Below are 72089 nucleotides of genomic sequence, written 5' to 3' on the forward strand. Positions count from 1 at the left end.
CCATAATTCAAAATGAGATGACTTGATTCTAGATTCTAGGTTCTTCGCGGTTCTAGGTTGGCGGGTGTGGGCAATGTTGGCGAAGCGAGCAGACGAGGTCTTAGCAATCTGTTTGGGCCCAAAATATTATTGGGCCGAGCAGCAGGATGCGATGGGCCCAATGTAATGACAAATACTATGGGCCGAATAATGAAACTTGGGCCAAGTGGCAAGGTCGGCTAGATCCTATCCTAAGTAGTCCAGATGAATAGGAAAGGTCGAGGAAATCCTGGTGTGACCAGGATTTTCGACCAACGAGGAATAAAACCCCAAAAGGGAGGAAAATTCAGAATCCCAGTAGGAGTTGGATTATCCGAGTCAGAGGTAAAATGGGACAAGGACTCCCAATCTGAATCAGAACGCGAATTGATCTCAAGGGATGGGGTGCTATAAATACAAGAAATCACGGAATAGAAAAGACCCTTCAACATCAGCATACAATTGCCCTGCGCAAAACCTCTCAAACACCTTGAGATTTTTCCTTTTCTTTTCTTGCCGACACACCTTCAGTTTGGATAAACAGCACTGTGGAAGCAACCGGTGAGCACCTTCAGTTTGGATAAACAGCACTGCTGCCGCAGAATCAGCCGACCGAGAAACACCTTCAGTTTGGATAAACAGCACTGCGTCGAGGTCGACCGATTATCTATCTAAGTCTCGGCCGAGAAGGGTTTTCGAACCTTTGTTGGTAGAGGTCATCTGACTAAGCCTTTTCGGCGTAGTTGGGTGTTACGAGTTGCATTGCTCGGCGTATTGGACGCCGAGTAAGTTTATGATTGGATACTCGCAAGTAAGTTTCAGGGTTCAGCATTCCAACGGCCGAACTACGTTTACCATCAAGACATACATCACATTCGAGTACCTGTGCCCATATAGTTTGGTCTCGATTCGGCGTGCTTATACTCTTACGAATATAATCACAGTGACCGAATCAGGGTCCGACGATTTGTGAACTCCGTAGAATTAGTAGCCTTGTCTTCAGGCTATAGAACCCAGAGGCCGAGAGCGTTCCTTCCTCGGTCGCAATCGCAAGATACAGAATTCAATAGCGCACCCAACGTGACATCACATTTTACTCCTCGGCCGAGCTCGGCCGACGAGTTGGCACGCCCCGCATTCAACCGAAGGACGTAGTTAGCTCATTAGTTACTCGGCCTGCGCGCCACATAGGTTTTGTAATTTTTGTAGTCAACATTTTGGCACGCCCAGTGGGACTATTGTGCTAAACCTTCGGAGTTCATGACCGTTGAGACACGGTCTACCAAGAAGAGAACAACCATGGGAAAGTCAACAGCTGACTTACCAGTGCAAGGCCTTGGGCAGGACTCGCACACAGCAAAAAATCCAATTATTGCTATGCCACCCGAGGCTACAAGTGTGACACGCCGAGAAAATGAGATCTGTCTCGGCGAGCAACCTCACAACGCGGCGATCCCGAATCAAACGACGCCCATGTTTGTGGAGGGGATAGTGGAAGATTGCGACGACGATGGTGGAGAAGGCTCTGATCCACCAACTCGGTCGTTTCTTCGGAGACGACTTGATGAGCAGTATCGTCAGGTCGAGCAGTCAATTGGTCAAAAGATGAATGATTTGCTAGAAGCAATACAAAGTAACAACGATACACAGACCAGAATGCTTGAAATATTAGTTAGTAAAGCCTTCGAAGATGGCCAGGTCGGCCAACCTCGGCAGCTCTCGACGAACGTGCCCATACCAGCCGAGAGAGGGTCCGCTCGACCGCAACCAGTCACCTTGGAAATAAGAGGACCAGGAAATAGATCCGAGGGACCAAGCCAGGGAGAAGAAGCCGCTTCCGTGAACATGACCGAGGTCCAGAGAATGATTGATTCGGCCTTGAAGAAAGGGCCGAAGTTTCCAAAATTCATTCATCCATACCCGGCTTACGTAGAAAGGTTTGAATACCCACGAGGATTTAAGATCCCTGATTTCAGCCTCTTCGCCGGGGAATCGTCTTTGTCCTCATTAGAACATGTAGCTCGTTTCACAGCGCAGTGTGGGGACGTCAATAGCGACTTCTACAAACTACGTTTGTTTATTTTTTCATTGACAGGCTCCGCTTTCGCCTGTTACATTAATCTTCCACCCAATTCTGTGCAGAGTTGGGAGGAGTTGGTCGAAAAGTTCCATGAACAATTCTATCGGCCAGGGATGGAGATGTCCGTATCATCCTTGGCCAGGATGGCTCAAGCATCCGACGAATCTCCAATGGAGTACTTAACAAGGTTCAAGTCGGCCAGGAATTGGTGCCGAGTACCACTCCCCGAAGTGGAATTCGTCAGGATTGCTCTCAACGGATTAGACGTGGAGTACAAAAAGAAGTTCTTAGGGGCAAACATTCGCGATATGTACGAACTTGCTCAACACGTCGAACAGTATGATTATCTGCTCCGAGAAGAAAAGATATCAAAGTCACCTTCACGGGGAACGTTGTATAAGAACCCCACGGTTAGCTATGCCTCGGCCGAAAGCGGGGACCATCAGTGTGTTAGTGTGGATGCGGCCGAGATAGTAATAAACAAGCCATACGTCTGCAAGGCTCTGGCTCAAGTAAATGGCAAAGACACCAAAGCCCATTCGGCCGCCGAGGAAATGAATAAGTCTTCGAAAGTCTATACTTTCGACATTACCAAGGCCGATGCAATTTTTGATCAATTATTGGCAGCAAAGATCATCAAGCTTCGGCCAGGACATATTATCCCTAAGGCCGATGAATTAAAGGGAAAGGTATACTGCAAGTATCATAACTCTAATAAGCATGCAACCAATAATTGTGTCGTATTCCGGGATACAATCCAAAGTTGGATCGAGAAAGGAAAGTTGAAATTTCCAGAAAAGCAGATGGCGGTCGACGTCAATCCCTTCCCGTCAACAACAATTGGTATGGTGGATGCTCATCTTACAAAAAACAAAGGGAAGGCCGAATACGTCCCGGTGCAGCATATCCGTCAACGGAATGGTCGAACAAGGCTAAAGCTCGATCTCTTTTCGAATGCACCACCACGGAACAACGGAACCACCTGCCTGCGAGCCTACGATGAGGTCAAATACCGACGATTCTCATGGATCAAAGATTTTATGTGACCATTGTAAAACGCCAGTTGAGCCTGGGAAGAAAACATCTTCAACACCACCCAAGGCCCTTACCGCGCCAGCGACATCACCAAAGGAACTTGGGTCGCGACGTCAAGTGTTCGATCGACTCGGCCCACAAGTACGGCCGAGAGACCAGGCCTCGGTCAGGCGGCGCCTTGACTTCGACGTGCCTTTCTATAATGAGGATTATTACCCGCGTAATGCCACCAGTTCCAGCTCATCAGCCGATCGAAAAACCTTCAAACCGCCCAAGACATCGGATCAACGCTGGTACAGTTACAATTCCCCGACTGGTTTATATACGGCGCTGTCTAAATCCCAAAAACGTCGCCGTCAACGGATCGATTGCATGGCTCGACGACGAGAAGCGCAGTCCAACCCCGCCAACCAGTGGCAACCAAAGAAAACCGTGGAAAGCGTAAGTGAACGGCCAACCCCGACTATCATGACCGAGTTAGCCGAAGGGAAGAAAGCAGCAGCTGCCGATTTCGAGACCACCATTGAGGATGCTGAGAAACGTATCAAAATCCTTCTCCGGCCTGGGGAAACTAGAGCTCGGCTAGAACACTTCACGCAAGAGGCCGAGAAGAAACTTTCTCCGTTGCCACCGCGCGAACCGTTTATCAAAGTACGACGCAACTTACATCCCCCATTCCTCGGCGAATCCCTGGAATACATGCGAGAGTTTCATAAGAAATACTCCGCCAATGATTTGTACGGACTACCCAAGGCGTGTCAGGAAGCCCTCGACCTAGCTCTCACTTGCCCTGATGCCGAGCAAATTATTCAGAAAACTTCCGACCCAGCAATTAAAGCAAGGTTCCAACATATACGGGAAGCTCGGGTACTTGGTTTTGAAGTTGATCCTTATACAGATATCGACACCGTCGAATTACCTTTCTCGCTCGATGACCTCCAGCATTTGTGCTATCATTTCGAAGTTTTCTCGGCGGTATCGCTCTTCGGCCTCACGGCCGACGAAGAAAAACGGATAACACGGTTGGATACATATCTCGACACGAGGAACGCCCGCATTGCCTATGAAGAACGAGCCCGTATAACAAAGGACCAACATAAATCTTCGACAGTCAGCATGGTCGAGGAAAATAGCCACACCACACTCGACTTGGTTCCCACGTCTCGGATACCGGCTCTTACCGAGGCACTCAAAAGTTTGATCGAGGATGTTTCGCCAGCTGATACTGTGGCTAGTTCGGTAGAAGACGACGACCACAATCCAATGGGTCCTTCGGTCCTCGAACAAATGGAGATCAGTATGGTCCACGTGTTACCAGCTGAATTTCAACCAGTACCCACCAATCAAATTTCTTGGACGGAGATGTAGTCGCCGAAGAAGCGACACAAGTCGATTTCGTCGCAAACGACGACGACAGAGAAACCCGAAGCACGGACAACCTTAAGGCGGCTTTGGCCGAGCTATTTCCTCGCTCCCCTTCGGTTAATCTCCAACACCTGAAGCCGTTGTACGTCACGGCTCACATCGAAGGATTCCTTATTTCCAAAGTGTTTGTCGACTGTGGAGCCACAGTCAACATCATGCCAATATCTGTCATGAAGGCTTTACGCCGTTCTGATAATGAACTCATTCCGTCAGGAATCACTATGAGCAGCTTCGTTGGTGACAAGTCTCAGACCAAAGGAGTGCTACCATTGGAGGTTAGCATTGCCGGTCGTCAACACATGACGGCATTCTTCATAATTGATTCCAAAACCGACTATAACGCATTACTTGGCCGAGACTGGATCCACCAAACCAGTTGCATTCCTTCATCACTATACCAGGTTCTCATCTTTTGGGACGGCAAATCAGTTACCGTCCATCTAGTCGATAATCAACCATTTGAGACCAACATGATTCAGGCTCGCTATTATGACGATCACGTCGGCTACATCACCCTCCAAAGCCTTAACGAGGATGGGCGGCCGACGCGAATTTCAGTGCAGAAAGTGATTGAGGTCGGCGCCGAGACTGTCCAACAGGATTCGGCGAGACTTGGCTTGGCAGATTTAGTCACCAATGCCGATGATTGAGCACACCAAGCAAGAACAGCGTCAGGCCGCGGTTTCGTCAACAATGGAATGACTGCTGGCCCATTGGTACGCCATTACCAAGCAACCACATTCCGGCATTAATTTAATTGAATTTTTGGCCGAAGCAGATGACGGCCCTGTTTTGTCTCTTGATAAAGTTCGGGCTGCACCGGCCGAACTCGAGGACCATCGGCCTCAAGTCAAGGACCCATTAGAAGAAGTTAACGTAGGCACGGCCGATGATCCTCGCATATTGTTCATAAGCACGTTACTCCCACCGGCCACGAAGGTCGAACTCCACAAGTTACTCCAGGAATTTAAAGATTGCTTCGCGTGGAGTTACCATGAAATGCCAGGCCTCGATCGAAACTTGGTCGAACATGAGCTACGCATCAAAGATGGCTGTAAGCCTTTTCGGCAACCTCCTCGCCGATTTTCGACCGAGGTACAACTCGGCATTAAGGAAGAATTGGTTCGGCTTCTTAAGGCCGGATTTATTAGGACCGCTCGGTACGTCGAATGGTTGGCCAATATTGTCCCCGTGTTGAAGAAAAACGGTGCCCTCCGTATTTGCATCGATTTCCGTAACCTAAATCTGGCTACTCCCAAGGACGAATATACAATGCCAATCTCAGATTTGCTCATTGATGCCGCAGCTAATCATGAACTACTATATTTTATGGACGGTCATGCGGGATACAACCAGATTTTCATCGCCGAAGCCGACGTCCACAAAACGGCTTTCCGTTGCCCAGGGGCACTCGGCACGTACGAATGGGTAGTCATGCCATTCGGCCTCAAGAATGCCGGCGCCACATACCAACGAGCCATGAATATGATCTTCCACGACTTAATTGGGACCATCGTCGAAGTTTATATCGACGATGTGGTGGTAAAGTCGAAACGCCACCAAACACACCTGGATGACCTGCGACAAGCGTTCCTTCGCATGCGCAAGAATAATCTCAAGATGAACCCAGCTAAGTGTGCGTTCGGTGTTTCGGCCGGTAATTTCCTAGGGTTTTTGGTGCACCATCGCGGCATCGAAGTCGACGCCAATAAAGCCCGCGCCATCATTAGCGCCCCACCTCCCACAACAAAGAAACAGTTGCAGTCGTTACTCGGGCAGATCAACTTCCTCCGCCGTTTCATCGCCAATTCGGCAGGTAAAATGAAGGTATTCTCCACTCTCCTTAAACTTAAAGATACCGATAAATTTGTTTGGCGCGAAGAACATCAGAGTGCATTCACGCAAATCAAGGTGGCCCTTTCAACCCCACCCGTGCTGGTTCCGCCTTGTCGCGACAAACCCCTTAAATTGTACATTTCGGCAGCCGCCAAATCCATCGGGTGTCTCCTCGCGCAAGATAACAATGTAGGACGTGAACAAGCTATCTTTTATCTTAGCCGAAATCTGAATTCCCTAGAGCTCAATTATTCACCCGTCGAAAAACTTTGCTTAGCTTTGTTTTTCGCCGCATCCAAGCTTCGGCATTACATGCTCCCATCAGTTACGCAGGTCATTGCTCAAACAGACGTCATTCGGTACATGCTCACTCGGCCTATCGTCAAAGGTCGCATCGGGAAATGGACGCTCGCCTTATCCGAGTTCAGCCTGCAGTACGTACCCCAAAAGGCCGTCAAAGGGCAGGCTCTCGCCGACTTCTTGGCCCAACACCCCTCCCCATATGGTTTTGAAGGAGGCGATGTCGACATCGGTCTAGTCACCATACGCGATAACCATTGGACCATGCATTTCGATGGCTCCAGCACTTTGACTTCGGCGGGTGTCGGCATTGCAATTCAGTCGCCCCACCACTGCCGATGGTATTTTTCTCTCAAATTGGATTTCAGTTGCACGAATAATCAGGCCGAATATGAAGCCCTCATTATCGGCCTACACGTTTTACACGATCTACGGGCCTCTCGTGTTCTTGTCCTCGGTGATTCCGAACTTGTGATTAACCAATTGAACGGCATTTTTCGTTGCATGAGTTGTACTTTAGCACCATATCACATGGTCGCCACCTACCTGGCCGAGTCCTTCGAACGGATCACGTTTGAACACATTTCACGAATCCACAATACCGATGCCGATGAACTCGCCCAGATCGCCTCCGGAGCACAACTCATGGGGGGCAAGCTCGGCCGAATCGCGGCCACAGGCCTACAATCGTACCCGGCCTTGATCAACCGGCAAACCCTCCAGCGCACACACGTAATACGTACCAGGGTAATGTCGCTCCCATCCCTACTAGAACGAGGAGACCCCTTAGAAATATGTGCCGTTGAGGTAGAACCAGATGATTGGAGAAAAACGATGTTACGGTACCTCGATAATCCCAACGGGAAACACGACCGGAGAACGAAGGTCCTCGCCACGAATTACGTGTCGTATCAAAATGAATTATATCGCAAGGGCGATGATGGTTTACTACTATTGTGCCTCGACCCAGACGAGGCTGCCCAAGCAATGGCCGAGGTACACGAAGGAATCTGCGGAGCACACCAGTCTGGACGAAAGATGCGTTGGTTGCTTCGACGACACGGTTACTTTTGGCCCAATATATTAAAGGATTGCATCGAATATGCACGGAGATGTGTTCCATGCCAAATTCATGGACACGTACAGAGAGCCCCGGCCGAATTGCTACATTCGGTCACTAAACCATGGCCGTTCAGAGGTTGGGCAATGGACGTGATTGGCAAAATCACGCCATCATCGGGGGCAGCGAAACACGCGTGGATTATGGTAGCAACCGACTATTTCACTAAGTGGGTCGAGGCAAGATCATACGCCGAATTAACGGCCAAGGAGGTATGCAATTTCGTAGAGGAAAATATTGTGACCAGATTCGGCGTGCCAGAAACGATCATAACTGATAATGGCACTATATTCACGGCCGATAGGTTTAAGGAATACGCGGCAAGTTTGAACATCCGACTCGAGCAATCTACGCCGTACTACCCACAGGCAAACGGGCAGGCCGAGGCAAGCAATAAAGTGTTGATCGGCATCCTTGAAAAAATGGTAAAAGAGAAACCTGGTTTGTGGCACTTGAAGTTAAATGAAGCGTTATGGGCATACCGAACTTCACCCCGGTCGGCTACTGGAACCACCCCTTACGCGTTAACTTATGGACACGACGCCATGTTACCGGTCGAGTTGAGTATAAGTTCGTTACGAGTAATCGAGCAGAGTGATTTGTTCAGTGGTGAATATTGTCAAGCGATGCGGCAAGAATTAGAAGATTTAGAAGAAAGTCGAATCGACGCGGGTAACTTGTTGATAGCGCAAAAGAAAATTGCCGAACGAGCGTATAACCAGCGTGTAAGACAAAAAACGTTCGGCGAAGGAGAATTGGTTTGGCAAACTGTGTTGCCTGTTGGGATTAAAGACCCAAGATTTGGGAAGTGGTCGCCGAATTGGGAAGGGCCATTCGTCGTTCACAAAGTCCTCGGCAAGGGGGCATATCATCTCAGAGATCGGACGGGTTCAGTTCACAAATTACCGATTAATGGAAAGTTTTTAAAGAAGTACTATCCAATTACTTGGGAAATGCAAGAGTAAGACCATTGTATTGATAGCAAAACGACCATTGTATTGATAGCAAAAAGATTATTACAACAAATACAAATACAATGATAGGTTCCTAAGGGGTCGAAGGGAGGAAAGTCTCGAGGGCAGCTTTCAGCTCCAGCCACTTCGCTTCGCTCAAAATTATCTCAGCCTGCCGTGTCTTCTTGTTGCATTGCAGCTGCTGGATACGCCGTGCACCGGCAGCGAAGGCCGTCAGCTGAGCCTTGTTAGCCTCAAAGTCCTTCTCGAGCTCGGAAGCAGCAGCCGACCTTTCTTGTCGAAGGTCAGAAATTTGACGCTCGAGGTCAGAGATCTGGCGATCAAACTTGGTCAGCTTCGCTTTCCTTGCTTTGATTGCCTCTAACTCCACTCGGCCAGCCTCCTGCGCGACCTTGGCCACCTTCAGGTCATCCTCGGCTTGTAGTGCTCGCTCGAAGATAAGAAAATGGTGCCGAGTCCGCTCCAGGAGATCGGTGAGGAAAGAGATGCCCTCCGGGCTCAGGTGACCACCACTGGCGAGGTCGTTAAGACACTCTCCAACAGAGTCAAGACCCTGGCATCGGAGAGCTTGGGAGGCAGTGAGAGAAAGGACTTCGCGCAGCTTCACGAAGACTTCGGCCTCGGGCATGGCTCCTGCTGGTTCGGCAGGAGCAGCGGAGGAGCCGGCCTCACCGGTCGTGCTCTGGAGTAGAGCGTCAAGCTCCAACTCCCACGATGGCTGCACATAAGAGGAAATTTTTGTGAAGAATAGTAAAAACATCGTGGTATAGTACATCAAAAGAAAGAGGATTATTTTAGACCTGCCGAGAAGAGACTTCGGCCATGCCCTCTGGGTCATTGCTCGAACCCAGGGAACTTAATGGCCGAGCCCAGTACCTCAGACTGCTTGTCAATTCACGCGGCCGATGGAGGTCATCTACATTGGATGGCCACGACGGTGGCCAAGAAATATAGACAACGCTCGTCGGCGCATAAAATTGTCGGTGAAATGACCGTTCGGGCACCTGACATTTAATAGTCTTTTAAGAACATGTCATGGGAAAATTAATACAAAAAGTGAAGACTTACATAGGCCGAGGAGACTTCCTGCGGAGGAATGGGGAGGTTTTCGTCCTGCGGGTGGATCGGCGACTCGGCCGTGGCCTCAGGGTCGGCCATGGGTTTCTTGCCGCGATCCGCCGCAGGAGGAGTCGGTCGAGCAGTCGCCTCCACAACCAGAGGAGGATGAACGGGAGGAGAGTTGACTGGTCGGCGACGACGTGCCAAGGGGACCTCTTCGCTCTCGCTCTCGACATCCTGAACAAAAAGAAACTTGTGTCATGACCGAAAACCTAAAGGAACGAGGAGAGAAGTAGAATCATACCTCCAGAATGACCGTTGGAGAAGAGGGTCCCTCGACAGGTGCTGCCGACTTCCCCGCGGCAGACGCCACGACCGGCTCCGAGGCTGGAGCTGGTGCGCCGATTGGGACAGCCGTGGCCTCAGGAGAAGAGACGGCTGGTGGAGTCGGGGCATCCGGCAAAGGAGGAGAGCCGGCAGGAGCAGCCGTCCTTGTAGTATCACTAGGGACGACATGAATTTCCCGGTCGTCCTTCTTCGCCAATTTCTTGACGCGTTTAGAAGGGCGAGGGGCATCAACCTCCGGCTCGGCCGCTTGGTGGGGGCGTTTGGCCGGAACTGCCCGCTCGGTGGCGATGGGCTTCTGCACCTTCTTCGCCTTCGCCACCGCGGCGACCACCTCTACCTTCCTCGGCGCACGACTCCCTGAAGGGCAAGGTGATTAGTAACAAGTATCAAGTTAAAGAAAAAAAAAAGAGGAAAAAAGGGGCGAAAAAACTACCTTGGGCCGGCTCCTTAGGTTGAGCCGAGCACGTCGACCGAGGATGGTCGCCGAAGATCTTCTCCACCAGATCTTCGGCTGGGGCGCCGAAGAAGTCGCCAGTGTACTCCTCCCACCAGTCCCCGAAGGTGTCGGTTCCCAAAGATTCAGGAACCGCCGGCCGAATCCGGAACTTCCGGCACTTCTCTTGGAACTCCTGGTCGGACGTCTTGCACTCCCTCTCAGAGGAGCCGGTAAGACGTCCCCGACTCAGGAGTGACCGAGAAGCGAGCAGGGGGACTGGGCTGCCCTGGAGATAGCCGAGCTGCCGGGCGACAAAATTGGGGTGGTAGACCTCCCAGCCCGCTCGGCGGGCATCGCAACCCAATGGAAGGTCACGAGCCACAATAAACGACCCCCATCGCTGACGAATATCCGCATCCTCAGACGCGGCCCACGTTGCCGTAGGAAGCCTGAGCGAGGAAGGGTACTCCTGGCGCCAGCACACCAGGAACTCGTCATCCGAGAGGACGTCGAGGCTGAGGAAGTGTTTGAAGACCTCGTCGGCTCGGTGAGGAGGCGCCGGTCGAGAGGCCAGTTGAAGGCCAAGGGCGGCCGTTCGGTCGAAGGCAGGAACCTCCGGTCGAAGGGTGGAAAAGTAGACCTGCAGCCAGAATTGGAACACCCAAAGGGGTCCGTTCTGGTGAGGGTCAATCTTGCCAATGGTCGCCTCTGCCAGGCAACGGTAGAGGTTGGCGAGTATGGCTGGATTGAGCGCCAGCAAGCGACCATTGGCCAGTGTCTGGGCCACCGGCATGTTCTCCACCAGGCACTTGTTCGACCTGGTACAACAGATGAATTTGTTGTACCAGTAGAAGAGGAAGGCCTCGTGCTCTCCCTTCCTCAGGCCCTCCTCGCCTCGACAGGCGAAATGCAGGATGAGGGTGTTGTAGTTGAAGAAGTTCTTGTGGAGTTTTTGAACTTCTTCCCTTGAGGGCTCCCGATCGCCCCGGCTCAGTGTTTCGACGGCCCTTTCGTCGAATAGCGCCTTCAGGTCGAGAGGAGAAGGGTATCCAGAAAGGGCGGCGTCAATGGGAAGGCCGGTCGGGGAAGTCCCAAGGATGGCCGAGACGTCGAGGATGGTGGGGCCGAGGGGGCCGAAAGGCAAGACCATGGTGTTGGTGGCCGAACACCATAGACTCAGGGCCGCCAGGAGCAGCTCCTTATCCATGGCAATCTCCATGGTTGACAGCATAATGGCATCATAGATGCCAAGAGCCTTCCACTCCTCGGAGAAGAATGCGCTCATCCGGTCGACCCAGGCGGCCCAAGCCGTGGTGGTCGAAGGCCAGGCTCCCTGAGGCCGCGCCAGAGTCCACTTTGACCAGTCAAACCCCTGCAGCAGGGGTGTTAGACACTGCTCCTTGAGCAGGTCAGTAACGGACGACGGCACTGCGTCTCTGAAGAGGGGACCCAGAATCTGATGGGTGGTGGCCATGTCCTCTTCAAATCGCAGCGTCTTGACGGTGCTCCGATCAATGAAGTCTTTGCACTTGTTGATCTCCTCGGAAATTTCGCGATAAAGGAAGCCATTAGAGTAATCTGGAAGAACTGGAAAGATTGCAGAAAGGAAAACTAGAGGGTTTGGTCTGAACGAGCAAGGATGATTAAAATTTGAGAGTTTGGGATTTCTGAAAGCGTAAGATACGAATAGAGTAAAGTGTGGGTATTTATAGGCTTTTCAGATTGAAGATCAAACGCCTGAATTTCGAAAGGGATTGGAATTTGAAAAAGCGTTAGTTCAAATTAGGGGGAAATGTAACCGGGAAAGCCTGCAATCATTTCGGATATTTTGGGATCCTGCGAAAATGGGATCGAGGAGTCGAAAATCCAGGACGCACGATGGCGTGCGGCGACAGGTTCAATGTATTAATAAGGATAAGACGGTTCAATTAGTGCATGGTTTCGAGGCCCCTGATTGAAGCTTTTAAGAGCGGCGGAAGATTGACACGTGGCCACGCGTCGGGGGCAACAAGGAAGGTGCAATCATGTCTCATAAATATGCAGGAATAATGGTCATTAATGAAGTAAGGTCCAAAAAAGCAATAAATGTTTTCGCTTCTTCAAGGCCGAGGCTCGACCAAGAGTTAACAGTCGGCGACCTTAGAAGCGAGGGGGCAATGTTTGGGCCCAAAATATTATTGGGCCGAGCAGCAGGATGCGATGGGCCCAATGTAATGACAAATACTATGGGCCGAATAATGAAACTTGGGCCAAGTGGCAAGGTCGGCCAGATCCTATCCTAAGTAGTCCAGATGAATAGGAAAGGTCGAGGAAATCCTGGTGTGACCAGGATTCTCGACCAACGAGGAATAAAACCCCAAAAGGGAGGAAAATTCAGAATCCCAGTAGGAGTTGGATTATCCGAGTCAGAGGTAAAATGGGACAAGGACTCCCAATCTGAATCAGAACGCGAATTGATCTCAAGGGATGGGGTGCTATAAATACAAGAAATCACGGAATAGAAAAAACCCTTCAACATCAGCATACAATTGCCCTGCGCAAAACCTTTCAAACACCTTGAGATTTTTCCTTTTCTTTTCCTGCCGACACACCTTCAGTTTGGATAAACAGCACTGTGGAAGCAACCGGTGAGCACCTTCAGTTTGGATAAACAGCACTGCTGCCGCAGAATCAGCCGACCGAGAAACACCTTCAGTTTGGATAAACAGCATTGCGTCGAGGTCGACCGATTATCTATCTAAGTCTCGGCCGAGAAGGGTTTTCGAACCTTTGTTGGTAGAGGTCATCTGACTAAGCCTTTTCGGCGTAGTTGGGTGTTACGAGTTGCATTGCTCGGTGTATTGGACGCCGAGTAAGTTTATGATTGGATACTCGCAAGTAAGTTTCAGGGTTCGGCATTCCAACGGCCGAACTACGTTTACCATCAAGACATACATCACATTCGAGTACCTGTGCCAATATAGTTTGGTCTCGATTCGGCGTGCTTATACTCTTACGAATATAATCACAGTGACCGAATCAGGGTCCGACGATTTGTGAACTTCGTAGAATTAGTAGCCTTGTCTTCAGGCTATAGAACCCAGAGGCCGAGAGCGTTCCTTCCTCGGTCGCAATCGCAAGATACAGAAGTCAATAGCGCACCCAACGCGACATCACATTTTACTCCTCGGCCGAGCTCGGCCGACGAGTTGGCACGCCCCGCATTCAACCGAAGGATGTAGTTAGCTCATTAGTTACTCGGCCTGCGCGCCACGTAGGTTTTGTAATTTTTGTAGTCAACACAATCCCATGGTATTCGGGAGGTCTCGCTATAAGACCTCCTAGTGAAGGAGATAGTCCATGCGAGTCCCGCTTTATCCCATTAAACTTAGTCCATGTAAGTAACAAACATAGGACTACACACACCCTTAGTGAAGCCAACAAACAAGCCCTTAGAGTGAATAGGCCTCGTAAGGGTTGTTAAAGATGAATTCCTTGCAATACAAGAAAAGTTTCGGAAGAAATTCATGATTATATAACGCACGTCATTATGTTACGTTGACGTTGAAGCTCTAATTAGACTATGATTGCTTGTGATTGAAGAAAAGTTTAATTATGGGTTAAACTTAAGCATTAATCCGAGAGCAATGCAAGGAAGAAATAATAAAGGTAAGTGAAAATGTTAAGAACACATAAGCATTTAGGGTCAGTTCAAGTGATGGAGGAGGATGAGTGTTGATAATGACTGGCCTCAAATTTGGTAAGAGAATTGTTATTGGCAGTTCAAAATTTTCATTTTGCACTTTTTACAAGTGTTTTTCTAGAAGAAGAAAATAACACGTGCTATGGGCTTCTGTCACGAAACGCTTACATTTTTATTCGAAATTTCATTATATTTTGAGGTATTTTCAAACAGAACCTTCATTATTCATGATACTTCAAGTTTAAGTTGTGGATTTATTTATGGTAATAACATAAATAAATTTTCATAGATGACCACTGTTTTGTACAACTAAATTTTGTATATTTTCTTTGCATTGGGACTTACAATAGACTGCTCCAATTGTTGAACTGGTACAATATATAGTTTTCACTCGTGTGTTCCGTGTTCAAAACTGTCCCTCTCCCCTTCTCTAAATTACTGTAACAGTTTTGAATCATTGCCCTCCCTTTAATAATAATAAAATTTGTCCCATTAAAAATCCTAATATCTCTTTTGGAAAAATTGAAACTCTTCTTAGTTTTATTTCTTTTCTTTTTGTTGGTCTAAAAATATACTTATCATGTGTGATACACATACACTGGACCACCTCCAACTCTTGGGGATAAAGCTTAAAAATTTAAGCCAAAAAATTTTAAGCCATAAATCAGAAACTGTTTTTTTCCTCCAACCCTTATGGCTTAAAATTTTAATCATTAAATAATGATTTTAGCCTTTTTTTTTTTAGGTACCTTTTTTAAAAATAAAATTTAGGTTGGTTATCCTAATTTATTTTATGAACATTTTAATCTAAAAATATTTAAAGTCCGACAAGCAATTAAAAATCAAACAAATCCACAGGTATTTATAAAGTTTTAAATTAAATTTGATTTAAATAATTTTAGACATTAGATTTAATTTTGGACCGTCAAATTATTTTTTTACGATTAAATTTAATCTCATTTAATCATAGCCGTTAGATTATAAGTAAAAAACAAAAAAGAGTTTGCAATATGACAGTTTGAGGGTTCAGAATAATTTAAGCCGGACTCAAATTCCTGGGGAAATATAGCCTAGAAATATATTTTCTCCCTATGGCTTATTTAGCCCAACGGTTGGAGATGGTTTGGAGGGTTTTAAAGCTTATATTTTAAGCTTTATTCCATGGGTTAAGGATGGTCTTAAAATGTGTAAAAAGGAATCTATATAACCGACATGCACCATTCAAGCATTTAAGCACATATGCCTTTCTTCCGTGTGGTGAGTCAGACTCCCCTGGAGCCCAGTTGATTGGGTAGGGCTAGAGTGGTTTGGGGAGCTTGGGGGATTGGATAGCCTAATTGCTCAAGCAATTTTTCTTGGGGTGAAGTGGCTCTAAGTATATGCGATTTTTATTTGATCCTTTTCGTGGGTGCAAAAACAACTCTTGTATATTTGATAGTTAATACATATAGTTTGTAGGTAATTACATGCATTTGTGAAGTATACAAGAATGAAACTCTTGATTGTTTTCCTCTTAGGAACACAAAGTATACAGGGATGACATCCAAATTTCCAAATTAAGTATTAAGGGAACAGTAGTGAGACAATGAGCAGGCAATGTAAGGTAGATATTCTTGGCGTAACAGATAAACGTGATTAATTAGTCGTGTGAGGCACGTAAAGTACTACTGTATATGTGATGCTGCTAGTGCTACTACTGTTGCTGTTTTCGTTTCTCATAAAGCACAAAGGAAGGTGCATGGTGTACCAAAATTAAGATATTCTTCTTCTTTGTGCCAATCTGTACTCGGACTAATTGAGAAGGATTTAGATAAAAAAATGGAATATTTGAAGAGTATAACGCCATAGTCCAATGGATGTAATTAGTTTGCAGTAATCTCATCTTTAATTTATGTACTTACTCCACATACTAAATAGTAAATACAATGCGTTGGCTCAACTCATATATCAGAAAATAAATAGGACTGAAAAATGTGGCTGCATACTTTTTCTTTAATCCGATTAGGTTTATTGTTGGGGGTTTTGTTCTTTCCTAATTAAGGGCAACATTCAATCAAATTAGACTGAATAGTTTGCCAGAGTTGTAACCCTAGTAAAATATGTCCATATTTGCATTAATATTCTCACGTGATTTGCTGCTTATAACCCCAAAGATCGATATTGGAGCATATATTTGGGTCCCGATTGATATGTGAAGCCAGAGACATTAATCGATCACATGGCTTATCTCATAACTCGACCACTCAACCGAGATGAAATTTGTTTAGTGGGAGTTCTAGCTCAAGTGGTAGAATATAAATGTATTCTCTTACATATGCTAGCTAAGTGCTTGATTCCACCACTGAAGAAAAAGAACAGAAAATTTTCATTCGGGGATGACATATATTCATTTTATATTTTGAGATTTACTATGTCAAAATTTTTAAGCAGCCACCAAATCTGCATCAACACTGATAACAGATTTATGTAAATTATCGAAATGGATAAGACCATAAAGCATTTAGGTTCCAGAATTTCTCAATCTAGTTGTTCAATGTTTACTTATACTTTCAGGAATAGGAATCGCATGAGATAATTGATTATGCGGGAATAATACCTAAATTATTTAGGTATGACAAAAATCCCTGGTAATGAAATTTATTGTTTTTATTCCATGTGTGTTATAGTAAACGAGGGATATGTCAATAATGTAAATGATACTCATACATTGTATTATCATTCATGGTAAATAAACATAAATTTGGAAAAAAGTTTGACGTTTAGTTTTGCATTTTTTTTAAATCATCAAAAATAGTTTCAAGATTAATTGTATCTCATGTCAAAATTAATGGAAATTTTATTTAAACCCATGTAACCTCTTTCTACACCCAACTTAAATTTTAAATGTTAATTGTCTGTTTTATCATCTTCCATAATTACCATCAAGAACAAGATGAAATTAATAATAAAACTACAATTTATCAATAAACCCACACATTATAATTAAACGTTACCAGCACTCCTTGTTTATCCTACTTTCATTCCGTCTAAAACCCTAATAACTCTTATTCATAAAAACAAGTTTTTTTTTTATTGATGGCTAAAACCGTATTTCCAGCAAGGATGGAGGAGTTGTATGAACCAACATCTCACTCTCAAACCATTCGAATTAAATAAACAACATATAAAACAAGCAAAAGCCTTGAAGAAGTACCTAAGTTACATGCCACATCTTTTATGTCAATTGTCAACAACCTTCTATAATCATGGTTGGGTGATGTGCTCTGGACTCAAATCTTCAAGGGGTCCCCTCAAAATAAAAGGACCTGCATGAAAACTAGGAGAGAATTTATAGTCAACACGAATTGAAGTTCAGCACTGTGTTCAACATTGTCGGTCATGAACGCTCTATAGCTTCGTGAAAATTTTCCTCCTCTTTCTTGGCTCAGATACTGCAATTGCATCTGCGAGCAGGTACATAGGGCCTAGAAGATTTTTGACTTTCGAATTTCTTTGAAAACAAAACTACTTAGTTTGAAATTTTGTTTTATAAATGGGTGTAAAGAGAAATAAACATTTTGAATTGGGTATGGGAGGACATTTTAGGTAATAAATTTAGGTTTAAAGAGAGATTAATTCTTTAATTAAAAATAATATGGGTGTAGAGAGTAAGTTGGGTATAGAAAGAGGTTACATGGGTTCAAATAAAATTTCCCCAAAATTAAATATCGGATTAGTTTTGGTTGAAGTAAAAAATTTCAGTTATACCTTACACCCCCTAACCATGTGGATTGCTTGTCATTGTGAAAGTCATTAATCCTTTGTCATTTTGAAGGCATCAACAACCAGTGATGATGACCGATCCATAGATTTCTGAAAAGGTGCCATAATCTGTACGCCAACATTACACATTACATATAGTTTGAGTGGTCAAAGAAAGCTCCCTCAAAAGAAAAAAAAAAAAGGAATAAAACTATAGCATATGGCGCACATTTATCCGATCGAATTTATATTTGGTGATTGCAACTTGTTGGCCACGTTGTTTGAAGTTGGAGAAAAGTGTTGGGGGTGGGAGGGTCATAATAATCCAATTCAGTAGTTTAGTCAATTGAGTAATAATGTGGTATTCTTTACAATGAAGGTGATGAAGTATTGTGGGGGACTTGATACGCACTCCACTTTTTTTAACAGTTGAGATGTCACTGAGGGAGTGTGAGAAGCTTGTGACTTGTGAGCCACTCATAAGTGAGAGCAAAGCCTTTTCACTTGCAACCAAGCACGTCCTTCTAAAAAATATCACAAAGTCGATGATATTTTGGTGGGTAGTGTACACCATGCTTGGACATTGACAGACTAAGCAGACCATATGAACTAATTAGTGTTAAATTTCGTTTACTCAATTTTTTATGGTGGGTAAGATAAGTGCATAATTTACTAACTACGTATCTTACCAAAAAAGATAAACCCCACTTTTCTAAATATCTTGCACATGAACTTCACTTTTGTAGAGGTCGATGTAGATGTAATGTAAATAACAGAAATGATAAATTATATTGTTGATGTTAGTTTGATATACATTACTGATACATTTTTTGACAGCTAATTAATTGAACTTTTGGGATATAATTAGTGAGTGTTTACCATGTAGCAGAGTTTTACTTGCAAATAACTCCAACCTCCTTGATCTCTGTACATTGTAAATTATTTTCGTACAAAATGAGGATTTTATTTGTTTTGAGTGCATACGTGCATGTATCGAGTCGATATGTTATTTTATTATACTGTTAATTTTACACCATACGTTAATATAAAAACTCACCTTTTTTATTTGTTCACCTTTTCTTTTAATTACTTGACGAACCTTAATTATAGTCCAAACTTAAATCTAATTTGTCCAACAGTGCTAGAAGAATCCATCCCCACTATTTATGACATAACTATATTTTAAAAATCATCAATAGTTGGGCAATGATTCTTGGCACAGAAAGATTTATGTGGTCAGTTCACCGAGCACGTAATGCACGAGGGGCCAATGCAAAATGCATGCAGCCATTAGTTTGGTGCTGTTGTTATTGGATGGTGGTTGTGTGGCGGTGGTGGAGGAAAGCAAAGCATGCATATTTTATCCTTCCAGTAAGACTGAACGAGGAGGGCATAATTCAATCCAAGCCGCAGAGGCGATGTTAGTGGAGGTCTGCTTGGAGAAGATAATACAATGGATATAGAATTTATTCACTCTGACTCTGTACGTATAATTTCGGTTCTGAACTTTTACCTACTTTGCAAGTTCCACACCAAACAAAAATTACGTGGGCATGAGAAAAAGATAAAATAAAAAAAAAAGGATGACCTTTATTTTACATCCGTATGATCAGTTCATGTATTTATGTTTTAGGTAATTGGCGTAAGTAGGTAGTAATGTCGTAGCCAGTTTAGAAGTCAAAATTTCCAAATCATTATTCTCAACATCTATTTAAAATTGGATTTTAACTCCTCTTAACTTAATGGTTTAAAATTTCTTTTAAGATAGCTTCAGGATTTGATTTTTTACAACCGACAAAAGTTCAAAGATGAAAGAAAGTGGAATGAATAATTTTTTTTTTTGTATATATAGGGGTGGGTTCGGTTTTATTCAGTTTGATTTTTTTTTTTTGTCAAAACTGAAAATCAAATCGAAATTACTATTTGGTTAGGTTTGATTTTTGCAATATATATTTCGGTTCGGTTTAAATTTTAGCTCAATTTTTTTCAATTCCATTCGGTTTTGATTTTTTCAAATTGGTTTTCTCTTTAACTAGAAATTGGAGAGAAAATGAAGAATATAAATATAGGGAATAAGACTTTCAGCATATTTAGGCCTAAAGTTGGGTTTACCTAGAGCTCGTTTGGAAGTACTTTTAAAATGATTGAAAACGTTTCTGGTGAAAATGTTGTTGGAACCGATTTTTAGTAAAAATGCAAGTGAATCTTCAAAAAACACTTAAAGTGCTTCCTATAAGAAGCACATAACTTTGCAAGAAGCACTTTAAATACTTTTAGAATCCAAAAAGATTTTCGCTAAAAGCATTTTCGGTCATTTTAATAACACTTCCAAATGAGCCCCTAGTCTTGGACTGGAATTAGGCTAATAATTGACTTGAAATTAGGCTTAAAAATGAATACTCAACATAAACAAATAAGTATTAATTTAGTTCTCATTCAGTTTGGATTGGTTTTTGAACCATCAAAATAGAAATTGAACTAATATTTTTCGGGTTTTTAGTTTCAGTTCGGTTTTCAACCAATTTGGTTTTTTTCAATTCAATTCGGTTTTCGGTCCCTGTTTTTCGTTTTTCAATTTTCTGATCCCACCACCAGCTTCAATGCTATGTAGCACTCAGTGTTACGCGTGTTTTAGCCATTAAGTGCTACATAAAAAATTCCAATTGTTCAGTTATTTTGAATAGCAGTTGTTTGACACTTAGTACTACTGTCTGGTGGTATATCTCTTCGCTTAGAAGTGAGAGATCTTAAGTTGAATCTCTTGGATGATGAATTCGATACCAAATTAGGATGCCTATTGTGTGGTTTAGCCAAACTCCCCCTCTCCTATGTACTAAAAAAAAGTTGTTATTCATTTTTTGTACCATTAAGTGCTAAATATTGCTGAAAAAAATTCCAAAACAATGAGTAAAAGTTTTGATGCCTTGGTAGCCAAGTAAATATTCAAAGTGTCTGGATGCAAATGTTACAAGCTAAACAAGTTTTTTTTTAGGAGTTGGCTCACATTGCTAGGAAAATTTAAGAGTTCAAATACGACTGGTAAAACAAAATATTAGGTAGGAATTGCATTATTAATTTTTTAATTTTTTTCTAGAAAACGAAAAAAGAGAAGAAAAGCAATAGAGATACGTAATGCAAGCAACCACTAACAAATTATTTTGAATACATCCCAACGTCACGAAACATGACTAGCTGTAGCATTACAATCTTTGACTACACACCAGCCACAACCCTAACAACAGCTCAACGGTGCCAAAAGCAATCTGCCGAATCAGATCTCCCTCTCTGTGGACTCTCTTTCTGGTTGAATAATTAGTGGCACTAGTAATAGTGATGGCGTAATTTAGGACTACTCCATTCAAAAGTCGTGGTGTTTGATGGAAGTTATAATTACTTGCATTCCTCCGCATAAGGTTCTCTCACTTTAAAAAATGAGATCATTCTCTCACTTACAAATGATATATCTTTATCATAAAATTTTTGTGACTAGATACTGTCCAATCTATTAATCTTTATTTGAAGATTATCTTTACAAACAAAAAAAATCATTCGTATCAGATATTGTTTAATTAGTCATTCAAATGTATCAAACAAATAAACGGTTTATCATTAATATGTTATATAGTACCTATATTGTTGATTGTTTGATACATGTAGATGACTAAACTATATTCGATTCGAATGATTTGTTGTGAGGATAATCTACAAATAAATACTACCATGATTCAGGGGGCCTCTTCTTCTCATTATTCCAATTCTCCACCATGGCTCTCTCATTATTAAGAGATTGAACGGTTTTGATCTTGAAATTTTTACGATACAGATACATTATTTGCAAGTGAGAGAATGAGCTCATTCTCCTAAAAGAGAATACAACATTATCCTTAACTATGCAACATAGAAAAAGAGGATTATAATCATAATTATCATAAGATAAGGAGAATAAAATGACTTGAGGTTTCTCTATAACCACAAGGACTTTGTTTGTGCCAAACTTATACCTTATATAAATTAGGCTCTTACATACATATACTGTACATGGTTACGAGAACCTCTATATAGTTTTATTTGGAGGACACTTTACGGTGAAGACACTTTATGAATATGATACTTCCAAGAAACCCTAAAATAACCATCATTTACTCATATAATTTTCGATTTGAGATATTTGTTGTGAATATATTAGAGGAAATTTTTAAAAAATAGATAAAAGAAAGATCTAAAAAATAGATAGTCCTATCAAAATACAATTAAAATAACCTACAAGATTGTTCCTCAAATAAGCATACATCTTTGAGAAAATTTTCAACTAAAGCTCACTAATACTTTACGTTTTAAATATATATATATATATATATATATATATATATATATTTTTTGGGGTAAATAATAAAAAGCTACCTCAATTATTGGTCTGACAACACTTTCATACCTCATCTTTTAAAAATGACAATGTCATATCTCGTCTTACAAATTTGTGCCAACGTCAGACCTCCGTCAGTTTTTCTGTTAAATGCTGACGTGGCCAGAGATGGGACCCACTCACTAATCCAACTGGATTAAAAAATAATAAAACATATTTGTAATAATTAAATATTCAAAAATTAAAAAAATTAAAAATTAAAAAACTAAACAAATAAAAAAGGCCTAGGGTTGCGAGCCTTCCTTTCTTCCACCCGCACCAACCCTTCTCTCTCTCTTCTCTTTATCTTCTCCATTCTCTCTCTACTCTAACTCCCTCTTCTCTCTGCAACCACAGATGTCAAGGAGGAGAGCAACGGAGAGAGGAAGGAGAAAAGGGTCTGAAGGCAAAGTGAGCGGAGGTGGGAAGGAGAGGAGGGGTTTAGCGGCTAAGAGGAGGGGTTTAGCGGCTAAGAGGAGGAGGAAATCGAGAGGTCGAGAGGAAGAGAGAGGTTGGAGGAGGTGGTGGGGTCGACGGTGAATCAGACGGAGGAGGGACTAGGTGGAGAGAAGGTAGGAGGGTGATGGGTGTGTAGGAGGGGAAGGGGATCTGGGTGTGGGTTTTGCATTTTTGTTTGCTTGGTTGTTTTGGTTTCTTCAGTGGGGTGGTGAAGATGGAGGAGGAGAGGCGGCGGTGGGGTGGTGAAGGAAGGTTGGGTATGGAGGGACTAGGGGAGGGATGGGTCGGGTTGGGAGGTGTTGGTGAGGGAAGGACGAGTGTGAGTGGGGAGAGGGATGGAGGAGGGAGACAGCATCCCAGAGAGAGGACAAAGAGAAGAGAGAGAGAGAGTGTGTGGTGGAGTAAGGTTGGGGGGACAGGGAAGGGTTTGGTGGCTGTCGAACAGAAGAAGAAAAAAGGTTGGTGTGGGTGGAAGGGAAGGCCGGATCCCTTAGGCCATTTTTTATTTTTTTTTAGTTTTTTAATTTTTAATTTTTTTAATTATTAAAAAAAAATATTTTTTAATCCAGTTGGATTAGTGAGTGGGTCCCGTCTCTGGCCACGTTAGGTCTGACATTGACACAAATTCGTAAGATGAGGTATGACATTATCATTTTTAAAAGATGAGGTATAAAAGTGTCGTTGGACCAATAGTTGAGGTAGTTTTTTGTAATTTACCCTATATTTTGAGTACTACAGTGTTAAAAATACAAATTGTATCTTCGTACCTGCCTCATTTCATGACTTAACCACTTTTAGCTCAACCATAAAATAAGCAAATCCTAATCACACTCCAACACATTAGATGGTGGGAAAAGTAGTCTCAGTAATTAGTTTGATCTTCTCCATATTTATCATCTTCTTGTGGATATTAGGCTTTTGTGTTTACATTTTTTAATTTTAAGTGATTTTCAATTAATATATTTATAAAACGTAAAGAGACTAAAATGCCCGTATGTCATTTCCGTCAATCTAAATTAGCAGACTAATAGATGTGTTATTCAATTGCAACGATTAGTAAACAACAGTCACTCTGCGTCGGCTATTATGGCTATTAATAATCCCTCTCCAGATATTTCTGGCTTTAAGCTGCTAGCGAAGGATGTTCGTTTCTTTGCCGAGTTGGTCTCTCCGGTTCAGTTTCAACAGGTTCCAAGATTGTGTAATGGGGTTGCCCATAAATTAGCTAAGTTTGCCATTTCCATTGGTAGTGAAGTTGTTTGGCTTGAGGAGCCTCTTGTCCTTATTCATGATCACCTCTGTCCGGATATTATGTAGTTTGTTATGTTCAATAAATATCGATTCATAAAAAATAAAATAAAAAAAGTGTAAACAACAGTCACAAAAATTGTAGGACTAAATAAAACCTGACCTAAACGATAGAGATCAATCGCGAAATTTAAACCCTATTATATTATTCCCTCGAGCCTAAGATAGGTCCGGCAATTCCGATTGATGAGATGCTTATTAGATCTGGTACAAGAGAAACAGTTTGTTGGCTACACTTACCAGAATGATGGCACGAATCCCACCAGCTACGTGTTGATTAAAAATATTAGCTTAGCCTACTAAGCCTAGTGTGTCTAGCTATTTGTGTAGGACCCCGAGTTAATGTAAAACAACTCGTGATTAAAGTTTACTAATCACTATCAACTAACAAGAAGGTTGGATAGTGTTCATGGTGTCAAGTGTACCCTTCAAAAGAGGGTTCACAAGACAACTATGACAAGTTAGCATAGTCTCAAACAATGTCAATATTGTCGGGCTTGTAACTCTGGTAGCTAAGAGTATTACCTTCTATTCAATTATCAATGTCAATGTGGACTCTCCATTACAATCCGCTAGTAGATCTTTGACAAATTTAATCTACTTATAGGTCTAATTAATTATGAGGTTAAAAGGCAATGGACTTAGAATCAGACGAACAGACAAGTTGTGACAAGAGAAAGCAAGCTGGTTTAGCAGCCCGGCTCCATGCTTGGAAGTTTGTTATGCCACTTGAGGTCCCTTGAACCAGAAAATAGAAGAAACAAAAGGCAAAACTAAGCCTTCTGCTCTTTTATAACTCTTCCTTTGTCCAAAATAGAAGGCCAAAAACGAAACCTCCCTCCCTCCCTCCCTTTCATTACCACCAAACCGAAAAAACAGAACCCGGCGTCTTGCCGCCTAGGTTTTCATGACTGTTTGCACATACCGGTCAGGTAATCAGTCTCGAACTATGCCATTCACAATCCAAATCCGGTGAATTACGGTAACAACACTATAGACTTATGCTCAATCTTATCGAACGGTGCAACTCTAGTTCATTTATATGCATCCTTGCACTCACAGCATGAAATCTTCCATGTGCCATTCTAATTTTATTGAATGCGCACGTAGTTTTGTGCGCATTCGATAAAAGAATGCTATGAAAAGTGAAGAAAATTGTGCTCAATCAGGCATACTCGACTCAAGACTCATGCTCAATCTTATGGGATGAAAGAACATTATAAATCCAATCTCGCTGCTTCCAAAAGTCAATCGCGTGTTCTCCATTTATGTTGCAAACATAGCAACTCAAAGTTTATTAAGATCAAAATACTCCACAAATGTTACGATGAATTTGTCCATAATTTAACATTACACCCTAAATAGTTTAAGTTCTATTTGACAAACTCTAGAACGACAGCAGCCAATTCTACATAGCTGACTGATTGGAAAGGAAGTTCCGATTACACCGGTGTCAAACCTACCACACCTGCACACACAAGATCACAATAAAAAGTGAAGAAAATTGAAGAATTTACAGAAATTACAGAAACAAGCCTACGAGAAGTTACATGTATGCTGCAGTGTTGGAGAACATATTCAAGTTAAAACTCATTGATACAGTGATTATGGGATTCACAAAAGAAAGTTCAACCAATATCGGCACTTGAAGCAGTATGTACCTGTAGATTTAAAGCAACTGTACTTTTTTACGTAAACACACAGCATGTCCAGAAAAACTCGGAAACCATTTTCTTAATTATCATCTGCTTAACCATCCTCCATAGTAATTAACTAGGATATGACTGAAATGCATGTGTCTGAGTGTGTGCCCAACTACAAGATGTCTAGGCCCAGATCTTTTGATGTGGGAATTGGTTCCACGGCCGGGAGAACAACAAATAGTACGCTTAATTTGGTCCATGAAACCATTTTTCACTTGGAAGTGACATTCACAGGACTACAAACTAGCTAAGATGATAAGGGAGAAAGGGGGGGGGGGGGGCGGGGTGGGGTGAGGGGGGGAACCATACACCGCTTCCTTTCTTCCTATGTTGAACATAGCTGTTGTACGCCTAATATAAACCATTACGTGTACCGATAATGTTGTTACCAAAGCCTATCATTTAAAGAGCACCTAAGCAATGGAAAAATAATGAAGAATACGCCGCCGTTACTATGACCGGAACAAAATGCACAAGATACTCACTCTCAACCCAATTCCCTTTGCACTGTTTACTAACTATTCACTAGAACTACAATTTAATAGGAGAGAGAATGAGAGAGGGATTCTCTGAATGGTTCTGAAAACCTCCTTTATGAGGCTAACGATGAGAGAAATTAATCCTAGAATAATTGTAATTGATGACCCATTAAATAAGCAGAACGGCTCCATGAATGCATCTATAATCTATTGCGATCTAGCCATTTATCAACATATAAGTATCTCAGATGACTCCCATACAGAGACTATTTGGCCCAAACCCATGTCTGAGTTCCCAACAAAATATGTCATATTTGAAGTCACCTTATCAATTGGATTATGTCCTTCAAGTATTATAGACTGCAACAGGCATCCACATGCTCGGCCATATAGGAATTTCCACCCATAGGTTGGGACAAAAAAGAATTCATCAACAGATACAAGATTTGCAATTCATCATTCCAACAATTTTTTAGTTAAATTAGTTGGCTGTGTTTTTATTGAAACAATTACAAAGTTTCGGATATAATTCAACAGAAAACATGGCCAGTGTACATTTTTATTTATTGATTTAAAATAATCCATATATACAAGATACGGTAAAACACCGAAGCTAATAATATCAAGGTTTCTCAAGACCCTTATTAAACATGGAATATGTTTAGTGGTTTTGAAAGAGTTACTAATTTTATGCTACACGCACACACAGAAAGACATGCACAAATATAAAAGGTTATCCCTCAAATTTACCCAATAGAACGTTAATAAAAGGTATAATGTTTCCGGAGGCTCTATGCATAACAAACTTGTTGATCACAAATTTCATATGTTATAGCACCTTAACACAAGTTAGTCATGGGCATTTTCTTTTAGTTTATCACTCATCATAAAGGCATACATTAGAGGAAAACCTGTCGTGCTACATCTAATGAAATAATTATGCACAAAGGCCCATGTCTAATGAAATAGTTACCCTATTTCCTGAGAATATTATTCCTCATCATCAATTTATCATATTCTTCCAACTCACAACTAGAAAAAGGAACAACATACAATCTTCTTTCAAACAGTAAAACAGAAAAGGGATTAACAAGAACAGAGAAATAAATTGTAAGTCAAATTTTCTTGCTTACCACATGCCAATCTTCCACCTGCATTGCCAGTGCTCAAACTGAGTTCGTGTCCACCTACAAATGCAAACCAAATGTGATTGAGGAAAGTAATACAAAGAGGGAGGAAGAAACATCAAAGGTGGTAACTTGCTTTTCTACATCCCCCAACAAATGAAAATGGAAGGGAACGAAAAACTTTTCTTGTCATTACCCACCCAAATGGTTTGTTCAAAAGGATAAAAAGAGTTAATTTCCAGTGCCAACCATACACTACCATTGCACGTAAAATTTCTGTACTTATGCTTTAAATGCAGTTACAAGTTTCTTCAACAAGTTGATTATAAACATACTTACCCTTTCCAAGATCATCCTCAAGCTCATGAACGACAAGTGCTCTTCCAATTATAGCATTAGGACCAGTTAATGGTATCTACAAATTTTAGCCAAAACCAAAATCTTAGTAATCAAATACTACTAAGGTGAATACGGTACCAAAAAACATAAAAATGTCAGACACCAAACCAAAACTTGTATGAAGATAAAGATAAACATGCCCTGAAGGTACACACATTCTTATAGGAAAGTATTACCCAAGCTGATTACCTGTTTATCCACGATTGTTGCCTCTGCCACCCCTGCATCCCCACAATAAATCACTTAGTACATTAACTGGATTGTGATATTGGAAAAAAAAAGTTAGAAAAGGGAATTAAAATATGAAATTACCATCAGCATTGGCAACTATGTTTCCCAGGTCACCCGCATGACGGATTTCATCCTCAGGAGCACCATGTGTCAACTGTTTAGGATTGAAATGTGCTCCTAGTAAGGGGAAAAGAAATTAATTAGAATGGCATCAAAATAGAATCACAAATATAACATAATATTATAACCCTAACATTTTAAGCTTAAGTTGATCCTACCTGTGGATATGCATCCATTTGTCGTATCACCATACTCATGCTACACAAGAAAGAGAAACACTTAGAAACAAGTTTACTAATTCACAGATGCCAAAAGCTAATTCAAAAACACTTACCAAGTGGAACCCATGAGGCCCGGGAGTAAGTCCAGTAATACGAACATTCACGGTTGTAGGACCTAAGAACAGTAAAACACAATCAGTCATAAGCAGTCATTGCACCATCAAATGTCACTGAAATTATGAGTGCAGATAACGCAAGTTTCTGAGTACGGAATGCAGACCAATCACACACAATTAAAGGAACAATTGAAACAGCAATCAACTAAATCAAATATAATCCGAGTCTGGGAAGATTTGAGTACCCACACCTTCAAATTATCAACAAATAGAAGTTGAAACTAGATAACAAGAAAATCTACAGATTAAACTATTGCTTTAAGTCCAAACAACCTATTCACTACCCAATATGCAGAATCCAAATTTAGTTTTAAACCGCGAAAAATTCAAACCGACACACAATCTTTTCAACATTTCCATTCTCTTAGACATAAAACAATATGAGATTAAACCTAGCAGAGTTGACCATTTTAGAATATAAACCAACATTCAGCAATAGTATCGAAAACCCATATCAGAGTAAGGAAACAGATATCGATAGCGCAATCACAAATTGAAGGGACAGAGTTAAAGAAGATACCATCGTCTTCTTGGCTCAAGGTAACGACTCCTTCAACACTGGAAGTGCCCTTGAGGACAGCGACGGCTTTCTTGGTGGCGGCGACGACGGTGAGGGGCTTAGGGGCGGCGGCGGCGAAGGACATGGATTGGGATTTGAGTGGGAGCTTGAGGGAGACGCCATGGAAGAAGGAATGAGGAATTGAGCGAGGGTTAGGGTTTTTAAGCTGGGAGAAGAAAGTGGGGGATGAAGGCATCACAGTCTGAGCTGCCATGACCACCGAAGCTGCTTGCATTGTTTGCTTTGGATTGGGTGGTGGCTGGGTGCGGTTGAGATGATAAAATGAGAGTGAGGAGCTGCCACTCGGGCGCTTTTGGTGTTTTATTTGGGACTTTGGTTCCTTCTTTTCAACAGTTTTCGGAAGATTCTGGGTTTAACCGCTCTCCATTTTGTGCCGTAAAAAGTGGTTACCTTTGTATTGATACCATTTCGGACCCAAATTTTTATTCTTAATGTTTTTAGTTTTAATTTTGGGATAGCGAAAATCAAATTCAGAGTTCCAAATGGTGAAAATTCTTTACCAATTGAGCTACAAACGATATTAAGTTAATTTTTATGTTTGGATACCAACCAAAAGATTTCACCTTTATGTCGTTACTATTGGAACATAAATTAGCCCAAATCACTTGACAAACACTTTAGCGTAACAACTTGGCCTTTAACTAAAAAAAAATTCGCCTCATTTATGGCTGTGCTCAGATAGCAAATCAGGATTGAATGTGGCGTCTAATGAGGTGATACTCGGTGGTCGACAAGGAATCGGATGGATTGCCTGGAATTGTGTCCGTAGAGAAAGCAGTAGAAGCTTCTGGTTTCAAATGATGTGTTTTTATTTCGGCCCAACTGTTTTTGGGCTTTTTTTTGTTTTTGTTTTGTTTTAGGCCCATTTTTGTATGTTTATATGTTAGCTTCGATATTTTGTTTATATGTTACCAAAAAATAAAAAAATAAAAAAATGTTGTGTGATTCTCACGGTCTTATATTTCACTTTATAGGTTCCTCCGTTTCCTCTGTATCCGTTGTCAATGGAAGTCCAAATAAACCAAACCAAATAACCAGAATCCTGGAGCTTCCAATTTGCATCCATGGGCACCCCCAACCCAAACCTAAACCCATCATCCATGCGGGTCCTAGTCCGCCCACCTCCTACACCCACCGCCAAACCCACTTCCAATTCACCCACCCAAACCCTTCCGCTTCCCTCCTCCGCAGACCCTCCCTCTTCCGACGGTGTTGTCGTCGTGGGCTTCATTGGCCGGAGCCCCGACGACTCTGCTCAACTCATCAACCGGATCCTCGACTCCAACGTGTTCGGGTCGGGCAATCTCGACAAAAGCCTCTTTCTTGACAAAGAGGAGCTCAGGGACTGGTTTAGGTGGCGAAGAATCAGTTACTTCCATGAACAGAAGAAGGGCATTCTGTTTTTGCAGTTCTGCTCTATCCGGTGCCCCGCCGTGGCTGATGGGTTCTCGGATTCCAGGTCGGGTTTTGACTCTTCAGTGGAAGAGCATGACTTTGGGGACCTTCAGGCGCTGCTCTTCATGTTCTCTGTAAGTTGTTGCTTTTTTGGTTCTCTCTCTTTTTCTTAGAGGAAGCATTTCAGTTCAGATGTTGGGATTGTAATATGTTATGGTGTAGTACAGAAATTAACAGAAATGGATTCTATAATTGTGTATAAACATCGGAGTATTGCAAAAAATCTGTGTGAAAATTTTGCAGACAACGGGTTTCGTGGGCATTGTTTTGTATCTAGTTGCTAGTACAAGAACTAATCTGTACTCAGTACATGACCAGTTTTTGTATTGGAGCAGTTAGAATTTTGAAAAGGAAGTTTTGGGGTTTTAATGTTTAGGAGATACGAATGTCGGTGAATGGTTAATTTAACTGTGATTAACCCAATGAGTAATGCAGGTTTGCCATGTAATAGTATATATTCTGGAGGGATCACAGTTTGATTCGCAACTCCTACAAAAGTTTCGAGTGTTACAAGCTGCCAAGCATGCTTTGGCTCCGTTTGTGAGATCTAGAACTGTGCAGCCAACTTCGTCCAGGCCACCTTCAACGTCATCCTCACGGCCTACCACATCCGCTACCTCCACTAGCAATTCTTCTCAAGGTAGAAGTGGTGGCATCTTGACTCGCAATGCTTCTTCCATTTCACTTATGTCAGGTTTAGGTTCCTACACTTCTTTGTTCCCAGGACAGTGTACCCCAGTCACACTGTTTGTTTTTATTGATGATTTCTCTGATGCGCCAAATCCCAGTTCTAATCTGGAGGAGTCAGCAGATACATCCTCACTTAATCAATCGTCTAGTGTGAGCAGTTTAGCAAGGCCAAGCTTGCCTGTTAAAGGTTCGGGTTCAGTGGTTGTGCTTGCCCGCCCTGTGAGTAAATCTGAGGGCAGTTTTCGGAAGAAACTGCATTCATCCCTTGAAGCACAGATTCGTTTCTTAATTAAGAAGTGTAGAACACTCTCAGGTTCTGAAAGCAGTCATGCGGGGTCAAGAAGCGGGGGTGCTTCAAATTCAGCACCTTTATTCTCCCTTGATGCATCAAGGGCTGTCCTATTGTTAGATAGGTCTACGAATCAGAGAGGTGAATCTCTTGAATTTGCCACAGGACTTGTGGAAGATGTTTTGAATGGGAAGGCAACCTCAGATTCTCTTCTGCTTGAAAGTCATGGTCAGAATGCAAGCAAAGAGGATATCATATCAGTCAAGGATTTTATTTACAGACAATCTGATATTCTAAGAGGCAGGGGGGGACCGGTAAATAATTCCAGTAGTGGTTCAACTGCTGGTGTAGGTATGGTTGCTGTTGCTGCAGCTGTTGCCGCTGCATCAGCTGCATCTTCATCTGCTGCATCTTCATCCGCTGCATCTGGAAAGACGATGTCTACTCCTGAACTTCCAAATTTCCAAATTTGGTTATCTTCCAGTCAACAAATTCTTGATGGAGTTCTTTCTGCAAAAGGTGGGTGCTTATATGAAACTGAAATTAGCAAACGAAAACTTCGGCTAAGAAACACTGTTCCACAGCAGGCTGAAGGAGTTTCTTCAAAAGGTACGGATCCTCTAGATTTAGCAGTATCTTGCCTGGAGAATGGTAAAAGGCTAAACACAAAATTTTCAATTTTGTGGTGTGAAAGGACTCTTCCAGCTGCTAAAGAGGTTTATCTCAAAGACTTGCCTGCTTGTTACCCAACTTCACAGCATGAAGCCCATCTAGAGAAGGCTTTGCAAGCTTTCCATTCAATGGTGAAAGGACATGCAGTGCAACAGTTTGCAAAAAAGTTGGAGGATGAATGCACATCCATCTGGAAATCTGGAAGGCAACTGTGTGATGCCGTTAGTTTGACTGGAAAACCGTGTATGCACCAGAGACATGATGTTGAAGCTAGTGAATCACTTTCAGGAGTTCCTGTGAAGCAACATTCCAGTGGATATGTTTTCCTTCACGCATGTTCTTGTGGTCGTTCACGGAAGCTAAGATCTGATCCTTTTGACTTCGAGTCAGCAAACATTACTTTCAATTGCTTCCCAGATTGTGACAAGCACCTTCCCACACTTCAACTGCCTGAAGTAAGCAATACAGGCCCTATTCAACCTTCCTCATGGAATTTGGTCCGCATTGGTGCTGCAAAGTACTATGAACCTTCTAAAGGCTTGCTTCAAAGCGGGTTTTCTTCCACTCAGAAGTTTCTTTTGAAATGGATAATACATTTGGGAAAGCAGAAAAGCCTGAATGAGTTACCTACCAGTGCAGTGCAACAAGGTTCAGTAGTTAGGTCAGAATCCAACCTCAAGTTTGAATCTAAAGCTGGTGTGCAGTTGTACACAGGGGAGTTAAAATCTGGAGTAGCAAGTCATAGAAAACCTGCAGAGGACGTAGTGTCTGATGATAATAAAATCAGTTTTGGGAAAGGTCTTCCCAATTTTACCATGCGTAAAGCTTTTTCTGAGGTTGTCGCTGGAACAGCGACTGTAGATTCAGGATTTCCTCCTATCCAGCCGAGGAAAAAGTCTTCATTGGGTTTAGATAAGATTATCAAGAAAACTAGGACAATGGATCAGCGTGTAGAACGGACTAGTGATAATGGAAATCGGAAATCTGAAGATGTTTTATCTGTTCAGGAAAACTTTAGTGAGACCAACAGCACAAATGGTGACCCCTATCTACAGATAGGTAGTAATGTAGTTCCTGTTAACCTGAATAGCGGTGAAAAGTTCAAAATGAACCCTTCTTTAAAACAGGTAGTAGTGTATGTTGGATTTGAGCATGAGTGCCCCCATGGCCACCGTTTTCTATTAAATCCAGAGCATCTTCATGAGCTTGGGTCCTCATATCAATTGCCTGAAGAATCTCAGGAAAACTTAGACCATAGCCTGCTGGATAATTCGAAAATGAGTAGGAATGGTTTCCATGGTAAAGTTCAGCGCAATTCAAATAGGATTGCTACTGCTACCGGTGCAGATAAGGAGAGACATGTAACTAAGTCAAAAGAGATAGTAACTATTGGTAATCTGCATATAGATGGGCTAATGCAGTCAGGACCAGGGAAGGAGCAGAATCACACATCTTTTAATGCATCTCCAGTCCAGAATTTGTCCAAACGTCTTGAAGGGAGCTTTCAGTCGATTAGCCTTGATGATGGTGGATGTGCTTTCTCTATGTTGAATAGAAATTTACCAATCTATATGAACTGCCCACACTGCAAGCTCTCTAGGGATAAGCAAAATTCACTGAAGACGAAGTTTGCTGGCACAATATCACAGCTTCAAAGGGTTTTTGTGGTATGGAATGTTTCTTATAATCCATTTTTCTCATTACATTCTACAGATAGTTAATAAGTAGGTTGTTTTAGTCATTAAGCTTATTGCTTTGGATTGGCTATCTACAAGGTTTTTCCTATTACATGCATTTAAAATATGCAGCACCATTTTTAATATCCAGAATATGCTATACCTAACCTAACTAAAGGAGGTTTGGTTTTATGCTAATGTTTTTCTCCCTTACCGATGCTCACTAAAGATTCTGCTTGTAGGTCACACCTCCCTTTCCAGTGATATTAGCTACTTGCCCAGTTATACAATTTGAGGTATTTCTATCTCCCTCCTCAATTATAGTATGCATGACCTTAATGATATTGCCTACCTTAATTTATTGGTATATTTTATTTTACAATTTGACACCTGAAGAGTTAGAATTGACACCTGAATAGTTAGAATTCTCTAAGCTTAATAAATCAATTTGCTAGTATCTCTCGGTTCAGTTTCTGTTTCAGAATCACAAATCCTTCATGTTGTTTATTATTGTTGTTCAGTGTGCATGTAACACGCACCTGTTCATTGTTGCTGTTTTTATTCTTACAAAATGTATTGCTAGTTCTACACAATTTTTCCCCTTTTTTCTTTATTAGATATTTCTTACAAACTTAAATCTTTGTTCTCATGTTATTGCAATCATTTTACTTGCAGGCATCATCTCTACCTCCCTCAATCCCAGAACGTGAGCAGAAGTTGCAGTTCAACCTCGGATCCCAAGTGGTTCTACCTCCAGAGAGTTTCATTACCCTTAGGCTCCCATTTGTGTATGGTGTGCAACTGGAAGATGGAAGTTTACATTCTCTTGGTTGTTTCGAACATCAACCTGAAGTAACCGCTTGGATTACAAAAGGGACAACATTGCAGGTCATGTCCAAGAGAAACTGTGTTGGTCAAGATGGAGTTCTAACATAGTCAGAATTGTATATCTTAGGATTTAGCTTTGTCCTTGCTGAGTTTGTAAAGGCAGATTTAGTTGGCTCCATTACGGTCAGGTCAGTACCTGCCATTTCTAAATTTTTTTATAATCATTTGTTTTATTTTTTGTTTTATGGATTAAACTTACCCATGTTTAATGCAGATTCGGGATTAGCCAAGTTGTATAGAGCATTTTAGTAAGCATAAACATTAGGCTGAATGTTTTGCATTGGTGGCCAGGATAGTTAAGTTATTGTCGATCTGATAGATGATATGAGCGTTCGGTTGGATAGGGCTGGATGACTATACAGAATTTCATCTTTGATCCCAAACGGTTGGGATCTGTTAATCTTCTGAAGTTATAATTTGAACCTGATGATTGAAGATATTCATGCAGGCTAAAATTTTCATCGATATACATGATGTTGCATATGGTGATTGATAAATTTCAACCTCAAAACTCACATGAGCATTCTCATTTGCAGCCAGGTATTGTTTTTGGTGACGTCATTTCAGTAAAACTTACTAATAGTTCTTTAATCTTTTCTGGTCTGCCTGTTTTCCAGGAACTGTTTGATTCTTGAACCTCTAGGTGGCTGGTGCTTGAGCGAAGCTTTTCAGAGCCGTGGTATGCTCTCTGGTCTTTATTTTATCCTCTCTTACACTGGAATGGCGGTTCCTTCTATTTAAAACTTAAAAATCAAATGCTACTTCTCATGATCTGGATTCCATCATGTGGTTAACTTCGGGTCCTACAGGCCATCAGATCCAAAAATGTTATTCCATTTTATCATGTTAATTTTTTTTCTAAAAGAAAACATGATAGTAATATGTAGATAGAAGATGTTTAATCTTATATTTTATTGTCTTGTCGCATTAAAGTCGACTTGACTCTATCGTTCTATGTTTTGGGATACCGTGTTCCAGTTCTGTTCTGTGAACGACAAAAATTCACGTTTGTCACTTTGCACATATCAAAAATGCAAATCTAGACCTATGGTTTTTGAATTTTGAGAATCATATAAATAAGTTTCGTATGACCCAAACAAGTTATTAAAACAACCAACGGGGGCTCAGTGGGAGTGGCTGAGGCACATCGATTTGTCCTCTGGTCGTATTTTTAAACCTCAAGGTACCTCATTAGCGATTGCCAGTGTTTCCTTCCCCCAAGATTGTAGGGTTCAGTGGAGGGCCCCAGTTTATAATCCGTGTCAGAACTACAGTGCCCTTGTCATCAAACAGATGCCATTTTGAGAACCTGGTTCACGGTTCAACTTAAATTTCATACTAGATGAATTAAGAAGAAAATATGAGAAACTAAGAAGCAGTAGCATCCCTTCTCCTTTCTATTCAGTTTTATCTTTTCTTCAGTTGTAAAGGCTATCAAAGCTGAATTTGAATTGTATGTAGGATTGAACTAGGGTTTCAAAATCAGTCCTCCATAGTTCCATTGATCATATTTTTTTTTTACAGCGGGAACCCAATATATAGACCTGAAGTTTACAAAGATATAGACTATAGAGAGATAAGAAGACATCAGGAGAGAGAGAGAGAGAGAGAGAGAGAGAGAGAGAGAGAGAGAGAGAGAGAGAGAGAGAGAGAGAGAGTACTCTGAGATTTATAATTACAACTTATAGCTTGTTTCTGTGTAATTGCAAATATATGTAGATCCTGTGTTATATTACATATTGATAACATAAGGTCATACTTGTGTGACAGTTCACTCTTTATTTATGCTTGCTTAAGAAGCTATGCATGCCGCTGGATGCCCTGGATTTCGGCTGGCCCGTAATCCTTGTTACAGTATGGTTGTCATGCCAAAATATACGGGCAAATTGTGGCGGTGTTGTGACGCTTCCATATCTTGGAAGGAGCTTTTGCGCAGTTGCACTAGATGGTCACCATGATGGATGTGGTTGCAATGTCAATTTGGGCAATCTTACTTCTCTCACTATACTAATAGTTAGCCAATCATTTAAAGCATGTTTGGGATTGCTTTCAGAAGGCTCACGAGCGAGCGTAGTGGATTCAGGGATCGTGAGTGATCTTCCTCTTCCTCCCTGTTTGACATGTTCACCACTCAATGTACCAGTCCATTCGCGGTTCAATGCGACGCCTTCAAAAAGACTTTGAATCTAGAAATTCCAAGTGCTAATTGCACTAATTCCCCAACTTTTATTAGTGTTGTCGAGGGTGATGCAAAACGTATTGGTTGATGTATTGTTGGTGTATTCTGCACCGGCCTCTGATGCAAAACTTCAGAGAGGATTCTTTGGCTTCTGTTTGGCACTCTCTGGAATCCTTCCAAATTTGGAATCACGGTTTCGTTTTGATCGCCTTTTTTTTTATCTAAATCTAAACTACATATTAATAATAGTAATAGAATTTTTTTTGTTAACTAAAAGAGGGTGCAAAATTTATTTAGTTTTATATCACAACAAAAAAGTTAAAGGGTAATACTGTAATTTTATAATATAAAATTTTGCTGTTTCTTGTTTAAACCTCATTTACAAGTAATTTTAACACTTCTAATTTAAAAAAAATAAAAAAAATTAAACCTCTCTCACCCTTTCCCCATTCCTCTCTTCCTCTCTTCTTTAAGTTTAAAAACAAATATAAAAAAATTCACACTCACTGTACTGTTCATAGATAAGAATCGTTCTCGAAGTTTCATTTATAGATCATTCATAAAAAAAAAAAATGTATGTCGGTGGTGATGCGGACGACCTCCATATTAGAGCTCAGTTACAATCACTAACTCATCAACTTTTGTTATTATTTATTTTTTGTTAGCTGAAGTATTAGAAGAGGGTCAATTTACACGTTATGAAGAAATGGGTGTCAAATAGCAAAACACTCAGGTGTCAAGAACCACTATCGGTTTAAGTATATTGAAGAAAGATTTTCCAGACTAAATCACTAATATATCATTTGTGTCGTCCATTTAATTATAACACAGAAAACTGGTAATATATGACGTTATACTAAAAAAATTTCTCGACGACCCTCCAGCAACCTTTTAGCTCTTCAGTTAAAGCTCTTTGTCTACTATCATCATCGATTTGTATATTTGACTTACACCTTAATCATTATTATTATTACAGGAAATTAATACCATATTCGGAAATCTAAAAACATATTTCTAGATAAGAAACAATTTATTAGATAGAATAACACAAAAGAAATATTATACATGTATCGATGGGCGTCGAAGATGGTTGAAAATGATAAATTACAAAGCATAAATTGTTCTCGTTGCATGCATGCATGTGTTCATGGCTCTTTGGCAAGTAGAAACCTATATAACTAGACCTTTTTGTTACATTCTGCTTTATATGAAAACTTGGGTTAATTTAAATACTCAGATTACAACATACATGCATATGAGAGATTAGGCTGAGAATCCAGAAGCCAGTTTAAAACCTTGGTTAAGAAAAGCACCCGTGACCCAAAGTTTCAAATTTGGCAGGTTGACGACGTCCTGCTCGCATTTCTTTACCTGTTTTTGACAAATATTAACAATTAGGTAATTAATAAGAAGGACAAAGACTGAACACTTGACGACATCGAGAGGGTAGCAATTTTAACACTTATCTTTTATACCTTGTTTTTAAGTAGTGTATATGTAAAATTAGAAGTGTAACAATTGCCAACAGATCAGAGAAAGTAAAACATATTTATACATACATTCAAAGCAAATGTGATTTCAAATCTGTCAGCTGAAACTGTGTTTAAGTTAGAACTTTGAACATCAAAGCTTGTTAGGGATTCAAGTGCCTTGTAAAGTGATATGGCCACTCCTCCTCCCTTGTTGCATGCCACCTTCACATAAAACCCTTTTTCCTCCACTTGAGACACGTCTATCTGCAAACTAGTTATTTTAGTTTCAACAATTTTGCACAAATTGATTGTTGGAACAATCAGAGATTGTTGTTATATGACCATATTGTTAACCACCTCTCTAATACAAGTGGGTCCTACATACATAAGTGAGTCTGTCTTTAGTAAACCGGTGGTTAGAAAGATGATTAATAGACGTGGTACAAATAACATTACTCTAACCTGAAGGATGCCCTTAGAAAAGAACTGGTCATTGTTTGAATCTTTATTAGGTTTGGTTAATCCTTCCAGATGTCCTTCTCGATCATCTGCTCCGGCTAAGGATGCTTCAAGGCTTGCAATCTCAGCTTTCAACTTCTTAGCCTGCTGTTGCAAGTCTTGTACATACAATACAGAATCTCCAACAATGGAGGCCTTATCCATCTGTGTATATACATCTCCAACATATTAAACAACAATCATGCACACATAACTTTTGTTCTTCAAAGATAGTTTCCGCAAAAGTATATAAAGTTCTTAAGCCTGTGTACGCATTTACAAGTTTTGGATTGGATATGTATTCTTTACCTTGGTTATGTTAGGAACTAAAGACCGCAATGCATATAGCCTTTCCTTCATGCTCCCCCTCCTCTTCCTCTCCGACACCAAAGTCCGCGACCGGTCAACCTTTTGCCTCTTCGTTGTTGTCATGGTTGTGGTTGTTCCAGACGAATCTTCCCCGTCATTATAGTACTCTTCTTCCCCGCCTTTCATTTCTCCATCAAAATTTGGTGTAGCAAACAAAGAAGTAGTTGGATCGGATACAATTACATCATTAAAACCAAACATAAGACCTGGTGGAGTAGTAGAACCAGCTTGACCAAACAGGCTATAATCATCAAAGCAGCCATTCATCATAAGGTCAGGATCAAAATTAGCCGCTGGATCTTCACCGTCACCGCGAATAATATCAATGAATTGATCAAAGTTTGCATCATCTATGAAGTCTTGCAACTCAAAATTGTTGATGTTATGACCTCCTTGATGATGGTTTCCCAGCGAATCCATATAGCTTTTCTTTGTTTGGTAGTGAGTTGTAGCTAACCGTGTCTTAAAATATACTTATATAGATATTGAATTCGTAGAAGTAAAGTTCATATTTTTCTCAAGTGTGAAAGGAATCAGATGCGGTTTCTAAGGTGCTGGAATTCTTATTGTATAGATTAATGCTAGGAAGACCAAATTTTAAACTAAATTTTGTAAATCAAATGATGTGAACGTTGATGAGCGGATTATTACTTAAGTGTTGATTAATGTGTTTATTTATTATTGGTGACACATCATTTAATTTGCAAATTTGATTTAAGATTTCCCTAGTATTAGCCATTTATTTAACGTTTGAAGGAGCTGACAAAACTACAACAAATCATTGCCTCTTAATAAGTACAAATGTTTTTGTCATATACTTAAAGACTAAATGATGTAATTACTATGAAGGAATGTAATTATTTTTGTCTTATTTTCTTGTAAGATTTTATTTCCTATTGTAAATAGATTAGAAGTTATTGTTTTCCTTAGAATTGTATCTCTATATATGTAACTTCACAAAGAGAAGTATAAGCATCAAAGTTTTGAACTGAAAGTAACTCTAATAAAAGATTAAGAGCATGTTTGGGATTGTTTCTAGAAGCGTTATATCTCATTCGAATAACTAAAATCACTTTTTGAATTTTGACAAAAAAAATTTAGAAATTATGGTCATAGAATCTCAAATTTCTAGTGCTTTCTAATTAAGCGTTTGAAAGGTTTTCTAATGAAAGCACATCTAGCATATCTAAATGTTTTTGTATTACCATGGTTAGTCTATTGTGTGGCTTGCCTCAAAACTCTCACCCACTAGGTTTCGTTTGTTCCTTGCTAGAAATGGATTTGAATAAATAACTTACCATAATGAAGGTAAACGTGCTTGATTTTTTTCGTTTTGAGGGATTAGAAGTGAGTCAGACATGAAGAAAACTAATATCATCTAACCTCCTTTTTTGTGGGAGAATGTTTTGTGTAAGTTTTCTTAATGAGAGTAACCTATCTTATGACTTCAAGTTGGTTGCAATAATTTTTTTTCATTTCTTATTAAATACCTTGAATATTTTATATTATCCTTTCTCACTCTAATCGTTAATGGCTAAATGAGGCCTTAGAGAGTTGAATATGCTTGTAAAGTATTGCTCTGTATCAGATTCAACGGAAATTTATTAAGTTGTCAAATATTTTAAAATTTTTAGATTTAAATTAATATAATCTTATGATTAAGCAAAACTGTCTTGATCAGTAGATGACTAAGAAAACATTTCTATATACATATATTAAAGACTAATTAAAGAAATCTTATTTCTTACGATTACTCCACGTGTTTAGTCAACTCCCAACAAATCTTTTTTCTATGTCTTATGAGATATTAATTTATACCTATAGGCTGTTAATTAGCTTATCCAATGCCCTCCCAAGTGATTGTCAACAAAGTAAGAGGTTCCATGAATTATGTATTCGCCTCGTACAAACTTCTCATTTTATTATTTCCGCAAGGAAACTTTCTGATTCAGTTACTCTCTTTGCTCGATTCAGTGTGCCGTTGAACGCCTACAACAAGTACTTTTCACTTTCCAGTCTTTGTATAATTTATCAATTTAAAACACTTAATGCCGCTACTCAGTAATATGATTTAGTAGTATTGATCTTCATTTGTAAGTGAAAGGTCTTTGGTTCGATTCTTGCCAAATGCGAATTTGAATCACATTATTGCTAGCCCATTGTGAGGCTAAGTCTATCTCCTTTCCTTTAGTGTAAATAATATCGTTTATTAAAAAAAAAAAATTAAAAAACACACTTAATGCCGACATGTATCAGTTATGTCATAATTGATAATATATATGCTCATTTGAAGACAAACTTATTAATTTGTACGTCTTGCTGACTATGTCATTCATAAGGTTTACCCTTTGGTGATGAACTCTACATGTTTGGTGATAAAACCGTTAGGTCGATTTTATTGTTTATAATCGAATTAGAAATGAATAAAGAAATGTTTGTCAAGGAGTGAAAATAAGTTTTTTTCGTGACTATTTCATCTACGATTCTATTTTTAAATTGCACAAATTTTAAAATTAGTATCTATTTGTTTCTTACACGTGCATTGAATCTAGTTAATTGTTCAATCAAGTTCAATCAAACACCAGACAAACCCTAAGCATTCAACACAATCCGCAGGACACGTACACAAATTTTTCTTACAAATCACCTAATCAAATTAGTAACATACTTGGAAGTATTCCTGAATTATTATTAATTGCTCCTTGACTTGGAGAGAGCTTCCTTGCGTCGGCCAATGTGTCATTTGGCAGTGAATTGCTTGAAGGCATGTCACATGACGGCATCATCATCTTCTTAAACAAAGTTAATCATATTCTCAGGCGGTCGGGTACTAATAATTTTCGAAGAACCAATTAATTAGTTGAGCTTATATCCAATCAATTAGTTGCAATTAAAACAAAAGAATAATTGGATTGAGTTGTGCATGTGTTGCACCACACGTGATTGTAAGACACCTCATTAGGACTCGTGCATGCATGTGCAGTCCACGCTCTTAATTAGTTCCCAGTTTGTTTCAAGTTTAAATAAATTTGTTCATAGTCACATTCTTCTAATCGTTTCTTTTACGCATCATCACTTATTCATTTGTATTTTTTGGCAATAAGGGATGAAAATTTTGGGCTATAATAATTTGAGGTTGAACTCGTCATCTACGAAATTCGAACTTAACCCCTTTTATAAGTTAAGAAAAATATTATTAGATCGTAGCACTAAGTAACTAGTTATTTTAAATTTATTACTTGACGCTACTGTTTGAGTCTGGAATTCACATTTCAGCCAAATCCTAATGTTTGGGGTCTGAAATTCACATTTTGGCAGAATTAATTTTTGGGCAAAGTTGATTTATGTTAGCCCAAAAAGGAGGTTATGAGTCTCGGCCCAATGGTGCAGTGCTAGTGGAGTAGTTGAGTTCTATACAAATTAGGATGTCTAGGGATTATAATTGATTGGACAAGGGTTTGAACTCATCAAGATGGTTTTGGATGGGATATGGATCACTGTTCTAAAAATCCCCACATTTCGCTATCTAGGAGCTAGATGACTGGTCACCGCCCCAATTAGTCCCTAGGCGTTTGAAAATAAGAAAGTACACCTAGATCCCACTTAAGAGTCCACCTAGCTCACCTAGGTGCCCACCTAAACATGTTTAGGTTGTGACTCTCACATAAACAGAAAATCGAAAACTTTCATTTGCATTTTAATTTTTCAACAAAATGTAAGAGACTTATTGAATAATTGGACGAACAATCATTATATGCTTGTTCCCCATGTGTCTAATACTTTATAATTTATATGTCAATTTATTTTGCAATATCCTAATATAATTATGTGTGTTTTTAAGTATAAATATGCACTTATTTATACAATATATAATAACTTTACTTAAATCCGCCTACTCCATCTAGGCCCCCACCTAGGCGCCTAGGCGTTAGACCCTAACTTACCGTCCGACTAGCACCTAGTGTATTTTAGAATCTTGATATGGATTTTTCCCTGAACAAGTTTAGGGTTAGAGTCCTAGTTTAAGTCGACGAGGGAGACTCATCTGTGATAAAGCTTCGGTCAAAGAGAATTCTAAGTATAATAAGAAAATGCCAAGGAGTTGCAATGTTATTAGGACTCTGCAACTCGACAAACTTGGGCATCAAGGGAATTTGTTCCTATAAATACTAGGGAGTTTACAATACAGAAGAGACCTTCAACGCAACACACAAATCAACGCTCTACACGAAACCCTCTCACACCTTTGAGAAAAAGACTACCTGCTCTACGAACAAGTCAGCACAAATTTAGTTTGGTTAAACAGGTTTGGAGTTAGTAGCTGATGGACTATTATAGTTTGGTTAAACAAAATTTTCTAGAGGCAACAGGCAAAGGTTACAGTTTGGTTAAACAACATTGGAGTCGTAAAATCAGTTCGGTTTAGGAGTCTTGACAGTTTGGTTAAATAGCAAGTTCTCCTTTTTCAACTGGTTATCTATCCTAAGTCTCTGCCAAAACAGAGTCTTTGATTCTTTCGTCAAACGAGGTCACTTCTTTAACTTGGCAAAATAGAGTGTTCTATGATTGGATATTCCCCAGTGACATCCAATGTTAGGCATATCAATCGCCGAACTACTTTTATCATAAAGACACTCATCTCATCTTTGCCTCTACAGTCTAATTACAGTTTGGACCTATATTCTCACTAATTTAGTTAAAGTTATTGAACCAAATGCAAACGACCTAGGACTTCGTAGCAAGTTACATAACCTAGTCTTCAAGTTTTAAAACTTGAAGACTAGGTTATGTAACATCCATCATGTCTTGCCAGTCAACAGACATTGAAGATGCGCTGCCTACTTTTCACATCTCTTGGCTTTAACATAGAAGACATAGTTTTCTTATACAAAGGTCTATCAACTCACAAATATGTAGAGAAAATACAGAGGAGAAAAAATACAATCTCTTGCTTCCATTGCTTTGTAATTTCAGTCCGATAATGACATAACTACTGCTATTGTTTTGAGAATGTAAGCACATTTGTTGAATTTCGTAAATATTATGTCTTATTTCTTTGTACCTGTAACATAATGGTACACCACGTGTTATTATATAAGTAGTGAAAATTTTTGTTTTTTGTGTTATTAATTTTTTAACATAAAAATCTCACCACTTGTATGAAAACATAAAAATTAGCTATTGGATGTTCACCTTCGCCACCGCAAATAAGATCAACGAATTGATCAAAGTTTGCATCATCTATGAAATCAAGTAACTCAGAGTTGTTGATGCTATGACATGCTAGATGGTTTCCAAGCGCATCCATTTCGTATTCTTTGTTTGATGGTGAGGTGCAGCTGCTAATTGTGTGACATAAAGTATATACTTATATATACAGAATTCGTAGATGCGAGTTCCTGTTTATGTTAAGCGTGAAAGGAATCAGATGGGGGGTTTTTTATGACGTTTGGAACTGTAACTCTTAACATATAAGTACAAAGTACTATTGGTCGTATATGTGCGGACTTAATGATGTAATTTACATAAAATAAACCACCAAATAGGCATCAAAGTTTCGTTCACACTGAACGTTACTATAATAAAATCAATACTAAAAACCCTAGACTATTCTTCTCTTGATTAAACTACAGTAGTTGAATTGACAACGAACTAAGATAAACCTCTATTATTTGGATTAGGCCACAAAAATCATGCTTGTGTCAAATGTTTTTAAAAATCTTGTTATCCTTTCGAATTTTAAAGTTCCAAAAGCTATTATTATTATTATTGTTTAATTTTTGGTAGATCAATAAATTTTTGAAATCATACATTCCTGACAATTTTTTTTTGACAAATAATAGCATTAATGGGTTAAATTGTTAGTTTTTAGAGGGAGAGGATCAAAGGGGATCAAACCTGCAGTAGAGTGCATTAGCATGATTGCTTTTTGCCACTACTGTAATATCTCACATCGCCCAGGGGAGTGGATCCTCTATGCCTTATATGGAAGTGCTCTCGCGCGCTACTCGCTTAACTTTGGGCGCGCTACTCGCTTAACTTTGGAGTTCCTACGGAACCCGAAGCCAGTGAGCTCCCAAAAGGCCTCGTGTTAGGTAGAGACCCATCATGGAAGTGCTCTCGCGCGCTACTCGCTTAACTTTGGAGTTCCTACGGAACCCGAAGCCAGTGAGCTCCCAAAAGGCCTCGTGCTAGGTAGAGATGTGAATATATATATAAGGCATAGAGGATCCAAATGCCTCATGCTAGGTAGAGATGAGAATATACATATAAGGCATAGAGGATCCACTCCCCTGGACGATGTGGGATGTTACAGTAGTGGCAAAAAGCAATCATGCTAATGCACTCTAGTGTAGGTTTGATCCCCTTTGATCCTCTCCCTTTCAAAACTAACAATTTAACCCATTAACACTATTATTTGTCAAAAAAAAAATTGTCAGGAATGTATGATTTCAAAAATTTATCGATCTACTAAAAATTAAACAACAACAACAATAATAATAATAATAATAGCTTTTGGAACTTTAAAATTCGAAAGGAGAACATGATTTTTAAAAACATTTGACATAAGCATGATTTTTGTGGCCTAATCCAAATAATAGAGGTTTATCTTAGTTCATTGTCAATTCAACTACTGTAGTTTAATCAAGAGAAGAATAGTCCAGGGTTTTAGTATTGATTTTATTATAGTAACGTTCAGTGTGAACGAAACTTTGATGCCTATTTGGTGGTTATTTTATGTAAATTACATCATTTAGTCCAATAGTATTTTGTACTTATATACTAAGAGCTACAGGTTCAAACGTCATAAAAAAACCCCCCATCTGATTCCTTTCACGCTTAACATAAACAGGAACTCGCATCTACGAATTCTGTATATATAAGTATATACTTTATGTCACACAATTAGCAGCTGCACATCACCATCAAACAAAGAATACGAAATGGATGCGCTTGGAAACCATCTAGCATGTCATAACATCAACAACTCTGAGTTACTTGATTTCATAGATGATGCAAACTTTGATCAATTCATTGATCTTATTCGCGGTGGCGAAGGTGAACATCCAATGGCTAATTTTTTTGTTTTCATACAAGTAATGAGATTTTTATGTTGAAACATTAATAACATAAAAAACAAAAAATTTCATTACTTATATAATAACATGTGGTGTACCATTTATGTTACAGGTACAAAGAAATAAGACATAATATTTGCGAAGTTCGACAAATGTGCTTACATTCTCAGAACAATAGCAGTAGTTATGTCATTATCAAACTGAAATTACAAAGCAATGGAAGCAAGAGATTGTATTTTTTCTCCTCTGTATTTTCTCTACATATTTGTGAGCTGATAGACCTTTGTATAAGAAACCTACGTCTTCTATGTTAAAGCCAAGAGATGTGAAAAGTAGGCAGCGCATCTTCAACGTCTGTTGACTGGCAAGACACGGTGGATGTTGCATATTTTTTATTTGGGTCATCCGCTTATATAACAAATTTGTCTTTATGAAATGTACGAACTCATGATTATGTCTTAATTTGCCCTTCTTCATTTGTGTGAACACTTTGAATCTTTGTCCGCGGAAGGTGCTTGAGTTGGATGATTTTCTTGGAGATTTGGAGATTTCAAGTCAAGTCAACGCGGAAGGTGCTTGAGTTGGATGATTTTCTTGGAGATTTCAAGTCAAGTCAACTAGTGTAATTGCTGAACTGAAAAATGATTTTCTTGGAAGGTGCTTGAGTTGGATCATTTTCTTGGAGATTTCAAGTCTAGTCAACTAGTGTAATTGCTGAACTGAAAAATGATTTTCGCGGAAGGTGCAATTCAAGTCAACTAGTGTAATTGCTCTCTCCTCCCTTTGCTTTCTCCCCAATTTCTACCTCTGTCTATATGCTTAGTGCAGAGAGAGAGAAATGGCGAGAGACACGGAGACAGAGAGAGAGAGACACATAGAGAGAGAGAGAGAGACAGACAGACAGAGACGGCGACAACGATGGAGTGTTTCATGACTCTCTTGCACATGTGCTTCGTGACTCTCTTGCACATGTGCTTCAGATTGTTTAAGTTTTCTTCTCCATCTTCTGCTGCGGCTGCCGATGATGTTGGTGCTGCTGCTGCCGATGATAATGGTGCTGATAACCCCACTCTTCGGGGAAAGTATGATGTGTTTATCAGTTTCAGAGGTGAGGACACCCGCTTAAATATTACCAGCCTTTTTCATGCTGCCTTAGTTGAGAAGAAAATTGAAACCTTCATAGATTTCAAGATCAAGAGAGGAAAAGAAATCGCACCTGCCCTTCTAGAGGCAATCGAGAAATCCACTCTTTCGGTGATCATTTTCTCACAAAACTATGCTTCTTCCACGTGGTGTTTGGAGGAACTTGTGCATATACTCAAATGCAAGGAAGAATCGGACATCAATCCATCTGATGTACGACAACAGCGTGGGAGTTATGCGCGTGCATTTGCTCAACTTGAAAAACGTTTCAACGACAGTATCGACAAGGTGCAGAAGTGGAGGGATGCTTTGACCACTGCAGCCAATCTGTCTGGGTTTGATTATTCAGTAAAATCAAGGTTACTAATTCTTTAACTTGTATAGAATAATAATTTTGTTTAACTTGTGACAATTTGATTTGTGCTAAGATTTGGTAAGGCATATTTAAGACTAATTTTTGATTTCGTACATAATCATACTTAAATATGCCAGGACGGAGGCGGAGGTAGATCTAATTAAGAAAGTCGTTGATCACATTTGGACCAGATTGAAATGTGAATCATCATGCAATTTGAAAGGTCTGGTTGGAATTAGAAACCGCATCGAGCAAATTGAATCGCTATTAGGCATTCATTCACAGGACGCTTGCACCACTGTAGGTATTTGGGGCATGGGTGGTATTGGCAAGACCACCCTTGCTGAAACTGTATTTCACAAACTCTCTTCTAAATTCGAAGCCTGATGTTTTCTTAGAAATATCAGAGAGAACTCAGAACAACCAAATGGACTAAATCACTTGGAAAAAAACCCTTCTTAAAGAGATATTAAAGGAAGAAGGTCGGTCCATAGGATCAACTTTTGTTCAAGAAAGGCTCATGCGCACAAAGGTCCTCATTGTTCTTGATGATGTGAGTGATTCAATAAAAATGGAACGTTTAGTTGGTAATCGTCTTCAGTATGGCACTGGAAGCAAAATAATTATCACAAGTAGAGATAGGAGCACATTTGGGCAAACTGTTGAAGAGGATAAGATCTACGAGGTTGAGGGATTAAAACCGCATGACGCTCTCCAGCTCTTTTGTTCAAGTGCTTTCAAGAATAACAATACTCCTACAATAGATTTTAAGGAGTTGCCAGAAAAGGTGGTGGATTATGTTGGAGGCATTCCATTAGCTGTTTTAACTCTGGGGTCCTTGTTCCTAAATCGCAAGAGCAAAGAAGAATGGGAAGATGAATTGAACAAGTTGAAACAATTTCCCAATAAAAATATCCAAAGAGTGTTGAGACTAAGTTATGACCAATTGGGATTAATTGAGAATGAGATATTTTTAGATATAGCTTGTTTTCATCAAGGGAGGCATATAGAGGATGTAAAAAAAAAGTTAGACATTCGTGGATTCTATGGCGCGGCGGCTAGAATTAGAGCTCTCATTGATGCTTCTCTCATATCAATTCATTCAGCACAGGTAGAGATGCATGATTTGATTCAAGAAATGGGATGCACAATTGTTCACGAACAATGTATTGAAGATCCCCGTAAACGTAATAGGTTGTTCAACGATGAGGATGTCTATCGTGTACTAGAAAGTAACAGGGTAAGAGCCAAATGCATTCAATTTCTTTCTTTTATTTTTCTACTAAAATTGTATAGCAAACTTTAGATGATAAAATACCAAAGAACTCATTCATAAAAATAAAAAAAATAAAAAAATAAAAAGTCAGATTCCTGAAAGTTTAATGTGATTGAAATTTATTGTATATATATTCGCATTTGAACTTTGCTCTTACTGTCGGGAACTCGACATGTTCAAGCCATATTGATTAAATGTTGGCAGACTGAAAAGCAACCATTGAAATGTGCAGACTTCAAAGTGACGTTTAACCTAGAAATGCTAATTGTTTATTCTGAACCGTTTGGAAACTACAGCACATTAACCACTTCTCTAGATCTTCCCAATTCTCTTCGTTATCTTTACTGGTACAAATATCCTTGGGAATCTTTACCGTCAAATTTTTCTCTTGAAAATCTAGTTGAGCTCCATATGCCCTATAGCCGAGTTAACCAGCTTTGGAAAGAAGACAAGGTATCTACGTTTATTTTAGTTATTGTATAAATTGCATTGTAGAAAGTCACGCTTATTGGTTATCTTTAATTTTGTTATAGAGACTTGTGAACTTAGAAGTGATCAATCTGCAGTACTCTAGAAATCTAACTGAAGTTCCAAATCTCTCTGGGAGTCCAAAAATTGGGCACATAAATCTTCATGGCTGTAAAAGTTTGGTTGAAATTCCTTCGTATTTTCAACATCTTGACAAGCTTACTTATCTTGATCTTGGACGCTGCACGAGTTGTCCCATTAGTCTTCCCAAGTCTCTTCGTTATCTTCACTGGGATCTATATCCTTTGAAATCTTTGCCGTCAAAATTTTCTCCTGAAAATCTAGTTGAGCTTCATATGCTCAATAGCCAAGTTAAGCATCTTTGGAAAGAGGACCAGGTATATATGTTTATTTTAGTTCTTGTATAAATTGCATTGTAGAAAGTCACACTTATTAGTTATCTTTAATTTTGTTACAGAGACTTGTGAACTTAAAAGTGATCAATCTGCAGTACTCTAGTGATCTAACTGAAGTTCCAAATCTCTCTCGGAGCAAAAAAATTGGGCACATAAATCTTCATGGCTGTAAAAGTTTGGTTGAAATTCCTTTGCATTTTCAACATCTTGACAAGCTTACTTATCTTGATCTTGGAAGTTGCACGAGTCTTATCAGTCTTACCAATATTTGCAAGTTGAAATCTCTCAAGTTCCTTAATCTGTCTTGGTGCTCTAAACTTGAATCCTTCCCAGAGATTGTGGTCCCAATAAAACATTTGGAGTCTCCAATTTTAAATAAAACAGTTGTTCAAGAGCTACACTCATCAATCAAGTTTCTCCCTGTGCTCGAAAGAATTGACTTAAGAGGCTGCAGAAGGCTTTTAAGTATCCCAAAGAGCATTTGTGAGTTGAAATCTCTTGTGAGTCTTGATCTCAAATGGTGCTCGATGTTTTACAGATTCCCTCAAATCTTGGAGCCAATGGAACATCTGCAATCTCTTAATTTGGAAACGACAGCGGTCGAAAAGCTTCCTTCATCTATTGGAAATCTAATTGGGCTTCACCCATTAGATCTTGGTATGTGCAAGAACCTTAAGGTTGTCTCAAGAAGTATCTACAAGTTGACCAATCTTAAACATCTCAGCTTTTATGCCTGTCGGAAACTAAAAAAATTGCCTTCCAACTCTGTCGGTTTGCCCTCTTTGGAATTTCTAAATCTCAGTCGCAGCGGTCTTTTAGGAATCCCCGATGGCCTAGTTTGCACAACCTCCTTGCAATCTTTAGATTTGAGTAGAAGCATGATTAGGAGCTTACCTGCGAGCATTAAACAAGCTTCTCGATTGCATATACTCTTCTTAATTGGCTGCAAGTGGCTTCAAGCTTTACCAGAGCTCCCAATAGAATGTTCACTTCGAGCACATGGCTGCACATCACTGAAGACGGTGTCAAGTTCAAGGACCACACACTACACACAAGGTTGGGATAACTATAAATATTCTGATCAAGAACTTGATTTTTCTAATTGCCGAAATTTGGATCATAATGCAAGGAGCAACATGATGGATTATGCACAGCTTAGAATTATGCAAGTGGCAATTGCATCGTCAAAGTCAAGAGAAAAAGAAGAAGATGATGAACACGATGACGACCATGTACGTCTCCCTTTGTCTTTCTCACTTGTGTTGTTGAATTGAATAGATATGATTTTGTGCTCTGACCAAATTAAGGTTGGAGCAGCTGCTAGTTTCTCACAAATTTAAATAAATATAATTCCCATTAATGTTACAGGAGTATTACAGTTATTTGCCTTGGTTTAGCATTGTATGTCGGGGAAAAGAAATTCCAAATTGGTTCAGCTATCAAAGTGAGGAATCTTCCGTAAACATCGAGCTTCGTCAAGATTGGTTTCGAATAGGATTATTGGGTTTCGCGCTTCTTGTTGTTGTTTCTTGCGAGTTGAACTGCCAGCTGAAATGGATGGTAATAAGAGCTAGTTTCAATGCCAAATTCATGGGTGAAAGCCATGAAATGTTCACTAGTGACTTCCGTACCGGAGAAGACGGTTGGAAATTGAATGACTACTGTTACGACCAACATCACGTGTACCTGTCGAATGAGGCCTTTGAAAGTGAAGAGGTGGCAACAAAATGCTCCCCCGACTTTTGCAACCTTGCCAATGAAGCCTCTGTTGAATTCTTCCCGGTGGATCAGAATTCCGGCGAACCCACTTCCGACATGAAGGTGGAAAACTGTGGGATATGCCCATTGTATGCGGAAGATTATGAGAGATTCAAATTTGATCATGTCATCATGAGAGGTGTCCCAGAGGCAAAACGAGTAAGGCCTATGCCTTGGGCCTCTCACTTTGAACCTTTATTTTACATATATCTTTAAAATATCCATCCTAACACTCGAAAAAAAAGAGAAGAAAAAAGCAAAAATTTCCTTAATTCTCCCAGTTTTCCTAGTTTATTAAAAGAAATTATAATAAAGTACTACATTTTTTGTCTCAGGTCATCGTGCCAGGGGAAGAAGAAGAAATACACCATGATGATTTTGAAGCCAGTGAGCCCAAAGATGGTGGATCAAGTGATGAGTCTGAAGAAGAAGCCAGTGGAAGTGGAATTGACAATAGTGCCGAGCTGTTAGTCCGTCAATCTTACAGGAAAACTAGTCTTATGGACCTGAAGCCAATGCGTGTTATGAGTTTGAAACCAATGCTTTTTAAGAGTTTGAAGTCAACATGTCCTGAGGAACCTAGGCCCTATTACTATTCTCCAAGATATCTAGTTGAAGAGGAACCTTTGCCCTATTACCATTCTCCAAGATATCCAGTTGAACAGGAACCTATGCCCTATTACCTCCTAGAAGCTGAACCTAGGTCCTATTACTATTCCCCAAGATATCCAGTTGAAAAGGAACCTATGCCCTATTACCATCCTCCAAGATATCCAGTTGAAGAGTAACATATGCCCTATTACCTCCTAGAGGGTGAACCTAACCCCGCTCTAGGAGGTGAGCAAAATATTTTCTTACCGACTTGAACTATTATTATAACTCTTTTTAATTTTAAAATTCTTGAGAAGAGCTGATAATTCCATCCCAATGTCTTCTCTCTCCATTCACATTTGAATAAAAAAATTTGATGCCTTTTTTACCCTCTTATAAAATGACATATAAAGACTAAAACCAAAAAGTACTTGCTTCCATTGATTTGCAAGTACACCCGTAATTCACAAGAAAAATAACAATTCACAGACTCACACAAAAAAGCTACATTCTTGTTCGGATTTTATCATTCTACGTTGCTTCTGGGTGTCTCGATCACGCCCTCAAAGTTTTTGAAAATGTCGAAATGTGTGGAACCAGATGATCATAGGCCACATCGTGAAAATCTGTTAAATTGTATAAATTCGGAGGCAGAAGCTGATGGGTTTACCTATTCGTATGCATTAGTGCAAGGTCAAGGTTTGTGAGAGAAGGGGAACATGTGCACGGGAGGGTTTGGGAAGTGGGTTTGGGTCCAGTGTGTTTGTTCAGACGAGTTCGGTTAATTTGTATGCAACGAGTAGAGAGTCGGGTAGTGGTGTGGAGAATGCACGCCGGGTGTTTGATGGTATGCGTGAGATGAATGTTGTGAGTTGGGGAGTACTCATGCACATATATGCTAGCTGTGGTTTAATTGATGACACCTATAAGTTATTCAAGCAGATGCCAAGAAGAAGCACTGTCTCAAGGAACAACATCATCATTTGGTTTGCAAAACAAGATCGCGGGGAGGAAGCTCTTCGTATCTTTCGTTGGGTTTGCAAAACAAAGTTGCTGGGCTTATTAGCTAATATTTATTCTACTAAAAATTAAAAAAGAATTTAAATGTATAGTTGAGGTTATTTTAGGTATAACAGTGGGTGGAGAAATAGTGTTTCAATTTTTTAATTTTTTACGGTGGGTGAAATTATAATATGGGTTGGAAATAGGACACTGAGATGGGTTTATCAGCACTCTTCTTAAAGGGCAATTTATGGTATTTTGAATGTTTCACCATTTTGACCAGTGTCTTACGTAGACGTTGTCAACAGATGATTTTTTTTTATTATTATTTTAAAATTTGCCTCATTTCCTCCCCCATTATTAATTTAAGGAAGAGTGACATTGATTAAAATAACTTCAACAGTACTGTTGACCCTAAAAATAACAAAGCGCATGTCGAGTAACTATGAGCTAGCTATGTCTTTCTAGTGAATGCGAACGTGTCAAATTGCAACCAAGCTCGGTCGGGTGAGTAGAATAGATTTAGTGATGGTGGTGTCAAATGAGTTGCTGACTTTTGTACTCTAATGATTACGACCGACGAAGGAATACGTCTTAATCTTGGGTTCTAAAACTTAAAGACAAGATTGTCTAGATCACTCGAAGTTCAGGATCTCCTACTCCAGGTTTGGCTGCCTCGACTTTATTCATCAGAATATTGCGTTGAATCAGCATTAGCCTACAGGGACAGAAGTGAGCAAATGAAATAAGCGTTTGTATGGTAAATGTGGTTCAACCGTCTGAATGCCAAACTGTAAAATGCACTTAAGAGTAACCAATCATAGAAAACTTCAACTCATTGGGAAGCCAATGGAATGACCTATTTCCATGAAAAAGTTAGAAACTCTTTATCGCCCGAGACTTGGATAGATAACCAACCAACCATAAGTAGTGCTGTTAATTCAAACTAAAGATGCTCATTGATCACTTGATTCTACGGCTTCAATGTTATTACTCCAAATTGAATATGTTGCCGGTTGTTAACATAGTGTTGTTAGTCCTAACTGAATATGTGTTGACGGGAGGTGGATAGTTAGTGTTTTCTCAAAAAGTGTGAGAAGGTTTCACATAAAGCAAGGGTTTTCGTGTAGAGTGTTTAAGTTGTTTGTTGTGTCGAATGAGGTGTCTACATTGAACACCTTATTGTATTTATAGGATAAATTTCTTGGTGCCCAAGCCAGTCGACTGATAAAATTCTGATAATATTCCAATTCCTAGATGTATTCTCTGAATATACTCAAAATTATTCTCAGTTGAAATTCTATCACGGAGTCTCGCCGTCCTCATCTTAAACTAGGATTCTAAACCTAAACTTGTTTGAGGATCTTTTCATATCTCATCCAAAACCAATCATGATCAGTTCGAGCTTCTATCCAAAGACCATACCTAATCTTCAAATAGTTACACATTATTTGGGACTCGGCCACACTTTAGTTCTCAAACAATCCTACTTTGTCTAGGACTTGGCTACTCTAACACTACTAGGTTGAGATTGCCGAGACTTAATTCGGCCTAAAATGTTAATTTAGGCTCAAATGTGCCCCCACCCCACCAGTTTCTTTGAGCTTTGTCCTATACGCCTTTTCAGTTGACTTAGATGTGAACCTTTTCGGCCGGATTAACCAACTAGCCTATATGAAGGCCTATTGACTAAAATAGGTGGCCATTGAAATTGTTTTATTTTTCTTTCAAACAACGGTTTGTTGCCCCCTTATTTCCTAAGCATCGGTCGAACAACCGAATGGTTAAGAAAATGAAATTCTCATATTATTTTTTTTTAATAAAGTGGCCAAACCATAATGAAGAGGAGAAGGGTCGTCTTTAAGATTTTGAAGGCCCTGTATGAAATTTATCAAAGGGCTCCTCCTTAAGATAGTTTAAAAAAAAAAAAAAAAAAAAGGTAGGACAATGTATAACGCTAGAAAACAATCACTTAAATCAAAACATAAGGAGAGCACTCACTTAAATCAAAACAATCACTTAAATCAAAACACAGTTTAGCACTCACTAGTTGCATGTTTACAAATGTCATTAATAATAAGTAAAAAGAGCTACAAATATAACGTTCACTAAATAATCAAAAGCAACTTAATCTTAAACAACCAAACAAGGAAAAAAACCTTAAAAAACTCTAACTTTAAAATTTCACTTGAATATATAACATTATTTATAATAAAATTGAAAAAAAGAATACCATTTTAAGGTGTTAGAAAGGAAAAAAAATACGCTTATAAGGAGAGCACAATGAATTTTTAAAGTGCTAACAAAAACAATTTTTAAATATAGAACATTATTACATAACAAAAGCAATTTTTAAATACAGAACATTATTACATATAAATATTAGATTAGATGACAAAAATTTTGGGGAACCCTTCAAAATTGGGCCCCTGTGCGACTGCATCTTTCGCTCCCCCTTAACGCCCCTTTTGAAGAGGAGGTCAATGATGCTTTATTTTGAGTCGAGATCTTTGCATATGACCATTTTCAAAATATTGCTTCCGACGTTGATGTAAAATAACAATGGCAATCTCTAAATTCTTTTGTTTTCAACTATAAAGTAATCCGAATTGTTATGGCCCCTGAGCATAATTACTTCGTCAACTTCATCTTTTAATTCAAACAACTCAGTTGAACAGGATTGCTCCACATCAGATTCATCTCCAATAACCATATCGATTGACATGGTTTTTGCGTCTGAGCTTGTGTTTCGACCTTGGTCGACATATCGCCTTCTGAATCAATTTTTGTACTTGGCTAAGAAATTTCAATTGTTCTTCCAGGCCGACCGTATTTTCCTTTTCAAACAAAAGAATAGGTGACCTAACTTCTTCCTTGGCCAAATTGATAATTCTCTTATGCTAAGACTTAATTGGGGCCAAAGTGAAAAATTTTCCCTGGCCTTTTAGTCCAACCACACTTCAAACGAAATTGATTTGTATGCAAGAACATAAGGAAATTGTGCTCCTCATAAAGTATTCCTCATGACGACTGGGGTCGTGAGATCCGGGTTCGTCGAGACCTACTTGTTAGATTTTTAGGTTGGTGATGGTGCGGCAGTGTTGATCAACAACATATGATCACAGGTAACGTCAGGTTAGATGCAGGTCAATCATGTGATTCAGTTAGCTGCCCAGATGGTGGTGCTAAGCAAAGACATAATTGGTTTCGTCAGAAGGTGGTGGTGCACAACAATTGATTTCAATGGCAGTTGGTTCGATGCGACTCAGCTTCAAACTTCAACATACTTTTTCTCTTTCTCTGACTATGAACGACAAACAAAGGGTAACTCAAACCAAAAACCAAAAAAAGTTTCCCAGAACGAAACTGGACAAAACAACAACGGAAACAGATAAATTGATACGAACAAAACCAAAGCAAATCAAACCCCTAAGAATCAAACCTGCTTTGATACCAAGTTGAAACCAAACGAAAGGATGATCAAACGAAATATAAATATGAACATTGTTTTATTAACGAAAAACAAATAAACGAGACTATCAAGATGGCTACAAAGTAAGGGCTATTAAATTGACTTATTTACAAGTGAACAACAAGCATACAATTTATAATAAACTAAACCCTGATCTCTAAACAAAAACCTAATTTGAATGGACGGGGCCCAAACCCTAAACTTATTATTTTCCAACAATAACAACAAACATAAAACCGCAAAAACATAAAGCTTGAAAGTACAACGTAATATTGGAAAGAAAGAAAAGAAAAAAGAAAGTACTACGTGATCGAGAAGCTATTAGAAAAGAAAGTGGATTCACTAGAACCTAGAATCCATTCCGACTTTGGAGGGGCAAAGTAATGAGAATAAAAATGTTAAGCTCAATTAATCAGTTTATATGAACATTATCAGGGTCCGACCGTCATGAGCCATGCCCCCAATGAATCTGGAGCCGAAATGACATAGTGAGTGCCGCAAGAGAGCTCTCTCTCAAAGTCAAAGAAGCATCTAATATATCTATAATATTTTTAAGTATGCAAATAATTTGATTGTCACGACTCACGATTTGTTTAAAAAAGATTATTTTGTGTCCAGCACATCGTGTCGAATGGTCAGGGTTTAGCGCGAAACACGGTACTACACCATGAGAATTTTTCTAACGTTTAACACAATAGTTAAAACCGGAAAGTCCTTGTTTCGAGTCAATACGAGCTCGGCAGCCCACCAAATGCAGCAGCGAGACTACCTAAATCGGTAAAAATAAATTCTCAATAAAAAGAAATTGGTGTTACACATAATAATATTTGAGTACTCAAAATATGAGATAAGTTGTAACTCAAAATTGTTTTGTTACCGATTCATAAAACTCCGTATTTATGGTTAATATTGTTTATATTCATAAATCACTCTATAAAGATCGCATTTGTGAAAAAAAATAATAATTAAAACTAAAGTCGTTTTGTCATCGAACTGTATAAAAACAGATAAACGAAATTGGTAAAAATATTACGAACCGTCTATGTATTTGTTATAATAGATTGACTAAACAACCTTAGTTTTAATTCAATTTTTGTAAAAATGATTTCTATAGAGTGATTTATAATATGAATGGTTTTGATCATAAGCATAAAACTTTGTGATTCGAAAATGATGAGTTTTGATTAGGAGCTCCTACTCATTCTTGAGTAACCAAGCATTGCTCCTATCAACACACCCCTTTTTACCTTCCACACATATTCGAGTCAAATGAAATTGAAGAAGATCAAAGGACATAAATGAACTAAGAGTGTGTGAAAAATGTGTGTGGATAGCACCACAAAAAGAAAAGCAGAATTGGTAAAAATATAAGATTTAAATTTGTTAGTTATATAGCATATGACGTTTTACCGCAGTGACAAAAAGGAATCATGCTAATGCACTATGGTGCAGGTTTGATCTCATTCCTCTAAAAACTAACAATTTAACCCACTAACGCTATCTTTTGTCAAAAAAAAAAAAAATGTCAGGTATGTATGATTTTAAAAATTTATCGATCTACTAAAAATTAAATAATAATAATAATAGCTTTTAGATCTTTAAAATTCGAAAAGAGAATATGATTTTAAAATACACTTGACATAAGCATGATTTTTGGCCTAATCCAAATTATAATAGAGGTTTATCTTAGTTCATTTTCAATTCAATTACTGTAGTTTAATCAAAAGAAGAATAGTCCAAGGTTTGATGGGAGGTTTAATGAAACACTCTCGTTACTGTTCATTTTAACGTGTTGACTCTAAAAACTACTAAGCCTACGTGACGCGTAGGTTAAGTAATTAAACAGTTAACTACGCCATTTAGTTGTGTGCGGGGCGTGCCAACTCGATGGTCGATCTCGGCCGGTGAGTAAAATAAGTTGATGTTGCGTTGGGCGCTCTGCTGACTTCTGAATCTCACGACTGCGGCCGAGAAAGGAACATGTCTCAGCCTCAGGGTTCTAGAGCCTGAAGACAAGGTTGCTAGTCTTGCGAAGTTCACGGTTATGTAACATCCCACATCGCCCAGGGGAGTGGATCATGTAAGCCTTATATGTATATTCTCATCTTTACCTAGCACGAGGCCTTTTGGGAGTTCACTGGCTTCGGGTTCTATAGGAACTTCGAAGTTAAGCAAGTAGCGCGCGAGAGAACTCCCATGATGGGTGACCCATTGGGAAGTTCTCGTGTGAGTTCCCAGAAACAAAACCGTGAGGGCGTGGTCAGGGCCCAAAGCGGACAATATCGTGCTAGGTGGTGAAGCGAGCCGGGGATGTGGTGGGCCCGGGTCGGGATGTGACAATTTGGTATTAGAGCCAATCCCTGACCGGAAGTGTGCCGACGAGGATGTCGAGCCCCTAAGGTGCTGGATTGTAACATCCCATATCGCCCAGGGGTGTGGATTCTGGCCCGAGGCCCCACCACATCCCGGGCTCGACTCCACCGTAGCACGATATTGTCCACTTTAGGCACCGACCACGCCCTTACGGTTTTGTTTCTAGGAACTCACACGAGAACTTCCTAGTGGGTCACCTATCATGGAATTGCTCTCGCGCGCTACTCGCTTAACTTCGAAGTTCCGATGGAACCAGAAGCCAGCGAGCTCTCAAAATGCCTTGTGCTAGGTAGAGATGGGAATATACATATAAGGCTTAGATTCAAGACATTTTATAGTATTAATTTCAACTAAAATATAACACTTAAATTTAGGAATGAGAGGATTAAGTGGTGGAGGAGAAAACATACTAGAATTGATAAAGTAAACTGTACAGCAAAGCAACCCACGTGATTTTTAGTTTTTTTTTTAATAAGAATGGTGAGGCTAAAAAGCCTCCCACGTGGCTGAGGAAAGTGTTTTCAAACCAATAGCAAAAACACATTGTTTTACTAAATGGTTAGTCGTCTTCTTCAGTTCTTCTCCACCTTCTGGTTTTGCAGAATACCATATACCCATATTTGGGTGGTCCGTGGAGGTCTCACAGCCACTAGTTTGGGCTTCCAAGTGGTCCCGGGACCACCCAGGTCCCTTAATAGATCTGTCCCTGCGTCCGCACAGACCTTGCCGATTTAAGAAATGATTTTGAGTTAATTGCGGTGGAGCACCGCCGCCTAGGCGGCCGCCTCAATCGTTTTTTAGAACACTGCTAAAAAGTCACTCTTGGTATTATTCACTTACAATACCTTTTTGTTATTTTGGTTAAAACTCAAAGTTTTCTATCCATCTTCATTATTTTTCCTGAATTTATTTTTTCCGATTGAGGTAGTCTCGTTGCTGCATTTGGTGGGGCGTCAGGCTCGTATTGACTTTAAAAGGGGACTTTCTGGTTTTAACGATTATGTTAAACGTTAAAAAAATTCTCATAGTGTGGTAGTAGTACAGTGTTTAGTGCTAAACCCTCACTATTTGACACGATATGCTGGACACATAATAATCTTTTTCAAACAAATCGTGAGTCGTGACAATCAAATTATTGCATACATAAAAATATTATAGAAATATTAGATGCTTCTTTGACTTTGAGTTTGAGAGTGAGCTTTCTTACGTCACTCACTATGTCATTTCGGCTCCAGTTTAATTGGGGGCATGGCCCATGACGGTCGGACCCTGATAATGTTCATATAAACTGATTAATTAAGCTTAACATTTTTATTCTCATTACTTTGTCCCTCCAAAGTCGGAATGGATTTTTTTTTTTTTTTTTTTTTGGTAAAAAGGTAAATATATTACCACAAGAAGCAAACAAACTTACAAACTATACGACCAATGATCCAAAGACAAAAGTACATAGACAAGCAAAATACACCAGCCAAGCAAACCAAAGCGAAGCCCAACCAACAGCGTGGGCCCAAACCAAAAAAAAAAAAAAAAAAACTAAAGAAAGCTGAGAATTCAGCAGCAGCCATCGTTGCAACAATATTTCATGATTCGCCCAATTCCACGCCTCCAACCTCATGCCGACTTGTAGATCATAGCATGCAACCTCAAGCACCACCTGGTACGCAGCCTTAATTGAAGAAATCAAGAGACCAGAAGAAGAATTCCGGCTACCAGAAGAAAGAAGTCCATGAAAATCCACGAGCAACACTACCAACAAAGGCAGACATAGAGAAGGTAGAGGTGTTGGGAACACTCGAGCCTGTGCAAGCACCGAATCTCTACACACCATCTCAGTAAAGCATGATTGCATATTAGAGTATGGATGAACAAGGATGAGGGACGTCAATGGGATAAGAAGAAAAGGGCAAAACGAAATAGAGAGCAGGGGGAAAGCGCAGCTGAAGGTAGGAAGATGAGACAATGAAAGGAAGGGGAGAACGACTAACCAACCCCATCTGAAACTAGGGTCTACATTCTAGTGAATCCACTTTCTTTTCTAATGGAGTAGGATTCTCTCCTCTCTTTTTTTCCCTCCCTTTCTCTTCCTTCCTATTTGAATGGTCACGGTTAAACCACATTAACATTTTATATTAAATTTTTTTTATAGAAAAGGAAAGACTAAATAGAGAATGTGAGAGGAGGGGATGGAAAGAGGATGGGAGAGAATCCTAGTCCTTTTTCTAATAGCTTCTAGGTTATGTAATACTTTTTTTTTTTTCTTTTCCAATGTTACGTAGTACTTTCAAGCTTTCTATTTTTGTTGTTTTATATTTGTTGTTATTGTTGGAAAATAATTAGGGTTTGGGCCCCGTCCGTTCAAATTAGGTTTTCATTTAGATATTAGAGTTTAGTGTATTATAAATTGTATGCTTGTTATTTACTTGTAAATAAGTCAATCTTATAGTTCTCAATTTGTAACCGTCTGGACATTCTCGTTTATTTGTTTTTCGTTAATAAAATAATGTTCATAGTTATATTTCGTTTGATCGTCCTTTCGTTCAGTTTCAACTTGGTATGAAAACAGGTTTGATACTTAGAGGTTTTATTTGTCGTTCATAGTCAGAGAAAAAAAAAAAAGTATGTTGAAGTTTGGAGCTGAGTCGCATTGAACCAGCTACCATTGAAATCAATTGTTGTGCACCACAGACCACTGCTTTCTGACGAAACCAATTATGTCTTTGCCAAGCACCACCATCTACAAACGCAGCTGGCTGAATCACATGATTGACCTGCATCTAACCTAAGGTTACCTATGATCAACTATTGTCGATCAACACTACCGCACCACAACCAACCTAGAAATCTAACAAGTCCAATCTCGACGAACCTAGATCTCACAACGATAGTCGTTGTGAGGAACACTTTATGAGGAACACAATTTCCTTACGTTCATTCATACAAATCAATTTTGTTTGAAGTGTAGTTGGACTAAAAAGCCATGGCAATTTTTCACTTCGGCCCCAATCAAGTCTCAGCATAAGAATTACCAATTTGGCCAAGGAAGAAGTTAGGTCACCTATTTTTTCGTCTGAAAGGGAAAATACGGTCGACCTGGAAGAGCAAATTGAAATTTCTTAGCCAAGTACAAAAATTGATTCAAAAGGCGATTTGTCGACCAAGGCCAAAACACGAGCTCAGACGCAAAACCATGTCAATTGATATGGTTATTGGAGATAAATCTGATGTGGAGCAATCCTGTTTGACTTAGTTGTTTGAATTAAAATATGAAGTTGGCGAAGTAATTATGCTCGGGGGCCATAACAATTCAGATTACTTTATAGTTGAAAAACAAAAGAATTTAAAAATTGCCGTTGTTATTCCACATCAACGTTTGAAGCAATATTATATTGAAAATGGTCATATGCAAAGATCTTTGACTCAAAATAAAGCGGGTGTCCTCTTTCCCAACTATACAACCAGTGGTCCAAAGACAAAAGTACATAGACAAGCAAAATATACCAGCCGAGCAAACCAAAGCAAAGCCCAACCAACAGCGTGGGCCCAAACCAGAAAAAACTAAAGAAAGCCGAGAATTCAGCAGTAGCCATCGTTGCAATAGTATTTCATGATTCGCCCAATTCCACGCCTCCAAGCTCACGCCGACTCGTTGATCATAGCATCCAACCTCAAGCACCACCTGGTACGCAGCCTTAATTGAAGAAATCAAGCGACCATAAGAAGAATCCCGGCTACCAAAAGAAAGATGTCCATGAAAATCCACAAGCAACACTGCCGGCAAAGGCAGACATAGAGAAGGTGGTGGTGTTGGGAACACTCAAGCATGACTGCATATTGGAGTATGGATGAGCAAGGAGGAGGGACACCAGTGGGATAAAAAGAAAAGGGCAAAACGAAATAGAGAGCAGGAGGAAAGCGTAGCTGAAGGTAGGAAGATGAGACAACGAAATGAAGGGGAGAACGGCTAATCAACCCCACCCAAAACTAGGGTCTACATTCTAGTGAATCCACTTTCTTTTCTAATGGAGTAAGATTCTCTCTCTTTCTCTCCCCTCCTATTTGAATGGTCACGGTTAAGCCAGGTTAACATTTTATATTAAATTTTTTTTATAGAAAAAGGAAAGACTAAATATAGAATGTGAGAAGAGGGGATAGAAAGAGGATGGGAGAAAATCCTAGTCCTTTTTCAAATAGCTTCTAGGTTAAGTAGTACTTTTTCTAATAGCTTCTAGGGTATATTCAATTTTCTTCTCAATTAAGGCAGCATGAAAATGGCTAGTAATATTTAAGCGGGTGTCCTCACCTCTGAAACTGATAAACACATCATACTTTCCCCGAAGAGGGGGGTTATCAGCACCAACATCATCGGCAGCAGCAACAGAAGACGGAGAAGAAAACGTAAACAATCTGAAGCAAATGTGCACGAGAATCATGAAACATTCCATCGTTGTCGCCGTCTCTGTCTGTCTGTCTGTCTCTTTCTCTGTCTCCGTATCTCTCGCCATTTCTCTCTCTCTGCACTAAGCATAGACAGAGGTAGAAATTGGGGAGAAAGCAAAGGGAGAAATGAGCAATTGCCGCAGAGACTAAATCATTTCTCAGTTTAGCAATTACACTAGTTGACTTGACTTGCACCTTCCGCAAAATCTCTAAGAAAATGATCCAACTCAAGCACATTCCGCGAAAATCATTTTTCAGTTCAGCAATTACACTAGTTGACTTGACTTGAAATCTCCAAGAAAATTATCCAACTCAAGCACCTTCCGCGAAAATAGCAATTACACAAGTTGACTTGACTTAAATCTCCAAGAAAATCATCCAACTCAAGTGTGTAATTGACTTGACTTGAAATCTCCAAGAAAATCATCCAACTCAAGCACCTTCCGCGAACAAAGATTCAAAGCGCTCACACAAATGAAGAAAGGCAAATTAAGACATAATCATGAGTTCATACATTTCAAAAAGACAAATTTGTTATATAAGTGAATTCCCAAATAAAAAATATGCAACATCCACCGTGTCTTGCCAGTCAACAGACGTTGAAGATGCGCTGCCTACTTTTCACATCTCTTGGCTTTAACATAGAAGACATAGTTTTCTTATACAAAGGTCTATCAACTCATAAATATGTAGAGAAAATACAAAGGAGAAAAAATACAATCTCTTGCTTCCATTGCTTTGTAATTTCAGTTTGATAATGACATAACTACTACTATTGTTCTAAGAATGTAAACACATTTGTCGAACTTCGTAAATATTATGTCTTATTTCTTTGTACCTGTAACATAAATAGTACATCACGTGTTTTTAAATAAATAGTGAAAATTTTTGTTTCTTATGTTATTAATTTTTTAACATAAAAATCTCACCACTTGTATGAAAACACATGAAGTACCACCTGTATTCCGAACATATTAAAAACAAGGGTAAATATCAGTTTACTACCCTCAAGTTTCGTGGTTTTCAACATTTAGTATATAAAGTTTTTTTTCATCGTAGAGTCATACATAAAGTATTAATTTTGGGACAGTCTCATACATCCGTTAGTCTGGCTGTTAAGTTTTCCGTTAACTAATGATGTGGCATCCATATGGACAATGACTAGACGCCATGTGTCATTAAGAGATCCACGTGGAAATTAAAAATTCAAAAAAAAATTCCCGCCCAAATTTTAACCCATAACATTCCTTTTTTCCCACCAAAATTTTTGGGAAAAAAACAATCAAATTAGATGGGGAACGACTCATAGCAGTTTTGATTTCTTCCACATTGGCCGCATTTCGAATGGCTCTAGCAGCATGGGTCTGGGTCGCCGAAGACCCAGATCGGCAGGCTTTGATGAGGACTGAGACGCCACAGTAGGCGGAAACGGCCCAGGCGTTTTCTGGGTCTGCGGTGAGCGCCTCTACCACCATTGCTAAAGAAGCCAAGATTCAGTCATCGAAGTGTTGATAAATACTAATTGTAGTTTGTTTGGTTAGTCTGTAACTTGTTAGTTTTGTTAAGGGCATAAATGTAATATGTCAGAATGCCCACAGCTATATATAACAAACTCTGTGTAATTATTCAGTGTGTTGAATAACAAGAAATTATTCCCTTTCTATATGGTATCACGCCCTTTTCACCTCATGGTTTTCTCTCTCTCGATCCTCTTCGCTTCCAATTTCTGACTTTTCTTCTCAATCCCTGCTGTGATTCTTCTCTACTCTTCTTCGATCGCATCTTCGATTTTGTTGATTGGTGTATTTCTCTCTGCAATCAGAAATGGCGTCACCGTCAGAATCGTCTTCTCCCATTGAGTCGGTGCAAGCTGTAAACCCTAATTTCTCCAGTTCTGCGCCGCCTTCGAATTCGTATGCCTCTCTTACCATACAAAACATTGGAAGTATGGTGCCAATCAAACTCAAACGCTCCAATTATCTTCCATGGTGTGCATTATTTGCCCTAATTCTGCGTAGGTATAAGCTTCTGAGTATTATCGATGGTACTGAGGTTTGTCCTTCCCCTTTTCTTCTTGATCGTTCTATTAATCCAGCCTTTGAAATTTGGTATGAGAAAGATCAGAATCTTCTCATTTGGTTGAATTCTACTTTGTCTGAAGAAGTGATTCCTTTCACTGTTGGTGTCTCATCGTCTCGGGATTTATGGCTTAAACTTGAGCAGGGTTTTGGAGGTGTCTCTGATGCTCACATTCATCAGTTACGATCTCGTCTTCAGTCTATTCAGAAAGGTTCACAGTCAATTTCTGATTATCTTCAACAGATCAAGGAAATTTCTGATGCCTTGATGGCAGTTGGTGCTCCCGTCACCGATCGTGATCTAATTACAGCTACACTGGCTGGCTTACCTGATGAGTTTGAATCTTTTACTGATTCACTTCTTCTTTGTCTGTCCACCACTACCCTGGATGAATTGCATGGCTTATTACTCACCAAAGAACTCTCCATATCTCGAAGGAAGAAAGCTATTTCATCTAGCCTCACAGAGCCTTTCCACGCATTTGCTGCTCAATCGCAGCCTTCTCTCTTGCCTACACCACCACCACATTAAGCGCTTGCTGTTCAACCTCAACCTTTTCGTGGAAATTATCGTGGAAATCATCGTGGCAATTATAGAGGCCCTGCTCGTGGCCATCGTGGCAACTTTAAAGGCAATAATTTCCGTGGCACTAATTTTCGTGCCAATACTTTTCGTGGTGGCCACTCTCAAGGCTCTAGTGCTCTCAATTGTCAAATATGTGGATCACAAAGTCATGAAGCTATTGACTGTTTTGATCGCATGAATCTGAATATTTTTGGCAAAGTTCCTCCAGCCAAACTTGCTGCTATGTGTGCACATTTTTCCTCAAAGCCTGCTCCTTCTTGGCTTACTGATTCGGGTGCAACTTCACACATTACAAATGACATTTCTAACATTTCATCTCCTGCTCCTTATCGTGGTGAAGACAAGGTCTACATTGGTGATGGTAAAGGTTTGAAAATTACCAACATTGGCTCCTCTTTTTTGCACACTCCATCTGCTACTTTTAAGCTGCAAAATGTTCTTCATGTACCACAAATGCAGCACAATTTACTTTCTGCATATCAATTTCTCAAAGATAATTACTGTTCTTTGACACTTAATTCTGATGGATCCTTTGTAAAGGATCGTTCTACGGGGAAGATGCTTTTGCGGGGACCGGTTAAGGATGGTTTTTATCCCCTGCAATGTTCATCTCCATCACCTTCATGCTCTGCTGCTCCAACTACTGCCTTAATCAGTCTCCAAGCACCGGTTTCAGTATGGCACAGTCGTCTTGCCCTTCCTTCTTCATCCATATTCAAGCGTGTTCTGTCAAAGAATAAAATTTCTATTACTGGAAGACCTTCAGTGGACTTTTTTTGTTCCAACTGTGCTCTTGCAAAAAGTCATAAGCAATCCTTCAGTTCTACTAGTTCTCATTCTTCATCAAGTTTAGAACTTTTACATTGTGATCTTTGGGGCCCTGCTCCTGTTATGTCAGCAAGTGGTTATAGGTACTATCTGTTACTTGTGGATGACTATAGTAAATACAGTTGGTTCTTTCCATTAAAGTCCAAGTTTGAAGTGTATTATGTAATAGTTGAGTTCAAGAGTTATGTAGAAAATCTTCTTGGTAATAAAATCAAAGTTCTTCGTTCTGATTTAGGGGGTGAATTTACTAGTACTGCACTACAGAATTTTCTCCACACTCATGGTATTATTCATCAATTTAGTTGTCCACACACACCTGAACAGAATGGTTGTGCTGAACGGAAACATCGTCATCTTGTAGAGACTGCTCGTACCCTTTTGGTTGCCTCTAATGTACCTCATGTTTTCTGGGTAGAAGCCTTTTCCACTGCTATATACTTGATTAATCGACTTCCAATTTCTGGCATATTGCAATCTCCATGGGAGTTATTATTTCATATTTTACCTGATTACAGTCGCCTCAAAGTATTTGGTTGCAGCTGTTTTCCATGGCTTAAGCCTTACACAACCTCCAAACTGGATAGTAAAAGTAAATACTGTGTGTTCTTGGGGTACAGTCTTCAACATAAGGGATACCGATGCTTAGATCCTTTAACGCAGCGGGTCTATATATCTCGCCATGTTGTTTTTGATGAATCAACATTCCCATTTCAGCATTCTCAACCATTGTCCAAGTGTGATTCTCGGATAAATGCAGCCTTTCCAATTGTTCCCTCCATGGATTTGCAGTTTACTATTCCTAAGAGTACATCCCCTCATTTTTCTGCACCTGTCTCATCAGTTAATCATGGTGTGTCCTCTGCTGACTTGCACACCCATAATGCTCCTACTCCGCATGCTATCAATTCTTCTTCACATGTTGCTCCTGTTCATCCACGTACTGCCACTACTGACACACATGCTGCTACTACTGATCATTCACCTATTGCACCTATTGACTCACATGTCACTACTGTTGACTCACATGCCCCTACTGTTGACTCACATGCTGCTCCGGTTCCTCATGTTTCTGTTACTGTGCATAATAGTCATCCTATGACTACACGGTCAAAAGCAAGAATTTTCAAACCCAAAGCATTCTCGGCAACCAACCATCCTCTTCCCTTTTCCATTGAGTTCGTCCCCAATACTTATTTGCAGGCTTCTAAGCATGCTCACTGGAGAACTGCCATGCAAGAAGAGTTTAATGCTTGGCAATATACAGGCACTTGGGTTCTTGTCCCTTCTTCTCCTTTTCAGAATGTTGTTGGTTGTAAATGGATTTTCCGGATTAAGAAACATCCTGATGGTTCTATTGATCAATACAAGGCTCGGCTTGTTGCCAAAGCTTTTCACCAACAAGAGGGCATTGACTATAAGGAAACTTTCAGCCCTGTAGCCAAGCCTGTTTCTATTCGTATACTATTGTCTCTTGCTGCTCAGTTTAATTGGTTTTTAAACCAGTTAGATATTAGTAATGCTTTCTTGCATGGGGATTTACAAGAAGATGTTTTTATGCAACAGCCTCCTGGGTTCAGTGATCCCTCATTTCCCAATCATGTTTGCAAGCTTAAAAAATCCCTCTGTGATCTTAAACAAGCTCCCAGGGCTTGGTTTGACAAATTATTTCAAGTGTTGCGCTCCTTTGGTTTTGAGCAGTCCTCTTCAGATGCTTCTCTGTTTGTTTTACAAGCTCCAACCTTGGTTATCATTCTTGTATATGTTGACGATATCTTAGTCACTGGCCCCAATGCTAATCTTTGTCAGCATTTTATCAACAAACTGAGCATTGTCTTTCCAGTTAAAGATCTGGGCTCCTTACACTATTTTTTGGGTCTTGAAGTGCACAGATCTTCTGAGGGTATATTTTTACATCAAGTAAAATATTTACTTGATCTCCTTCAAAAGACCAACATGGATGGCGCCAAACCCTGTTCCACTCCCTTAGGGACAGCCAAACTTGATCATACAGGTTTACTTTTGTCTAATCCCACAGAGTATCGATCCTTAGTGGGTGCCTTGCAATATCTCACCTGGACACAACCAGACATATCCTTTGCAGTGAATCAAGTATGTCAATTCATGCATGCTCCACGAGATTCTCATCTTCAAGCTGCTAAAAGAATTCTCAGGTTTTTGAAAGGTACTATTACCCATGGATTATGGTTTAAACCAGGAAATCTTCATCTTACAGCATATTCAGATGCTGATTGGGCAGGGTGTACCTTTGACAGAAGGTCCACCAATGGCTACTGCGTCTTTCTTGGTTCTAATTTGATCAGTTGGAGTGCCAAGAAATAGTCAACGGTTGCATGCTCATCTACTGAAGCTGAGTACCGGTCTTTAGCTCACACATCGGCAGAAATCACATGGATCTATAAAGTTTTCAGAGATATCGGTTTTTCACTACCTCAGATTCCTCATCTTTGGTGTGATAATATCTCTGCAATCTCTTTAGCTTCTAATCCTATTTTCCATGCCCGAACTAAACATATTGAAATTGACTATCATTACATCCGTGAACTTGTTCTTGCTCATCTTATCAAGCTTTAGTATGTTTGTAGTCAAGATCAACTGGCCGACATTCATACCAAATCTCTGTCCCGGCAGCAATTTCTCTATCTTCAATCCAAGCTGTCTCTTGGTCCTTTTGATGCTTCCAAGTTCAGCTTGAGGGGGTGTAAAGAAGCCAAGATTCAGTCATCGAAGTGTTGATAAATACTAATTGTAGTTTGTTTGGTTAGTCTGTAACTTGTTAGTTTTGTTAAGGGCATAAATGTAATATGTCAGAATGCCCACAGCTATATATAACAAACTCTTTGTAATTATTCAGTGTGTTGAATAACAAGAAATTATTCCCTTTCTGTAATTGCAGCCTTCTCTTTCAAATGGGTCGACCCGTATTCGAGTATTCTCAGCAAATGACCGAGACTCCCTTCTTTGAACATTGCCTTGCGCGATGACTTGTCGTTCGCGTTGCCCAGGAGACAGACGGCGAAGATAGCCTGCTCGCGGACGGAAGGCTGGTGGTGGAAATCGAGCGTCGGTACATTGGTTGGCGAGGGCAGTGAGGTGCTGAAGAGTGGAGAGGAGTTGAGGTAAGAGCGTGTAGAGGAGGGGGTTCTGGGCCCAGTGGGGGGAGTCGGAGATGTCAGCGATGGAAGAGTGGAGGGATGCGAGCTTGGAGTAGAGGGTGGTCCAGCAGCCGACGAAGGAGCGGACGATGAGGGAGGAGCAGATGAGGAGGGAGAGGGTGGAGTTGATGAGGTCGAGGAGGGTTTGGAGTGGGTTTGCGGCGGCGGCGGCGCGATGCATTTGGGAAGTGGGGGGCCGGATTAGAACCAGGTCAGGTTCTGGTTTGTCTCGGGCACCGCTGAACACTGAATGAGAGAAAGAGAGAGAGAGGTGCTTGGAAGTAAAGACAAATGAGAGCAACAATGGAATGAAGGAATGCTGTGAGTTATGGGTTGAAAATGGAGAGTGATCGAGATGAGTGGGGAAGAGAGTAACAATGGTAGACAAATTTTTTTTTTTTCCTCATAAAAATTTGGTGGGAAAAAAGGAATGCAGTGAGTTATGGGTTAAAATTTTGGCGGGAATTTTTTTATTTATTTTTAATTTCCAGATGGATTCCTTAATGACACGAAACATTCAATCATTGTCTATATAGATATCATGTCATCAATTAAGGAAAAAGTTAACAGTTAAATTAACGAATGTATGATAATATTTTAAAATTAACACTTTAGGTGTGATTTTAGGATAAAAAAAATTTAATATACTAAATGCTAAAAATCACAAAACTTAAGGGTAATAAACAGATATTTACCTTAAAAACAAACTGCCTTCACGAGATGTCAAAAAAGGGAAAAAGAAAATCAGAGAAAGTAGAGAAAGAGGGGAACAGTAGTTTGGTGATGGTGGTCACATCTAAAAAAGAAAAATAATAATTTATTCAAATAAGGGTGGTTGTGATGAGCCAGCAACTTCACATGCGTCTACACCAAGGTCAGTGACTCAGGGAATTAAAATTTGTACACCATAGTGTCGGCAAAGAGGAAGGAAGAAAAATAGTAAGTTAATTTTACTTTCTCTTTATTATCATTAATTTTATTATTAATGTAATTAGTAGGTCTAATGGCCCATTTTATACTATAGTATAAAAGGTGTGGATTCATCGCTCTTCCTACATTAACATATATATGAATGCGGTATTGTCGCTAGACCTAGCAATTTATTACACGACCCGTTAACACGACACATAAACGACACGAAAATAACGAATTTCGAATCAACACAATAACTAATCGGATCATTATCGGGTCACACGATAATAACGGGTCCTTAACAGGTTTACACGAGAGTGACATGCGGATAACCTGTTTTGACACGATATAAAAAAATCCTATTTTGATGATTTTAATTTTTTAAACTACTAAACAAACCTTACTATAAAATGCAATAGATATAATGAATATGTATATATTGTTTATTAATTATTATTCTATATAAATTTTAAAATTTAAGTTTTATTTATTTATTTATTTTTATAGTATATTATAGGCAAAGATTGAGATTAAAAATTATAAAACACATCAAAAGTAAAAATATCAAGTAATTAAAAAATACCAAACATATAAAAAAATTATAATAATTAATTTCCTGCCTAATATTTAACCCAAAGAAAAAAAATAACTAGCTTTTTTTTTTTTTTTTTTTTGTGTTATCTCTTATAACATTAAGTATAACATAAGATTCACTAGTGTAAATATTTTAAATTGAAGATTGAATTCATTCA

The 72089-nt window shown here is 39.6% G+C and overlaps 3 protein-coding genes and 1 pseudogene across 6 annotated transcripts; 2 read left to right on the top strand and 2 right to left on the bottom strand.

The window, feature by feature from the left end:
- Positions 1 to 25458: 25458 nt before the first annotated feature.
- LOC103961645 (superoxide dismutase [Cu-Zn], chloroplastic) lies at positions 25459 to 29450 on the bottom strand. The gene is made up of 8 exons (XM_009374220.3): positions 29140 to 29450; positions 28557 to 28618; positions 28441 to 28480; positions 28244 to 28339; positions 28121 to 28152; positions 27872 to 27947; positions 27539 to 27592; positions 25459 to 25691 (listed from the first exon to the last, which is right to left on the bottom strand). Exons 1-8 carry the CDS (start codon positions 29411 to 29413, stop codon positions 25666 to 25668), a joined length of 660 nt encoding a protein of 219 aa, XP_009372495.2. The 5' UTR covers positions 29414 to 29450; the 3' UTR covers positions 25459 to 25665.
- A 734-nt stretch (positions 29451 to 30184) lies between these two features.
- On the top strand, positions 30185 to 37324 carry LOC103961646. Of its 3 annotated transcripts, XM_048569055.1 has the most exons (7): positions 30185 to 30728; positions 31090 to 33972; positions 34224 to 34277; positions 34657 to 34997; positions 35318 to 35409; positions 35487 to 35548; positions 36640 to 37324. In XM_048569055.1, exons 1-4 carry the CDS (start codon positions 30264 to 30266, stop codon positions 34915 to 34917), a joined length of 3663 nt encoding a protein of 1220 aa, XP_048425012.1. In that variant the 5' UTR covers positions 30185 to 30263; the 3' UTR covers positions 34918 to 34997; positions 35318 to 35409; positions 35487 to 35548; positions 36640 to 37324. The 3 variants fall into 3 exon arrangements, with proteins under 3 accessions (XP_048425012.1, XP_018506508.2, XP_018506507.2); XM_018650992.2 differs by lacking the exon at positions 35318 to 35409; XM_018650991.2 differs by lacking the exons at positions 35318 to 35409; positions 35487 to 35548; positions 36640 to 37324 and adding an exon at positions 35084 to 35311.
- A 773-nt stretch (positions 37325 to 38097) lies between these two features.
- On the bottom strand, positions 38098 to 39813 carry LOC103961647 (transcription factor FER-LIKE IRON DEFICIENCY-INDUCED TRANSCRIPTION FACTOR-like). 2 transcript variants are annotated; one of them, XM_009374225.3, is made up of 4 exons: positions 39328 to 39813; positions 38983 to 39183; positions 38608 to 38784; positions 38098 to 38419 (listed from the first exon to the last, which is right to left on the bottom strand). In XM_009374225.3, exons 1-4 carry the CDS (start codon positions 39805 to 39807, stop codon positions 38312 to 38314), a joined length of 966 nt encoding a protein of 321 aa, XP_009372500.2. In that variant the 5' UTR covers positions 39808 to 39813; the 3' UTR covers positions 38098 to 38311. The 2 variants fall into 2 exon arrangements, with proteins under 2 accessions (XP_009372500.2, XP_048425563.1); XM_048569606.1 differs by lacking the exon at positions 38608 to 38784.
- A 7571-nt stretch (positions 39814 to 47384) lies between these two features.
- On the top strand, positions 47385 to 52670 carry LOC103961655 (annotated as a pseudogene).
- The last annotated feature ends 19419 nt before the right edge of the window (positions 52671 to 72089 follow it).

This window comes from the organism of the source record quoted next, unplaced genomic scaffold (genome assembly GCF_019419815.1).
Source record: "Pyrus x bretschneideri cultivar Hongxiangsu unplaced genomic scaffold, Pyrus_bretschneideri_v1 Contig5, whole genome shotgun sequence".
Lineage (NCBI taxonomy): Eukaryota > Viridiplantae > Streptophyta > Magnoliopsida > Rosales > Rosaceae > Pyrus > Pyrus x bretschneideri.

Bases quoted from the DNA above. Each gene is read 5' to 3' on its own strand.
- LOC103961645 (XM_009374220.3), bottom strand. From the start codon at position 29,413: ATGCAAGCAGCTTCGGTGGTCATGGCAGCTCAGACTGTGATGCCTTCA. The intron at 28,340-28,440 runs GTAGGATCAACT...TCCCCTTACTAG, and splicing joins AAATGGATGCATATCCACAG to GAGCACATTTCAATCCTAAA. The intron at 27,593-27,871 runs GTAAGTATGTTT...TTGCATTTGTAG, and splicing joins TGAGGATGATCTTGGAAAGG to GTGGACACGAACTCAGTTTG.
- LOC103961646 (XM_048569055.1), top strand. From the start codon at position 30,264: ATGGGCACCCCCAACCCAAACCTAAACCCATCATCCATGCGGGTCCTA. The intron at 33,973-34,223 runs GTATGGAATGTT...TTCTGCTTGTAG, and splicing joins AGCTTCAAAGGGTTTTTGTG to GTCACACCTCCCTTTCCAGT. The intron at 34,278-34,656 runs GTATTTCTATCT...TTTTACTTGCAG, and splicing joins GCCCAGTTATACAATTTGAG to GCATCATCTCTACCTCCCTC.
- LOC103961647 (XM_009374225.3), bottom strand. From the start codon at position 39,807: ATGGATTCGCTGGGAAACCATCATCAAGGAGGTCATAACATCAACAAT. The intron at 38,785-38,982 runs GTTAGAGTAATG...ACTAGTTTGCAG, and splicing joins TTTCTAAGGGCATCCTTCAG to ATAGACGTGTCTCAAGTGGA. The intron at 38,420-38,607 runs GTATGTATAAAT...TGTCAAAAACAG, and splicing joins AAATCACATTTGCTTTGAAT to GTAAAGAAATGCGAGCAGGA.